Raw genomic sequence first — 72,089 nt, 5'->3', positions numbered from 1 at the left:
AGGGGGGATATCTGGGAAGTAAGCTGAGATCACTTTATCCCCTGGAGAGAAGCCTTCCGTAGGGATCTTCTTGTTCCTCCACCCCCTTGGTACCTTCTTCCTTGTCCTTTTTGATGTTGCCTTGCTCTTGGTGACTTCTTCTTCTAAGAAAATTTTGTTGTTGTCTTCACATGTCTCTGGTGGTTTAGGTTCCTCCAGCTTTTCCTTAAGTTGTGACAACTGCTTATTTCCTTGTTCATCAACCAAGGGTTTTTCCAGATGGGCTGGTTGTGCTTCAGTGCTTGCTTCCTCTTTCAGCATCTCATTATGATCTTTGCTTGGTTCTTTGTTCTCTTGGTCTGCTTCTTGTGAGAATTTGAAGACATTAAAGCTGAGTCGTTCATCATGGATCCTCAATATTAGCTCCCCTCGCTCCACATCTATGAGTGCTCTGGCTGTAGCTAGGAATGGTCTTCCCAATATGATTGGGTGAGTGTGACTTTCTTCCATGTCTAGGATGACAAAGTCTGTTGGAAGAAAGTATTTCCCAACCTTTACTAATACATTTTCCACCACTCCTATTGCTTGTTTTTGAGTTTTGTCTGCCAGCCTTATGACTACATCTGTGGGCATTATCTCATTGATCTTCAGCCTCTTCACCAGGGAGAAGGGCATTAAGTGGATGCTTGCTCCCAAATCGCAGAGTGCTCTATCAAACATTGTTTCTCCTATGGCACAGGGGACATGAAAACTCCCCGGATCTTTTCTTTTTGTAGGCAACTGTGGTTGAATAAGGGCACTGCACTCCTTGTTCATCACTATAGTTTGGCCTCCCTTGAGTGAGCTTTTCCTGGGAAGCAGCTCCTTCATATACTTGATGTATGCAGGCATTTGTTGGATGGCCTTGATGAATGGCATGTTTACATGCAGAGATGCAAACAAATCCAGAAACCTTGAGTATATTCTCTTCTCCACAACACCATTGAGTAGTTGGAGAAAGGGTGCATAGAGTCTCAGCAGCTCCTGTTGTGAGATTTCTGGTTCTTGATGATCTTTTTCATTCTTCTCTACTGAGGTATCTTCAGGTTGTTCTGACAGCTTGCTTGGCTTGTCCTCAGTCTCCTTATCACTTATAGTGACCATCTTACAATCTTCCTATCTTACTTTCTTTGTTTCACCTCTCGGATTCTTCTCTATGTCACTTGGGAATCCATCTGTGGGTTTGGGAATTTGCTCAGAGAGATACCCCACTTGAGATTCCAACCTCTTGATTGTGTCTTCCTGGCTCTTGAAACTAGCTCGCACTTCCTCCTTGAACACCTTGTTGTCTTGAATCTCCTTGCCTATCCCTTCAAGTAGATTCTCAATCCTTGAGAGTCTGTCATCAAATGATTGTAGATCGTGATTAGAGGTGGAAGGATGAGGTAAGTCATTTTGGTTTTGATGTGGATGTGGAGAGGTGTTGTTATGGGAGTGTTGATATGGCCTAGATGTGAAATGTTGGTGAGCTGCATTGTTGGGATTTGGGCGTCTTTGATCAAGGCTTTGGTCTTGTTGATTTTCCCACCCAAAGTTTGGGTGATTCCTCCATCCAGGGTTGTAGATCTTGGAGTATGGATCATGGTTTTTCCTAGGTGAATTCCCAATGTAGTTGATTTGCTCCTGACTTCCCTCTGCTTCTTCATTCAGTCCTTCTTGGGTTGTTGATGAAGTGGAGATTGCTGCTACTTGGTTCTTCTCCATCTTCTTGGTGAGATCAGCCAGCTGCTGGGTAATGAGCTTGTTTTGGGCCAGGAGAGCATTTACATTGTTTAGGTCCATCACTCCTCTCGTGTTCTCTCTTTCGGAAGCATAGAAGTAGTCATTCTCTGCTACAGTTTCAATGACATCTATGGCCTCCTCAATGGTCTTCTTCTTGTTCAAAGATCCTCCGGATGAATGGTCTACGGCCTTCTTTGACTCATAAGAGAGCCCTTCATAGAAAATGTGCAGCTGCACCCATTCATTGAACATATCTGGTGGGCACCTCCTTGTTAGGTCTTTAAACCTCTCCCATGCTTCATAAAGAGTCTCACCATCTTGTTGCCTGAAAGTTTGGACCTCAGCTCTCAGCCTATTGATTCATTGAGGGGGGTAAAATTTTGCTAAGAATTTGTTCACCACATCTTCCCAAGTTGTCAAACTCTCCTTTGGGAAAGACTCCAGCCACTTGGTTGCCTTATCCTTGAGTGAGAATGGAAATAAGAGCAGTCTATAGGCGTCAGGATTAACACCATTAGACTTCACTGTGTCACATATTCTCAGGAAGGTGGTTAGATGCTGATTGGGGTCTTCTTGGACACTTCCTCCGAATGAATAGTTGTTCTGCACAAGGGTGATGAGCTGTGGTTTTAGTTCAAAATTGTTGGCATGGATGGTTGGCTTTTGAATGCTACTTCCACAGTTTCCTGGGTTTGGATTGATGTAAGATCCTAAAACTCTTCTATCCTTCCCAGCATGATTTGCTCGTCCTCCTCCGCCATGGTTGTGAGCTTCTTCCTCACGATGGTTTTCCATGTTTTCTTCCATGTTTGGTTCAAAGTATTCCTCAAAGTGTTCCTCCTCTTCTTCAGCACCAACTACACGTTTTTCTCTTGCCTCCCTCCTTAGTCTAAGGAAGGTTCTCTCAGGTTCAGAATCAAAGGAAGTTGAAGCCCCGCTTCTTCTCCCTGTCATACAACCAACAAGTACAAGCAAAGAGAATTGGTGCAGAAAGTATATCTGTCAGAATTACTGTTAGTGTGAGTGATGCAATATATCAAACAGTTAGTGGGTTAGTGAAATGAATGGTAAATAACAAAGAAAAAGTAGGGAGAAGGGAAAAAAATTAACCAAAACAGAAAATAAATGACTCAGACAGAAAATTAAATCAAACAAAAATAAAATGCTCAATCTAGTTATCCTCCAATTTAATCATTGTTGATGCACAATCAATCCCTGGCAACGGCACCATAAACTTGATGCACGGAAAACTTGTCTCATAACAAATTTCCTTCGGCAAGTGTACCAAATTTGTCGTCAAGTAAAAACTCACAATAGAGTGAGGTCGAATCCCACAGAGATTGATTGATCAAGCAACTTTAATTAGAGGAATGTTCTAGTTGAGCGAATCCAGAATTTGAGTTGAAAATTGCAGAAAATAAAATGGCGGGAAGGTAAATGACAGAAAAAGTAAAATGCTAGAATTAAAGAACTGAAAATAAATGACTGAAAGTAAATTGCTGAATTGTAAATGGGAATGGGGTATTGGTCATAAATGTAAATGGCAGAAATTAAAGAGAATAGGTAAGATCAGAAATGGGGAGTTCATTGGGCTTAGGAGATGTTGCATTCTCCGGATCAATTTCATTTTCATCTCTTCCTTAATCAATGCACTCATTGATCTCCTTGGCAATCTTAAGTGATTGAATTACAATTTCTTGTAATTCAATCTCTCAAATCTTGGTCAATAGCCAATTCCTTGGTCAATTGCTCATGAGAAGAGATGAAGTATGGTCACTGATTATACCACATGCATTTCCCAAATCAAGTGTTGAGAGGATTTTAATCACATATCCATCCAAACCCAATTTGATCCAGCATGAGAAAGCATTTCTAGCATGATCTCTTCATTCCTCTTTCAAGATTCAGAAGAGATCCAAGTATGAATAGCTTCTTTTCCAAGATAACTACCCAATTGGATGAAGATCGAAAGCTTTCAAGTAAAATCAAGAGAAAAGATAGAAGAAGAATAATGAAAACTAGTATTGATCCATCAAATTACAACAGAGCTCCCTAACCCAATGAAAGGGGTTTAGTTGTTCATAGCTCTGGAAAATGGAAACAAAGATGGAGAATACATGATGAAACTAGAAGTGCAGAGAAAGTAAATACAGAGAGTAATTCTATGCCAAGAGGCTCCCTATATTTTCCAACTCCCAAAATAATTTAAAGCTACTCCTATATATACTACTCTTCTAATCTTCAAGTATTGCGTATGGGCCTTTAGATCTTGAGTTTGAAGCAGTTCTCTTCTTTATTGGGCTTGGCTTTACTTGCAGAGAGAAAGTGTGAAGTGGGTAGAGACTTTAGCTCAGGACGTTAGTGGTGTTAACGTTTAGTGAAAATATGGGTTCGAGAACGTTAATGACAATCACTTTTTCACTAACGTTTCTTACCAAAGTAAGAGCCACGTTAACTTCAACGTTAGTGGCACAAACGTTGCCACTAACGTTGCCTCTATGCCCTTCGCACACGTTACTGGGACTTACCATTCCCAGTAACGTTGAGAAGTCTCCCCCTTCCCTACGTTAGAGTCCACGTTAACTTAGTTAACGTGGCTCTTTTAACGTAGGCTTGCCAACCTTCGAGAATGTTAGTGACACTTACCATTGTCACTAACGTTCCAATGTGCCCCTATTTCTCACGTTAGAGTCCACGTTAACTAGGTTAACGTGGCTTCTAACGTGGCCATGCTAGCCATCTCCAACGTTAGTGACAAAGTTGAGTGTCACTAACGTTGGCTCATCATTCCCTTATCCACGTTAGCTTCCACGTTAACTAAGTTAACATGGGAGTTAACGTGGCTCATAGTGGCTTATGTGGGCTAATTCCAACGTTAGTGACAATGTTGGGTGTCACTAACGTTGGCGATTACCTCCCTTCTTCACGTTAACTTCCACGTTAACTAAGTTAACATGGGAGTTAACGTGGCTTATTGGGGCTTGTGTGGGTTCCTTCCAACGTTAGTGACAATGTTTGGTGTCACTAACATTGTCGACCACTTTGTCTCCTCACGTTAGCTTCCACGTTAACTAGGTTAACGTGGAAGTTAACGTGGCTTATTGTGACTTGGCCAACGTTAGTGGCAAAGTTGAATGTCACTAACGTTGGCTTCCCCTTTTCTTCTTAATGTTAGAGACCACGTTAACTAAGTTAATGTGGCAACTAATGTGGCCACTCTTGAGCTTGGTCCAATGTTAGTGATAATGTTAAGTGTCACTAACGTTGGCTCCATTTCCTTTCTTCCACGTTAGAGTTCACGTTAACTTAGTTAACGTGACTCTTAACGTGGGCAATGATGGCTTCGAGAGCGTTATTGGCAATTACTTTTCTCATTAACTTTGCAAGTTACTCCCATTCCACGTTAGTGTTAACGTTGGTGTAACTAACGTAGCCACTAATGTGGTTTTTCTTTGCTTCCTTTGTCCTGAAATCAAGCAATAAAGTGCATCAAAGTTCTAGTCCAAGTCATGGGAAATGCAACATCCAATTTGTCCTTAAATTCATGCAAAATCCTCATGAAATCATGTAAAGTGCACAATGTATACTTGAATCAATATGTAAGTGAATATCTACTCAAAACTATCTTATTTCCTAAGGAAATGCATGAAACTACCCTAAAAACAGTAAAGAAAAGGTCAGTGAAACTGGCCAAAATGCCCTGGCATCAAGATCAAAAACTTCGTGCAGCAAGTTTTTGGTGCCGTTGCCGGGGATTGTTCGAGTTTGGACAACTAACGGTTCATCTTGTTGCTCAGAGTAGGTAATTTTATTTTTATTTTTAAGCCTTTTATTTTCGAAAAAATAAAACAAAAAAGATTAAATTATTCTATGTTCTTCAAAATTTTTAAGAATGAATTCTAGAGTTTCAGATGATGCTTTTATCATCACAGGAACTAGTTGATTCCCATCAAGGCTGTTGTATGTAATGTCCTGCTGAAGCTTGGCTAGCCATATCTAATCTTTTTAGACTGAAGCTTTAGACTAACATTACATGATTCCTGAAATTCTTATTAAAATTTTTGAAATCCTTATTTTTCTTTTTCCAATTAATTTTTGAAAAATTACAAAAAAAAAATTTAATAAAATCATAAAAACGAAAAATTTTGTGTTTCTTGTTTGAGTCTAGTGTCAGATTTTAAGTTTGGTGTCAATTGCATCCTTTTTATTTTTCTTTAAATTTTCAAAAATTCATCATTTGGTTCTTCATGATCTTCAAGTTGTTCTTGATGATTTTTATTATTTGATCTTTGCATTTTCTTGTTTGGTGTCTTTTCTTGTTTTTCATATGCATTCTTGAATTATTAGTGTCTAGAGAATAAAAATTTTTAATTTTGGTGTCTTGCATGGTTTTCTTTTCTCAAAAATTTTTCAAAAATATGTTCTTGATGTTCATCATAATCTTCAAAGTATTCTTGGTGTTCATCTTGACATTCAAAGTGTTCTTGCATGCATTATTAGTTTTGATCTTAATTTCTTGTGTTTTGTATCATTTTTTTTTGTTTTTCTCACTCCTCGTAAAAATTCAAAAATAAAAAAAAAATATATTTCCCTTATTTCACTCATAAATTTTGAAAATTTGAATTGATCTAGTCATAAAATTTTAAAATTTGGTTGTTTCTTGTTAATCAAGTCAAAGTTTAAATTAAAAATTCTATCTTTTTCAAATCTTTTCAAAAATAAAATCTTTTTTATTTTTTTAATATTTTTGAAAATTCTAAAAATTTGATTTTCAAAATCTTTTTCTTATTTTTATCTCATTTTTTCGAAATTAATGCTAACATTTAATGTTTAGATTCAAAAATTTTTAAGTTGTTACTTGCCTATTAAGAAAGGATCAATCTTTAAATTCTAAAATCATATCTTTTAGTTTCTTGTTAGTCAAGTAGTCAACTTTAATTTTCAAAATCAAATCTTTTTAATTTCCAATTCAATCTTTTTCAAAATGATTTTCAATCATATCTTTTTCTATTTCAATCATATCTTTTTCAAAACTTAATTTCAAAATCTTTTCTAACTTCTTATTTTTTCAAAATTGATTTTCAAATCTTTTTCAATTAACTACTTGAGTTTTTGTTCGATTTTAAAAGTTTTCTATTTCAATCATATATTTTCTCTAAAATTTGAAAACTAAATAAATTAATTACTATTTCTTATCTTTTTTCAAATTTAATTTTATTTCTCTTTTTAATTTTTGAATACTAACCAATAATTTAAATAAAAACAAAAATATTTTCCTTTTATTTTAATTTAAATTCTAATTCTCTCTCTCATCTCTTTCTATTTATTTATTTACTAACACTTCTCTTCTTAAAAATTCGAACCCTCTCTCCCTCTCTGTGTTCGAATTTCTCTCTTCTCATTCTTCTACTCTTCTCTTCTTCTACTCATATAAAGAAATCTCTATACTGTGACATAGAGGATTCCTAGTCTTCTATGTTCTCTTCTTTTTCATATGAGCAGGAGCAAGGATAAGAACATTCTTGTTGAAGCTGATCCGAAACCTAAAAGGACTCTAAAGAGGAAGCTAAGAGAAGCTAAATCACAACACTCTGGAGAGGACCTGACAAAATTTTTCGAAAAAGAAGAAGAGATGGCCGAACCCAATAACAATGGTGGAGATGCAAGGAAGATGCTTGGTGACTTTATTGCACCCTCTTCTGACTTATGTGGAAGGAGCATCTCAATTCCTGCAATTGGAGCAAATAATTTTGAGCTTAAGCTTCAATTAGTTTCTCTAATGCAGCAGAATTGCAATTATCATGCACTTCTATTGGAAGATCCTCATCAGTTTTTAGCTAAATTCTTGCAAATCTGTGACACTGTTAAGACCCAGGGGGTTAATCCTAAGGTCTACAGACTTTTGCTCTTCCCTTTTGCTGTTAGAGACATAGCTAGGACATGGTTGGACTCACAACCTAAAGAAAGCTTGAACTCTTGGGAAAATTTGGTCAACGCCTTCTTGGAAAAGTTCTTTCCACCTTAAAAATTGAGTAAGCTTAGAGTGGAAGTCCAGACCTTCAGACAGATGGAAGGCGAATCCCTCTATGAATCTTGGGAAAGATACAAGCAATTGATCAGAAGGTTGACGAACTGACTCCTGTCGGTAAAGAATTTTATAAGAATATAATCGCATTGTATGTAAAGCTTCTAAACCAACAGAGAATCCTTTCGTACAAAAGTTTTGGTTTTCACTAAAGCAAACCCAATAAAATTGATAACCGAAGTATTGAAACCTCGGGTCATCTCTCAAGGAGTTGCAGGGAAGCGTGATTTATTATTGGTTATGGGAAAAGGTATGTTTTTGGGTTTTTAAAATAAGGAACAAGTAATTTAAATGGCAAGAAAAATAAATTAATAATTAGAAAAACTCTTGGCAAGGAATAAGAACTGGAAATCCCATCCTAGTTATCCTTATCAGGTGTGATGAGAATTGTTACTGCTCCCACTTAGTTAACCCATACTAAATAAAGGAAATTCAAGTGGACTAATTAATTTGATCTTCAAGTCTTAGTCGACTCCTATGGAAAGACTAGCTTTAGAGGGATCCAAGTCATTCAGCAAATTCAAAATTGGCACTGATCTGGATAAGTTGTGCGACGTAAGCGACGCGGACGTGTGGTTCACGCGGTCGCGTGGTGTGTGGTTTTTGTCAAGTGATGTGGACGCGTGGGTCACGCGTTCACGTGATTGGCGATACTTCCAAGTGACGCGGATGCGTGGGGCACGTGTTCGCATGACTTGATTTGTGCTAGTGGCGCGAGAGCAGCCTCGCGTTCGCGCAACTATCTGTATTAAATGCATTTTGCCAAAAATCTGGGTGACGCGTTCGCGTGGGTGACGAGATCGCGTGAATGGCCATATTTTAAAAACGACGCGGACGCGTGGGGCACGCGTTCGCGTTATAGGGCTTGTGCTTCTAGCATCATTCCAACCCAGCTCCATCATAACTCTCTGCCATACACCTCTTTACGTCGATTTTGCAGGGCCACGCGTTCGCGTGGGTGACGCGGACGCGTGGGAGGCGCTTTTTCCAAAATGGCACGGCGGCGTGATTGACGCGATCGGATGGGCATGTTTGTGCCTAAGGCACGCCTCCAGCCACGCTTTCACGTGACTTTCTGTTCAATTCTCTTTTCTTCCTAACGCAACTATGACGCAGACACGTCGCGTGCGTGTTTTTTTTTTTAATAAGAAATGTAGAATGCTAAAGGAAATGCAAACTATATGCAGTTATATGCAGAGATTATGAGAAGAGTCATTAACACCATAAAAATAAAGTAAAGTAAAAAATAAAGCTAAGACTGAAACGGAACGATCATACTATGGTGGGTTGTCTCCCACCTAGCACTTTTAGTTATAGTCCTTAAGTTGGACATTTGGTGAGCTCCTTGTTATGGTGGCTTGTGATTGAACTCGTCTTGAAACTTCCACCAATGCTTGGACTTCCAATAAGCTCTATCAATACCAAGTAAATTCCTCAAGCTTTGATGGAGTTCTTCACAAGCTTTAAAATATGTTTCCTATGCCTTAAAAATATTAATTTTTAATTACCCTTTACTATCATTCGATGTCGTGATTTGTGTGTTAAGTATTTTAAGATCTCATAGGGTAGGAATAGCTTGAAGGACAAAAAGGAAACATACAAAAAAGGAATGAAAACATAAAAATGGAGTTTTGAAGAAAAGGGCAGCGACGCGAACGGATTGACGACGCGAACGCGTGCCTAGCGTGAAAAATGCAGTGAGGCGAACGCGTAGATGATGCGGACGCGCGCCTTGTGCAGAACGCAATTGACGCGTACGCGTGGCCGATGCGTACGCGTGAAAAGGAAAACTCCAAGATGACGCGAACGCGTGACCCACGCGAACGCGTGATAGACGCCACGTACAAGAATCTGCAAAAAATGCCCCAGCAATTTCTGGACCCTTTTTCGGCCCAAATCCAAGCCAGAAACACAGAATATAAGCCAGAGAATGGAGGAATCAAGGGAGATACAGAGAGAACAACATTCAATTACATAATTTTAGGATTAGATGTAGCTTTTAGAGAGAGAGGTTCTCTCCTCTCTCTTAGAATTTAGAATTAGGATTTCTCTTATTTTAAGGATTTCTTCTACAATCACAGGTTCAATATTCCTTTAATTTATTTTCTACTTTTATTTATTCCAATGCTTTTACTTGTTAATGTTCCTAAATTGGCTTATGAACTTTTCCATGTTAAGATTTGAATATTCTGTTTAATATTATTCGAGGTATTTTCAGATTTGATTTTGCTTTATTCTATTTATGAATTCTTTTAATTTGAACTAGATTTATTTTCTCCTTTTGGCTTTGGTTAAATAATTAGCAACACTTGAGTTATCAAACTCAGCTATTGATTGAAAATTGGAATTCTTTGCTGGTTATTTGAATTCCAATAACTCTAGTCTTTTCTTATGAATTGACTAGGACCCGAGGATCAAATTAATTTATCCACTTGACTTTCCTTTGTTTAGCAAGGGTTAATTAAAAGTGGGAGCAGAATACAATTCTCTTCACACCTGATAAGGATAACTAGGATAGGATCTCAATTTCTTATACCTTGCCAAGAGATTTTATTATTATTAATCTATTTTCCTTGTCATTTAAATTACTTGCCCCTTATTTTCAAAAACCCAAAAATATATCTTTCAACATAACCAATAATAGATCATACTGCCCTGCAACTCCTTGAGATGATGACCCGAGGTTTGAATACTTTGGTTATAAATTTATTTGGGTTTTGTTGCTTGTAACAACCAAACGTTTGTCAGAAAGGAATTCTTGTTGGTCTAGAAGCTATACTTACAACGGGAACTTATTTGTAAAAATTCTAGATCGCGCGAGAGTTACGCTCTTTCAAAATGGCGCTGTTGCCGGGGAGTTGCCACTGTGTGCCTTATTATTGGTTACTGTAAATATTTTCTTTTGCTTGTTTATTTCTTTTTATTTTCGCTTTTAATTTTTATTATTTACTATGAATTCTCACCCCTATCACTTTGAGTTTGATTCTAATAATGTTGAAAGGAATGGAAGTTATAACAGGAACATGCATCAAGGTCAAAACAATCAGAGATGGACGGATCCACGAGGATCTGATCAACCCTTTAGGCAACAACACCTTCCAAACTATCATGGACGACGACCATTCAATAATGCATGTCATAACAATAGTTATGGTGGACCCCCTTGTAATTACCGACAAGCCCCATCATACGCCTATGAACCACCTCCTCAACACAGCTTTGAACCACCACACTCACAAGCCAACTACCACCATTCACCTCCATTTGCCCCTAACCCTTATCCACCCCAATTCCAACCCAGTTACTCCCAAGAACCACCACTTTTCTATGCACCACGTCCATATCCATCACTCCAAGAATCTAGGGAGCAACTCAAGGAAACATTTGAAAAATTTCACACCACACTTCACCAATTGAATCAAGCGATAAATAGACTACCTCCCCGACGTTCGGACACTCAAGGAACCCCCATGGCTTCATGTGGGCAATCTAATGAAGAACGCAGCATGAAGGAGATACTAGAAACCCCACTGGACAGCACGGAGCATGACTTTGAACTGGAACAAGTGGAGGAGGCTGAAATTATAGAAGAAGAAGAATTGGTTGAAGACTTAGGAAACGCTGAACCTCCATGGGAATCTAGAATTGTGGAGAATCCTATTAGGAAAAGTGCAGTTGATGTTGAGGAGGATAGTGCACAGCCCCCGAAGCAGGTATCCTATGAAGAACTGGACAGAATACCTCAACAAGAAAGTTTCCTTGATAATGAAGATCACGAGTCAAATTCTCCTAGCAATGAACTTGCATCCGCAAGTGAATTCTTTAAGATAGAAGAATCTTTCCCAAGTGAGTACGAAGATGATGCAGAGGTAAATTTTTCACAACCTCCAACTTATGACTTGAGGGATGAGGAAGATATCGAAGACTTGGATCAAGATGTGGTTGAAATTGAAGAAATTTGCAACGAAGTAGAGGAATTCACAGAAGAACACAAGGGAGTAGAGCTTGCAAAACCACTGGAAACACCTATCCCAAGGCCATTACCATCCAATACTAAATTCAAGTGGGTAAAATCCTTAGCTTTTATCTTTACTTTTCCACTTGAATATGGTTTACTTGAAACAGATGGTCAGCTTAGAGCTCTTTGCGCTCAAGGCTGGTTTGCAAGATTAAATAAGGTTCCACGCTTCAATCTGAAGTGTAAGGATTGGTTTCGAGTTCGATTAAATGGGTCTCGGAGAATGTTTGGCCATCTTGGTAAGAATGTAACTTCCAAACCGCTCGGCTGGAAAAATATAAATCAAGACAAAGGCGGATATAAGAGCAAGGTTTGGATCCTGGAATCTATTCTGACATTCAACACCCCGGGAACCTGAGAACCTGTTTGAATTTACCCAAAGGCTTTACATGCCTAGTTTGGGACCCCGGAGGCTATTGGCATTCCAAACAGTGGCGGAGATTTTTGGATAAATTCAAGCACAAGCCACGATAGAAGAAAGCTCATCAAATGTCCAACTTAAGGACTTTAACTAAAAGTGCTAGGTGGGAGACAACCCACCATGGTATGATCGTTCCTTTTTCAATTTTATTTCGTTTTGTTTATTTTTATTTTATTTTATTTTCATTGAACCTGGAATTATTCATAGCATCTACATTAGCATTACATACTGCATATTTCATACTTCATAGTTGCATAAAAAAAAATCACCGATGCGAGCGCGCAGGCCATGCGTGGGCGTCGAATGGAAATCGGCGTAAAGATCCAACGCCTAGAAAGTTGGGCTGGAATCGTGCGGCTAGTATGCATTTAGCACAAATCGGCCCATGCGTTTGCGTCTCTGACGCGAACGCGTCACTCGCACTACAGACATCCCACGCGAAAGCATGAGCGACGTGTACGCGTTGCGTGGATTTTATGGACCCCATTGGAAACAGAGAGTTGCGCCAAAACGATGCTGGAACTGTGCGTTTGGCACAATTTTCAATGACGTGTTCGCGTGCTCCACGCGTATGCATCTCTTACCGTTTACCTAATTCACATGATCGCGTCAACCCCTTTTTCACCCAAATCACGCGATCGCATGCTCCACGCGTTCGCGTGGATTCAAAAAACACTAACCGCAACCCACGCAAAACCCTACCATTCCGCGTCAACCAAAACCCCCCACCCTCCTCTGCAACCTCTCTTCTCCCATTCCCCAACCACCACCACCCCTGGTCGCCCAGCCCTGACCGCCGTACCCCACCCGACCGCCGACGCCACCCCTTCTTCTTCTTTCCCCCCATTCCTCTTTCCTCCCTCTACAACTGCCACACCCCACTGCCGCCGCCCCATCACCGAGCTGCAACCACCGTGCCACCACCAGCCACCACAACACAACCCTCACCCCCTTCTCTCTTTCCCCCCTTAACCCTTATCCACCCACAACCACTAAACCGCCCCTGCCTACACCTCGGACCGCCGCCGCGCCGCCACCCGTCGCGGCTGCGTCACCACTATACCACCACCATCCCTCTGAACCTACTTTCTATTTCTACACACCAGGTTCTGCCAAACACCGATTTCATTTTCCAATTATTCAATTAGTTGCATATTTTACAGTTTTTGTTCGAAATAAGATAGTTAGATATGCATGATTGTAGTGGATTTTAGGTGGTTAGGTAGCTAGGATGTGGTTAGTGGATTTAGTTCTGATAATTGCACCGTTCCTGCTACCTGTTTTTATCTGATTTGCAATTCTGAAATTGCTGTAATGTTGTGCTGTTCAAATGTTGTTGTTCTTTTTTGATGTTGCTGTTAAACTGCTCTTTAATATTCTTGCTATTCAGCACTATTTAATTTCATATGAACTGATTTTTTCTGCTGTTTACGACCCGGGAACATCCAATTTTAGCCGGAATGCTGCCCAAATTTTCTGCAAATTTATGGTTCAATCTATCCCCATTCATGTATTAGTTTGAAAACTCATTATTCTGCATTACATGGTTACAACCAAACCAATTCATGAATGCACGGGCTAGCATTCTTATTCCTTTTTGTTCCCTGAGTACTAAATTGCTTATTGATGATTTCATTTTCCTTACTACACTTACTTTATCTATAGGAATTATCATCAATAAACTGCAATTCTTGCTTGAATATGAGTTGTTTGTTCCTCAAGTTTGTGAATTTCTTGGTAACTAGGAAAACCATTCTCATGCCACTCACTTTAACTTCCTTTTTTAACTCCTAACCAGTTTAGCTTTCTAACTTCTCTTTTTGGTTTTTACCTAACTACTTTAACTTTTTAACCCAAGGCATGATTACTGTTTTTCCAAATTTACTTGAATTCCACTTCTATTATATTTTGGATTGTGATTTTTACTCTCAGACTTTTAACTCAAATTCAATCCAAAATGTACATATATTTAACTCATTTCCTGCTTATATTGCTCTTTTGCCTTTATTCTTACATTGACAAAACCCTACTTGCCTACTTGTTTTCCTGCTTTGATTCTTCAATTATATCTTGGAATTTTTGTTTTTCAGGATGTCTGATCCTAAAAACAAAGGAAAAGGCAAGGTAACTACAGGCAAACGAAAAAGAGGAGAATCTTCTACCTCTATCCTGGATCTCCTTCACGACGATTCCTGGCGGGAGAAGAACTTTACCCCGAAGGAAAAGGCCGACCAACTCCTCATTGCCACAGATCAAGTCAAATTCACAAACATATACTGTGAGCTAAAGTATCTAGTGTTTGCCACTGCCAGGAACCTCTACCTGGAGAAAACTCTTAAAATTCCAGAAGAACTCACCCAGTACACTTCCGACCAGATAAAACAAAGAGGCTGGTTCTTCATGGAAAGGAACTTTACAGAGGTCAATGCATCCTGGGTCAGAGAATTTTACTGTAACTATTTCAAGACCTCCCTGGATGCAGTGCACCTCAGAGGGAAACAGATTTTAGTCACTGAGAAAGCTATTGAGGATATCCTCCGGCTCCAGCCTAAGTCAGATCAGCCTGACGGTTACCAAAAGACTGAAGAGGATATGAGATACATGAGATTTGACTGGGATACATTCAAGCAGAAAATAGCCCTTGATCCTACTGCCCCATGGGTCATAAGAAAGAATACAGTGATGCCTAAGGGAATCAAGCTGATATATTTGAATGATGAAGCTCGGCTTTGGCAGCAGATCCTGAGTAATTACGTGATGCCGAGTACTCATGAGACAGAAGTGCCCGCTGCTATGATCACCCTCATCTGGTGTGTGATGGAGGGTAAGGACCTGTATCTTCCATGTTTCATCAGGTATTATATGGCCAGGGTCCATGTCAGAGGCACTCTCCCTTTCCCTTATCTGATCGCCCAGCTAGGCTGCCAAGCTGACGTGCCTTGGGAGCTTGCTGATGGGAAGCCAACTGCTGCAGACTGCAAGAAGATCATTCCTCACAACAGGAAGTTTCTGGCATTAGGATACAGACCTCCTTTTCTCACTACCTCGGGTGAGGCAGCCACATCTTCAGCTGCCCCTTCTGCATTCACTACTGCACCAGCTCCATCCACCGCACCTCCACCTGCCTCAGAGGCCATCTATCATCTTGTGCACCGACTCTTCGCACGTTGGGATCGCATGGAGCGTCGCAACAAGCGACGCTATGAGAACCTAAAATTGATGATCCGATCCAGCAGAGACATCCCCTCCGAGCCTGACACCACTTCTGAGCCATCTGATGCGGAGGCAGATGATCATGCGAAGGAGGTACATGCCCAGGATGTGCAAGGAGGACCGGAGCAGGCTGTGCCACACCATGAGGAGCCACATCAGATACAGCCAGCTGACCCCGAGATTCCTCTACAGTTAGAGCCCCCACTGCAGCAGTCAGACCCTCCGACACTGATGAGCGGATAATTTATACACTTTTTGGCATTATTTTTAGTATGTTTTTAGTATATTTTAGTTAGTTTTTATTATGATTTTATTAGTTTTTAAATAAAAATCACCTTTTTTGAACTTTACTATGTGTTTGTGTATTTTTCTATGATTTTAGGTATTTTCTGGCTGAAATTGAGGGACCTGAGCAAAAATCTGATTCAGAGGCTGAAAAAGGACTGCAGATGCTGTTGGATTCTGACCTCCCTGCAGTCGAAGTGGATTTTCTGGAGCTACAGAAGCCCAATTGGCGCGCTCTCAATTTTGTTGGAAAGTAGACATCCTGGGCTTTCCATCAATATATAATAGTTTATACTTTGCTCGAGATTTGATCGCCCAAACCGGCGTTCTAAGTCAGTATAGAAATTCTGGTGCCAAAACGCCAGAACTGGCATAAAAGCTGGAGTTAAACGCCCAAACTGGCACAAAAGCTGCCGTTTAACTCCAAGAAAAGCCTCTACACATGAAACCTTCAATGCTCAACCCAAGCACACACCAAGTGGGACCGAAAGTGGATTCTGCATCATTTACTCATTTCTGTAAACCCTAGGTTACTAGATTTCTACAAATAGGACCTTTGGCTATTGTATTTGACACACTTTTCATCTTTGGAACTTATATGTTCACGTTTGAGGCTGGCCATTCGGCCATGCCTAGACCTTTTTTACTTATGTATTTTCAACGGTGGAGTTTCTATACACCATAGATTAAGGTGTGGAGCTCTGCTATTCTTCATGAATTAATGCAAAGTACTATTGTTTTTCTATTCAACTCAAGCCTATTTCTTCTTTAAGATATTCATTTGCACTCAAGAACATGATGAATGTGATGATTATGTGACACTCATCACCATTCTCACCTATGAACGCGTGCCTGACAACCACTTCCGTTCTATATGCAAACAAGCTTGAATGTGTATCTCTTGGGTTTCTAATCTCAGATTAAAACCTTCGTGGTATAGGCTAGAATTATTGGCGGCCATTCCTGAGATCTGGAAAGTCTAAACCTTGTCTGTGGTATTCTGAGTAGGGTCTGGGAAGGGATGACTGTGACGAGCTTCAAACTCGCGAGTGTTGGGCGTAGTGATAGACGTAAAAGGATCAATGGATCCTATTCCAACATGATCGAGAACAACAGCTAATTAGCCATGCGGTGACAGCGCATTTGGACCATTTTCACTAAGAGGACGGGAGGTAGCCATTGACAACGGTGAAACCCAACATAAGCTTGCCATGGAAAGGAGTATGAATGATTGGAAGAAGGCAATAGGAAAGCAAAAGTTCAGATGGAACAAAGCATCTTCATACGCTTATCTGAAATTCCTACCAATGAATTACATAAGTATCTCTATCTTTATTTTATGTTTTATTCATATTTTAATTATCAATTCTCCATAACCATTTGAATCTGCCTGACTGAGATTTACAAGATGACCATAGCTTGCTTCAAGCCGACAATCTCCGTGGGATCGAACCTTACTCACGTAAGGTTATTACTTGGACGACCTAGTGCACTTGCTGGTTAGTGCGGAGTTGTGACAAAGAGTTGAGATTACAATTGTGCGTACCAAGCTGTTGGCGCCATTGATGATCACAATTTTCTGCACCAGAGACTTATCCAGACTGCAGACCCTCAGCTTACCACAGAGACACCAGCAGCCCATCCTTCCGGAGATGACACTTCTCACACCCAGCTTGAGTGAGCATCGAGGATGATGCTATTATTTTAGTGTGGGGAGGTCGCCATCTCTAGCGTACTTTATTTTGGTGAACCACTTTTCAGACTCTCTTTATCCTATTTTGCTTATTTTTCTGTATTTTTATTTTTATTTTTATTTTACCTTATCTTATTTATCTTTCAGTACTTGCACATTTTGCTGTATTTTTACAGTATTTCTACATTTTACACTTTAGTTTATATATATCCTAGATACTTAGTTTAGTCTAGTTGCAATTTTAGCTTATTAAGTTGTGATATAGAATATATAGATTAATTAGTTAGTTTACCCTTTTAGCATACGATAACTTGGATTAATTAGAAATAAAAAGAGTAAACTAAAGACTTTAGTATAACAGAATCACAATAATCCACACACTGTATATATATAGCAATAAATGATTGGTAAATTTACACAATATTTTTCAAGGAAGAACACTAAGATTTTAAGAGCCACCCTAAGATTCACATTGAGAATAATAGGAACCTTTGATTTCTACTTGCATGACATACATAACTGATATATGGTTTTTGAGCCAAAGAATACACAGCCTGTGAGTTTTTGAGCTTATTTGTATGGTTACATTATTTAACCATAATTATTTCATTCTTGTGTGTTCGCCCTTCTTTTTTATTCTAGTGATCTTCACTTTGTTTTAATCTATTTGTCCAATATAGAATATAGATACATACCAAGAGATGATTGAGGCCATCATTTAAATTTTTCCTCACTTATCCCAAATAAGCTTACCTTTTACATCGCCCTTGTTAGCCCCTTTGAGCTTTTAATCCCCTCTTGTTCTATAACCACATTACTAGCCTTAAGCAGAAAAACAAAAAAAAATCCCATGAATCCTTTGTTAGCTTAAGATAGAGATTGTGTATCCACTAAGTGTGAGGAAACATGGAAACATGGGTTGATAGGAAAGGATTAATTCAATAAGATAATAACAATTTTGGGAGCATGCTCATGTGAAATCAAATTAAACCAAAACACCATGTGCATTGAAAATGTCAAGTTAAAAAAAATCCTTTTAGTTAAATAAGTAAATAAGGGGACAAAATTTGCCCAATAATAAGCTTAGTAAAGAAATCAATGCACATAAGGTGAAAATCAAAGTAAAGTTAGCATATGAGTATGTGATAAAAAAGTGAAAAAATTTGGGTAGCTAGGTAAAGCATTTTATGTTATATAAAGTATATGTTAGGTGAGATCTTAATATTAAGGGATAAGTATGATTTTGATCCCCAAGGTAGAGGCTGAAAATTTATTTCGTCCCCCAACTTTTTTTCGCTCTAAAATGGTCCCCAAGGTTTCAGGTTGCTTTAAAATTGTCCTTCAGACGAAAATACCCACCTCTCCCCCTCCCCTCCCATCTTCTTCCTCAACACCCCTCTTCTTCTTCAACATTAACGGAAGCAGAACCAGATGCACAAACCCAGAAAAAAAAAAAAAACAGCCAACAATGGATAACAACAACAACAATGACAAAATTGAAAATCAGAAGAACCCACCACCACCACCATTATCATCATGGTCATTATCATTATCATCAGAACCATAAACAAAATTGAAAATCAGAAGAACAGCAAGCAGAAGCGGAAGAACAGCAGCAAGCAAAGCTGAACCCAGAAGCCAAAGCTGAACCCAGAAGCTGAAGCTGAACCCAGAAGCTGAAGCAAAACAGAAGCAGAAGCAACACCAATGAACTCAGAACTCAGAAAAATCATCATCGTCAAAACTCAGAAAATCATAATCTGAACTCAAACAAACAACAATAGAAGAACAATAATAATGGAATCAAAACTCAGAACTCAAAATCATGATCATCGTCAAAACTCAGAACCCAAATTCAGAAAAATGATAATCATAATGGAATCAAAAGAACAACAACAACACAGAAACCAGATTGATAATCATAAGCATGCAGAAGCAGCAGAACCAAAAGAAACCACAAGAAACTAGAAACCGGCGAGGAGCAGCGGTGGCGGCGGCAGCGAAGAGCGGCGGCGTCGGTGAAAACCGGTGGCGGCGGCGAGGACCCTTCCCCTTCCCCCTCTTCTTCCCGAAACCCCCCTCCCCCTCTTCTCCCTTCGCGTTCCCTTCCCCCTTTCCCCGAGGAGCAGAGCGGCGGCGGCGGCGGTAAGGAAGACCGGTGGCGGCGACGAGGAGAGGAGAAGAAGAAGGTGGCGCGGTGCAGGGCGGCAAGGCGGCGGGCGGCGGTCCCCTTCCCTTCCCCCTCCCCCCTCCCCCTTGCCCCCTTTTTCTCCCCCATATCCTTTTTCTTTCTTTCCCCACCCCGTATCTATCCTTTTCTTTTTTTAATTTATTTTATATTTATTTTATTTTATAATTTTTTAATAAAGGGTAGTTTGGTAATAAAAAAAAATGAAATTGGTAAAAAGGACGATTTTAAAACAAACTGAAACTTTGGGGACCATTTTAGAGCTAAAAAAAGTTGGAGGACGAAATAAATTTTCAGCCTCTACTTTAGGGATCAAAATCATACTTATCCCTAATATTAATCAAGGATTCACTTTGTTAGCTCACTTAGCCTTATATAGCCCCATTACAACCTTGAGAAAGACCTCATGATTTTTGTATGTCTGTATTCAATATTTGTTGATTGGTTAGATGAAGAACAAAGTTTTAGAAAGCATGAATAGAAAAGAATAGAGTGATTAACCCCAAACACTGAGCGACTAGAGAGTAAATACAAATCCAATGAGGGTTCAATAGCTCATCACCATATATCTCTGCTTAATTGTTAAATTGTCTTGCAAGTTTGTGAAATATCTTTACCCAACTCAATTGTGAAAGTCCTTCAACATGATCTAGGTTTGGCTATGCATATATGATTCCTTGAAAATATGAAACAAATTAACCACATGTAAGCTCTACATATATAGGTGGGTTATAATTAAAAAATTGCATGATTCATATAGGTAGTTTGCATTTAGAATGTATTGCATTGCATGAGATTCCACCATTCTAACTTTACCCTTTCTCTTGGATTTAGCATGAGGACATGCTATTGTTTAAGTGTGGGGAGGTTGATAAACCCATATTTTATGATGTATTTTGAGCTCAATTTAAGTGATTTATTCAATTCTTCACCCACTTATTCATGTAAATTGCATGGTTTTACTTTTCCTTCCTTATTTTATGATATATGTGAAAAACATGTTTCCTATGCTTTAAAAATATTAATTTTTAATTACCCTTTACTATCATTCGATGCCGTGATTTGTGTGTTAAGTATTTTCAGATCTCATAGGGCAGGAATAGCTTGAAGGACAAAAAGGAAACATACAAAAATGGAAGGAAAACACAAAATGGAGTTTTGAAGAAAAGGGCAGCGATGCGAACGCATAGACGACGCGAATGCGCCTAGCGCGAAAAATGTAGTGATGCAAACGCATAGATGACGCGGACGCGCGCCTTGTGCAGAACGCAATTGATGCGTACGCGTGGCCAACGCGTACGCGTGACAAGGAAAACTCCCAGATGACGCGAACGCGTGACCCACGTGAACGCGTGACAGACGCTACGTACAAGAATCTGCAGAAAATACCCCCAGCGATTTCTGGACCCTTTTTTAGCCCAAATCCAAGCCAGAAACACAGAATATAAGCCAAAGAATGGAGGAATCAAGGGAGATACAGAGAGAGAGAGGTTCTCTCCTCTCTATTAGGATTTAGGATTAGGATTTCTCTTATTTTAAGGATTTCTTCTACAATCACAGGTTCAATATTCCTTTAATTTACTTTCTACTTTTATTTATTCCAATGCTTTTAATTGTTAATGTTCCTAAATTGGCTTGTGAACTTTTCCATGTTAAGATTTGAATATTATATTTAATATTATTCGAGGTATTTTCAAATTTGATTTTGCTTTATTCTATTTATGAATGCTTTTAATTCGAATTAGATTTATTTTCTCCTTTTGGCTTTGGTTAAATAAATAGCAACACTTGAGTTATCAAACTCAGCTGTTGATTGAAAATTGGAATTCTTTGCTGGTTAATTTGAATTCCAATAACTCTAGTCTTTTCTTAGGAATTGACTAAGACTCGAGGATCAAATTAATTTGTCCACTTGACTTTCCTTTGTTTAGCAAGGGTTAATCAAAAGTGGGAGCAGAATCCAATTCTCTTCACACCTGATAAGGATAACTAGGATAGAATCTCAATTTCTTATACCTTGCCAAGAGATTTTATTATTATCAATATATTTTTCTTATCATTTAAATTACTTGCCCCTTATTTTCAAAAACCCAAAAATATATCTTTCTACATAACCAATAATAGATCATACTGCCCTGCAACTTTTGAGAAGACGACCCTAGGTTTGAATACTTCGGTTATAAATTTATTTGGGTTTTGTTACTTGTGACAACCAAATGTTTGTAATAAAGGAATTCTTGTTGGTCTAGAAGCTATACTTACAATGGGAACTTATTTGTGAAAACTCTAGATCGCGCGGGAGTTACACTCTTCAGTAACGCATGGTTGGAAGAAGACAATAGGAAAGCAGAGATTCTGAAGCAACAAAGCATCTCCAGACGCGTATTTGAAATTCCCACCAATGAATTACATAAGTATCTTTATCTTATTTTATATTTAATTTATATTTTAATTATCAAAACTTCATAACCATTTGAATCTGCCTGACTGAGATTTACAATGATGACCATAGCTTGCTTCAAGCCAACAATCTCCGTGGGATCGACCCTTACTCACGTAAGGTTTATTACTTGGACGACGCAGTGCACTTGATAGTTAGTTGTGTGGAGTTCTGAAAAAGAGTTGAGATTACGATCGTGCGTACCAAGTTGTTGGCGCAGTTGAGATTAAAAACATCGTGCACCAACACGCGAAGTGGGTGATATGTAAGTGTGTGCGCAATCGTCAGGTGCGCTTTCGCATGCGTCCTAGTTGTGCCCCCAGCACAACGTGGGCACAACTTTGGCTCAACTCTCGGGAAAAAGTACTAGGAATTGCACTGACTCGGGTGACGCGGACGCGCACGGTGCTCTTACTCGTCGATGTGCATATCGTCCAAGGGACGCACGTGCCAGGTGCGCGCACGCTTGAGTCGAGTCAGGCGTAAGGCATAGTGTTAGCCCAAAATTAGCACAACTCTCTGGAAAATGAACCAAGAGTGCAAATGGCACCATTGGTGCATACGCGACTAGTGCACGTACGCGCGCTTTGTGCGATTAAGGGCATGGACGTTTACGGGCCAGGTGCGCGCACGCGTGACTAGCGTTGTCCCTGGGGCTCAGCGTTGGCTCAGAATTGGCACAACTCTCTGGAAAATGACCCAGTAGCTGTGAGTGGCCTATGGGCGCGTGCGCGCCTAGTGCGCGCACGTGCACCCCCCCCTCCTTTTTTTGAAACATGAAGAATGCATATTTATCATGAATTCAGTGGGAAAACAAGCCAAAGGGGTCAAAAAACACCCAAAACTCCATGCAATACCTAAAGATGGGGTGTTTTCTACCACACAATCAATCTATCTATTGAAAAATCAATACAAATCTTCATGAACAATTTATCCAACTGGTATGCAAAATTGTTACTCAGGTCGTGAATTATTGTTCGAAATTGATTCCCTGGCGATGGCACCAAAAATGGATGCACAGAACCATGGTCTAAACATATCTTCACAACTTCGCATAACTAACCAGCAAGTGCACTGGGTCATCCAAGTAATACCTTACGTTACGTGAGTAAGGGTCGAATCCCACGGAGATTGTTGGTATGAAGCAAGCTATGGTCACTGATGAGCGGATAATTTATACGCTTTTTGGCATTGTTTTTAGTATGTTTTTAGTAGAATCTAGTTACTTTTAGGGATGTTTTCATTAGTTTTTATGTTAAATTCACATTTCTGGACTTTACTATGAGTTTGTGTGTTTTTCTGTGATTTCAGGTATTTTCTGGCTGAAATTGAGGGACTTGAGCAAAAATCAGATTCAGAGGTTGAAGAAGGACTGCTGATGCTGTTAGATTCTGACCTCTCTGCACTCAAAATAGATTTTCTGGAGCTACAGAACTCAAAATGGCACGCTTCTAATCGCATTGGAAATTAGACATCCCGGGCTTTCCAGCAATATATAATAGTCCATACTTTGCCCAAGTTTAGACGATGCAAACTGGCGTTCAACGCCAGCTCTCTGCCCAATTCTGGCGTCCAGCGCCAGAAACAAGTTGCAAAGTGGAGTTCAACGCCCAAACTGGCACAAAAGTTGGCGTTCAACTCCAAGAATGACCTCTCCACGTGTAGACTTCAAGCTCAGCCCAAGCACACACCAAGTGGGCCCCGGAAGTGGATTTATGCATCAATTACTTACTTTTGTAAACCCTAGTGACTAGTTTATTATAAATAGAACTTTTTATCATTGTATTCGAAGTCTTGGTTACTCCGGTTCCCCTCTGGGGCCGAGACCAATGAACTCCATTATCACTTATGTATTTTCAACGGTAGATTTTCTGCACTCCATAGATTAAGGTGTGGAGCTCTGCTGTTCCTCAAGGATTAATGCAAAGTACTACTGTTTTCTATTCAATTCAACTTATTCCGCTTCTAAGATATTCATTTGTACTTCAACCTGAATGTGATGAACGTGACAATCATCATCATTCCCTATGAACGCGTGCCTGACAACCACTTCCGTTCTACATTAGACTGAATTAGTATCTCTTAGATTACTAATACAGGGGACCGAGTCCGAGATATTGGGATCTTCGTGGTATAAGCTAGATTGATGGCGGCATTCATGAGAATCCAGAAAGTCTAAACCTTGTCCGTGGTATTCCGAGTAGGATTCTGGGATTGAATGACTGTGACGAGCTTCAAACTCGCGAGTGCTGGGCATAGTGACAGACGCAAAAGGATAGTAAATCCTATTCCAGTATGATCGAGAACCTCCATATGATTAGCCGTGCAGTGACAGCGCATCGGACCATTTTCACAAGGAGGAATAGGATGCAACCAACGACAAAGGTGATGCCTCCAGACGATTAGCCGTGCTGTGACAGAGCATTTGGATCATTTTCCCGAGAGAGATCGAAAGTATCCATTGGCACCGGTGACATCCTTACATAAAGCTAGCCATAGAAAGGAGTAAGATTGATTGGATGAAGATAGAAGGAAAGCAAAGGTTCAGAGGAAAGAAAGCATCTCTACACGCTTATCTGAAATTCTAACCAACGAATTACATAAGTACTTCTATCCTTATTTTAGTACTATTTTCGAAAACCCCATTACTATTATATATCTGCCTGACTGAGATTTACAAAGTGACCATAGCTTGCTTCATACCAACAATCTCCGTGGGATTCGACCCTTACTCACGTAAGGTATTACTTGGACGACCCAGTGCACTTGCTGGTTAGTTGTGCGAAGTTGTGAACCATGGTATTGGCATCATGTTTTTGACGCCATTGCCAAGGAAAGAAAGAGCAATGAATTTTAGATAATCAAAGTGTAATCACAATTTCGTGCACCAGTCACCTTGTAAATCTCAGTCACGCGGATATAAAATAGTTATGTAGTTTTCGAAATGTAGTAATAAAAGAAGGATAGAAATACTTATGTAAATCATTGGTGAGAATTTCAGATAAGCGTATGGTGAGAATTTCTATGGCTGGCTTTATGCAAGGGCATCACCGTTGTTAGTGGCTACATCCCCTCCTCTTGTGAAAATGGTCCAAGATGCCCTGTCACAGCACGGCTAATCATCTGAGGTTCCCGATCATGCTGGAATAGGATTCACCCTCCTTTTGCGTCTGTCACTACGCCCAGCAATCGCGAGTTTGAAGCTCGTCACAGTCATTCAATCATTGAATCCTACTCGGAATACCACAGACAAGGTTTAGACTTTCCGGATTCTCTTGAATGCCGCCATCATTCTAGCTTACACCACGAAGATTCTGATTAAGAGATCTAACAGATACTCATTCAATCTAAGGTAGAACGGAAGTGGTTGTCAGGCACGCGTTCATAGGGAATGATGATGATTGTCATGTTCATCACATTCAGGTTGAAGTGCGAATGAATATCTTAGAAGCGGAACAAGTTGAATTGAATAGAAAAACAGTAGTACTTTGCATTAATCTTTGAGGAACAGCAGAGCTCCACACCTTAATCTATGGAGTGTAGAAACTCTACCGTTGAAAATACATAAGTGAAGAAGGTCCAGGCATGGCCGAATGGCCAGCCCCCAAACGTGATCAACAGATCAAAAGATGTTCAAAGATTCCAAAGATGTCTAATACAATAGTAAAAAGTCCTATTTATAATAAACTAGCTACTAGGGTTTACAGAAGTAAGTAATAGATGCATAAATCCACATTCGGGGCCCACTTGGTGTGTGCTTGGGCTGAGCTTGAATGTTACACGTGCAGAGGCTCTTTTTGGAGTTGAACGCCAGGTTGTAACGTATTTCTGGCGTTCAACTCTGGTTTGTGACTTGTTTCTGGCGTTTAATTCCAGACAGCAGCGTAGAACTAGCGTTCAACGCCCTTTTACGTCATCTAAACTCGGCCAAAGTATGGACTATTATACATTGCGGGAAAGCCCTGGATGTCTACTTTCCAACGCAATTGGAAGCGCGCCATTTTGAGTTCGGTAGCTCCAGAAACTCCACTTTGAGTGCAGAGAGGTCAGAATCCAACAGCATCAGCAGTCCTTCTTCAACCTCTGAATCTGATTTTTGCTCAAGTCCCTCAATTTCAACCAGAAAATACCTGAACTCACAGAAAAACACACAAACTCATAGTAAAGTCCAAAAATGTGAATTTAATATAAAAACTAATGAAAACATCCTTCAAAGTAACTAGATCCTACTAAAAACATACTAAAAACAATGCCAAAAAGCGTACAAATTATCCGCTCATCACAACACCAAACTTAAATTGTTGCTTATCTCCAAGCAACTGAAAATCAAATAGGATAGAAAGAAGAGAATATACTACAAATTTCAAACTATCAATGAAACATAGCTTCAAACATATGAGCGGGACTTATAGCTTTTTGCCTCTTGAATAGTTTTGGCATCTCACTTTATCCATTGAGGTTCAGAATGATTGGCATCTATAGGAACTCAGAGTTCAGATAGTGTTATTGACTCTCCTAGTTCAGTATGATGATTCTTGAATACAGCTTGTTTTATGAGTCTTGGCCGTGGCCCTAAGCACTTTGTTTTCCAGTATTACCACTGGATACATAAATGCTACAGACACATAATTGGGTGAACCTTTTCAGATTGTGACTCAGCTTTGCTAAAGTCCCCAATTAGAGGTGTCCAGGGTTCTTAAGCACATTCTTCTTTTGCTTTGGACCTTGACTTTAACCGCTCAGTCTCAAGTTTTCACTTGACACCTTCACGCCACAAGCACATGGTTAGGGACAGCTTGGTTTAGCCGCTTAGACCAGGATTTTATTCCTTTAGGCCCTCCTATCCACTGATGCTCAAAGCCTTGGGATCCTTTTTATTTGCCCTTGCCTTTTGGTTTTAAGGGTTACTGGCTTTTTGCTCTTGCCTCTTGGTTTTAAGAGCTTTTGGCTTTTTCTGCTTGCTTTTTCTTTTTCTTTCTATTTTTTTTCGCCTATTTTTTTTTCTGCAAGCTTTATTCTTTGCTGCTTTTTCTTGCTTCAAGAATCATTTTTATGATTTTTTAGATTATCAAATAACATGTCTCCTAGTCATCATTCTTTCAAGAGCCAACATATTTAACATTCTTAAACAACAACTTCAAAAGACATATGCACTGTTCAAGCATACATTCAGAAAACAAGAAGCATTGTCACCACATCAATATAATTAAACTAAGTTCAAGGATAAATTCGAAACTCATGTACTTCTTGTTCTTTTGCATTAAAACAGTTTTTATTTAAGAGAGGTGATGGATTCATAGGACATTCATAACTTTAAGGCAAAGTTACTAAATACTAATGATCATGTAATGAAGACACAAACATGGATAAGCACATAACATAGAAAATGAAAAACAGAAGAATTAAGAACAAGGAATGAATCCACCTTAGTGATGGTGGCGTTTCCTTCTTGAGGAACTAATGATGTCCTTGAGCTCTTCTATGTCTCTTCCTTGTCTTTGTTGCTCCTCCCTCATTGCTTTTTGATCTTCTCTAATTTCATGAAGGATGATGGAGTGCTCTTGATGTTCCACCCTTAATTGTCCCAAGTTGGAGCTTAGTTCTCCTAGGGAGGTGTTGATTTGCTCCCAATAGTTTTATGGAGGAAAATGCATTTGAGGCATCTCCGGGATCTCATGGTGATGAGTTTCATGCGCCTCTTGAGCTCCATGAATGGGCTCTCTTTCTTGCTCCATCTTTTTCTTAGTGATGGGCTTGTCCTCTTTAATGAGGATATCTCCCTCTATGTCAATCCCAGCCGAATTGCATAGGTGGCAAATGAGGTGAGGAAAGGCTAACCTTGCCATAGTGGAGGACTTGTCAGCCACCTTGTAGAGTTCTTGAGGTATAATCTCATGAACTTCCACCTCTTCTCCAATCATGATGCTATGGATCATGATGGCCCGGTCTATAGTGACTTCAGACCAGTTGCTAGTGGGAATGATTGAGCATTGAATGAACTCCAACCATCCTCTAGCTACAGGCTTAAGGTCCAGTCTTCTTAGTTGAACCGGTTTGCCTTTTGAGTCAATCTTCCATTGAGCTCTTTCTACACATATGTCCATGAGGACTTGGTCCAAACTTTGGTCAAAGTTGACTCTCCTTGTGTAGGGGCGTGCGTTCTCCTCCATGTTTGGCAAGTTGAACGCCAACCTCACATTTTCCGGACTAAAATCTAAGTATTTTCCCCGAACCATGGTGAGATAATTCTTTGGGTTCGGGTTCTTACTTTGATCATGGTTCCTAGTGATCCATGCATTAGCATAAAACTCTTGAACCATTAGGATGCCGACTTGTTGGATGGGGTTTGTTAGAACTTCCCAACCTCTTCTTTGAATTTCATGTCGGATCTCCGGATACCTCATTTATTTTGAGTTTGAAAGGGACCTCAGGGATCACCTTCTTCTTGGCCACAACATCATAGAAGTGGTCTTGATGGGCTTTGGAGATGAACCTTTCCATCTCCCATAACTCGGAGGTGGAAGCTTTTGTCTTCCCTTTCCCTTTTCTAGAGGATTCTCCGGTCTTAGGTGCCATCAATGGTAATGGAAAAACAAAAATCTTATGCTTTTACCATACCAAACTTAGAATTTTGCTCGCCCTCGAGCAAGAGAAGAAAGAAAAGATGAAGAAGAAGAAGAAGAAGAAAAGATGGAGAAGAGGGGGGAGGTGTGTTTCAGTCAAGAAGAGAAGAGAGGGTTGTGTTGTGTGAAAATGAGGAAGAATGGAAGGCTTTATATAGGGAAGGGAGGGGGGGTTAAGGTTCGGCCATTTAGGGTGGGTTTGGGTGGGAAATTGATTTTGAATTTTGAAGGTAGGTGGAGTTTATGAGGTAGGTTTATGGGGAAGAGTGGATGGATGTGAGTGGTGAAGAAGTGATGGGGAAGAGAGATTGAGGTGATTGGTGAAGGGTTTTGGGGAAGAGTGTTTATGGGATTGTGTGAAAGAGGGGTGAAAAGAAGTGAGTAGAGGTAGGTGGGGATCCTGTGGGGTCCACAGATCCTGAGGTGATCCTGTGGGGTCCACAGATCCTGAGGTGTTCAAGGATTTACAACCTTGCACCAAATTAGGCATGTAAAATGCCCTTGCACACAACTCTGGGCGTTCAGCGCCAGGTTGGTGCTTGTTCTGGGCGTTGAACGCCCATTTGTAGCCTATTTCTGGCGTTTAACGCCAGAACCATGCTTGTTCTGGGCGTTCAACGCCAGCTCTCCTCCAGGGTGCATTTCTGGCATTCAAACGCCCAGATGCTGCCCATTTCTGGCGTTCAGCACCAGAACCATGCTCTGTTATGGCGTTGGACACCCAAAACATGCTTCTTACTGGCGTTTAAACGCCAGTAAGGTCTTCCTCCAGGGTGTGATTTTTCTTCTGCTGTTTTTGATTCCGTTTTCAATTTTTATATTTATTTTGTGACTCCACATGATCATGAACCTAATAAAACATGAAAAACAAAAATAAAATTAGATAATTAAACATTGGGTTACCTTCCAATAAGCGCTTCTTTAATGTCAATAGCTTGACAGTGGGCTCTCATGGAGCCTCACAGATGTGCAGAGCTTTGTTGAGACCTCTCAACACCAAACTTAGAGTTTGGATATGGGGGTTTGACACCAAACTTAGAGTTCGGTTGTGGCCTCCCAACACCAAACCTAGAGTTTGACTGTGGAGGCTTTGGTTGACTCTGCTTTGAGAGAAGCTTTTTATGCTTCCTCTCCATGGATGCAGAGAGAGATCCTTGAGTTGTAAACACAAGGTTGTCCTCATTTAATTGAAGGATCAATTCTCCTCTGTCCACATCAATCACAGCTCTTGCTGTGGCTAGGAAAGGTCTTCCTAGGATGATGGATTCATCGTCTTCCTTTCCAGTATCCAAGACTATAAAATCAGCAGGGATGTAAAGGCCTTCAACCTTTACTAACACGTCCTCTACTTGTCCATAAGCCTGTTTTCTTGAATTGTCTGCCATCTCTAATGAGATTTTAGCAGCTTGTATCCCATAGATTCCCAGTTTCTCTATTACAGAGAGGGGCATGAGGTTTATCCCTGAACCAAGGTCACACAGAGCCTTAAAGATCATGGTGCCTATAGTACAAGGTATTATGAACTTTCCAGGATCCTGTCTCTTCTGAGGCAATGTCAGTTGATCCATATCACTTAGTTTATTTGTGCACCAAGTATCAATGCCAAATAATTTGGCATTTAGCTTCATGATTGCACCAAGGAACTTGGTAGCTTGCTCTTCAGTAACATCCTCATTCTCTTCAGAAGAGGAATACTCATCAGAGCTCATGAATGGCATAAGGAGGTTCAATGGAATCTCTATGGTCTCTAGATGAGCCTCAGAGTCCTTTGGTTCCTCAGAGGGAAGCTCCTTATTGATCACTGGACGTCCCAGGAGGTCTTCCTCCTTGGGATTCACGTCCTCTCCTTCCCTTACAGGTTCGGCCATGGTGCTTATGTCAATGGCCTTGCACTCTCCTTTTGGATTCTCTTCTGTATTGCTTGGGAGAGTACTAGGAGGGATTTCAGTGATCCTTTTACTCAGCTGGCCCACTTGTGCTTCCAAATTTCTAATGGAAGACCTTGTTTCATTCATGAAACTTACAGTGGCCTTGGATAGATCAGAGACTAAGTTTGCTAAATTAGAGGTATTTTGTTCAGAGTTCTCTGTCTGTTGCTGAGTGGATGATAGAAAAGGTTTATTATTGTTAAACCTGTTTCTTCCACCATTATTAAAGCCTTGTTGAGGACTTTGATCCTTCCATGAGAGATTTGGATGATTTCTCCATGATGGATTATAGGTGTTTCCATATGGTTCACCCATGTAATTTACCTCTGCTATTGTAGGGTTCTCAGGATCATAAGCTTCTTCTTCATAAGAAGCCTCTTGAGTACTGTTGGATGCAGCTTGCATTCCATTCAGACTCTGAGAAATCATATTGACTTGCTGAGTCAATATTTTGTTCTGAGCCAATATGGCATTTAGAGTATCAACTTCAAGAACTCCCTTCTTCTGAGGCGTCCCATTACTCACAGGATTCCTCTCAGAAGTGTACATGAACTGGTTATTAGCAACCATGTCAATGAGTTCTTGAGCTTCTGCAGGCGTTTTCTTTAGGTGAATGGATCCACCTGCAGAAGTATACAATGACATCTTTGATAGCTCAGATAAACCATCATAGACTATATCCAGGATGGTCCATTCTGAAAGCATGTCAGAAGGACACTTTTTGGTCAGCTGTTTGTATCTTTCCCAAGCTTCATAGAGGGATTCACCTTCTTTTTGTCTGAAGGTTTGAACATCAGTTCTAAGCTTGCTCAGCTTTTGAGGAGGAAAGAACTTGGCTAAGAAAGCCGTGACCAGCTTATCCCAAGAGTTCAGGCTGTCTTTGGGTTGAGAGTCCAACCATATTCTAGCTCTGTCTCTTACAGCAAAAGGGAAAAGCATGAGCCTGTAGACTTCAGGATCTACTCCATTAGTCTTAACAGTATCACAGGTCTGCAAAAATTTAGTTAAGAACTGAAAAGAATCTTCCGATGGAAGTCCATGAAACTTGCAGTTCTGCTGCATCAGAGAAACTAGCTGAGGTTTCAGCTCAAAGTTGTTTGCTCCCATGGTAGGAATGGAGATGCTTCTTCCATGTAAATTGGAATTAGGTGCAATAAAGTCACCAAGCATCCTCCTTGCATTATTGTTGTTGGGTTCGGCTGCCATCTCCTTTACTTGTTCGAAATTTTCAATAAGGTTGTCTCTGGATTGTTGTAATTTAGCTTCTCTTAGTTTCCTCTTCAGAGTCCTTTCAGGTTCTGGATCAACTTCAACAAGAATGCCTTTTTCTTTATTCCTGCTCATAAGAAAGAGAAGAGAACAAGAAAAGAAGAGGAATCCTCTATGTCACAGTAAAGAGGTTCCTTATTGTTAGTAGAAGAAGAAAAGAAGAAAAAATTCGAACACAGATAGAAGAGGTGGTTCGAATTTGGTGAGTGATGAGAGGAAGAGATGTTAGTAGATGAATAAATAAATAGAATAAGATGAGAGAGGGGGAGGGAGAGGATTTTCGAAAATAATTTTTGAAAAAGAGTTAGTAATTTTCGAAAATAGTTTTTGAAAAAGGTTAGTAATTTTTGAAAATTAAAATAAATAATTAAATTAATTAGTTAATTAAAAAGAATTTTTGAAAAAGAGGGAAGATATTTTCGAAAATTAGAGAGAGAGAGAGTTAGTTAGGTAGTTTTGAAAAGCATAAGAAACAAACAAAAAGTTAGTTAGTTAGTTGAAACAAATTTGAAAAGATAAGAAGTTAGGAAGTTGGAAAAGATATATTGAAATCAAATTTTTGAAAAAGGTAAGATAAGAAGATATTTTTGAAAACATATGATTGAAATTAGTTTTGAAAAAGATTTTATTTTTAAAATCACAATTAATGACTTCATTCACAAGAAATCACAAGATATGATTCTAGAACTTAAAGTTTGAATCTTTCTTAACAAGCAAGTAACAAACTTGAAATTTTTGAATCAAAACATTAATTGTTATTGTTATTTTCGAAAATTTGATATAAGAAAAAGGTTTTTGAAAAATATTTTTGTAATTTTCGAAAATAACTAAGAAAAATGAAAAAGATTTGATTTTTAAATTGAAAATTTGATTTGACTCATAAAAACAACTAGGTTTTAAAAATTTTTGAAAAAGTCAAATCTAATTTTCGAAATTTTAAGAGAGAAAAAGGAAAAGATATATTTTTTTGATTTTTGAATTTTTATGATGAGAGAGAAAAAATAAGAAAAATGATGCAATGCATGAAAGTTATGGATCAAAACAATAAATGCATGGAAGAATGCTATGAATGTCAAGATGAACACCAAGAACACTATGAAGATCATGATGAACATCAAGAACACATTTTTGAAAAATTTTTAATGCAAAGAAAACATGCAAGACACCAAACTTAGAATTCTTTAATGCTTAGACATTAAGAATTCAAGAATGCATATAAAAAACAAGAAAAGACACAAAACATGCAAATGCAAAGATCAAACAAGAAGACTTACCAAGAACAACTTGAAGATCATGAAGAACACTATGAATGCATGAATTTTTTCGAAAAATGCAAGATGAACATGCAATTGACACCAAACTTATAACATGACTCAAGACTCAAACAAGAAACACACAAAATATTTTTGATTTTTATGATTTTCTAATTTTTTTGTATTTTTTTTCGAAAATTATTTGAAAAACAAAAATAAGGATTCCAAAATTTTTAATATGAATTCCAGGAATCTTGCCATGTTAGTCTAAAGCTCCAATCAAAGGGTCAGGCATGGCTTAATAGCCAGCCAAGCTTTAGTCAAAATATGAGTGTAATTCATTCAATTTTAAGCCAAAACTTCAGTCCAAAAGAATTTAGACATGGCTTTACAGCCAGCCAAGCTTCAACATGCTTCATGAAACACTAGGATTCATTCTTAAAAATTCTGAAGAAAAATATATTTTTGAAAACATTTTTATTTTAAAATATATTTTTTTTTTCAAAAACAAAGGAGGAATTTTTGAAAGATCTTTTTGAAAAGAAAACGAAAAGAAAGTTACCCAATCTGAGCAACAGGATGAACCGTCAGTTGTCCAAACTCGAACAATCCCCGGCAACGGCGCCAAAAACTTGGTGTTGTTGCCGGATCGAAAATTTGGCACTGATGTTACCGGACCAAAAGCTTGCCGAAAACTCAAACAATCCCCGGCAACGGCGCCAAAAACTTGGTATGCGAAATTGTTACTCAGGTTGTGAATTATTGTTCGAAATTGATTCCCTGGCGATGGCACCAAAACGGATGCACAGAACCATGGTCTAAACATATCTTCACAACTTCGCATAACTAACCAGCAAATGCACTAGGTCGTCCAAGTAATACCTTACGTGAGTAAGGGTCGAATCCCACGGAGATTGTTGGTATGAAGCAAGCTATGGTCACCTTGTAAATCTCAGTCAGGCGGATATAAAATAGTTATGTAGTTTTCGAAATGTAGTAATAAAAGAAGGATAGAAATACTTATGTAAATCATTGGTGAGAATTTCAGATAAGCGTATGGAGATGCAATTGTTCCTTTGAACCTCCTCTTTCCTGCTGTCTTCATCCAATCAGTCTTACTCCTTTCTATGGCTGGCTTTATGCAAGGGCATCACCGTTGTCAGTGGCTACATCCCCTCCTCTTGTGAAAATGGTCCAAGATGCCCTGTCACGGCACGGCTAATCATCTGAGGTTCCCGATCATGCTGGAATAGGATTCACCCTCCTTTTGCGTCTGTCACTACGCCCAGCAATCGCGAGTTTGAAGCTCGTCACAGTCATTCAATCATTGAATCCTACTCGGAATACCACAGACAAGGTTTAGACTTTCCAGATTCTCTTGAATGCCGCCATCATTCTAGCTTACACCACGAAGATTCTGATTAAGAGATCTAAGAGATACTCATTCAATCTAAGGTAGAACGGAAGTGGTTTTCAGGCACGCGTTCATAAGGAATGATGATGATTGTCACATTCATCACATTCAGGTTGAAGTGCGAATGAATATCTTAGAAGCGGAACAAGTTGAATTGAATAGAAAAATAGTAGTACTTTGCATTAATCTTTGAGGAACAGCAGAGCTCCACACCTTAATCTATGGAGTGTAGAAACTCTACCGTTGAAAATACATAAGTGAAGAAGGTCCAGGCATGGCCGAATGGCTAGCCCCCAAACGTGATCAATAGATCAAAAGATGTTCAAAGATTCCAAAGATATCTAATACAATAGTAAAAAGTCCTATTTATAATAAACTAGCTACTAGGGTTTACAGAAGTAAGTAATTGATGTATAAATCCACTTCCGGAGCCCACTTGGTGTGTGCTTGGGCTGAGCTTGAATGTTACACGTGCAGAGGCTCTTTCTGGAGTTGAACGCCAGGTTGTAACGTATTTCTGGCGTTCAACTCTGGTTTGTGACTTGTTTCTGGCGTTTAACTCTAGACAGCAGCGTAGAACTGGCGTTCAACGCCCTTTACGTCCTCTAAACCCGGTCACATTTCTGGAAAGCCCTGGATGTCTACTTTCCAACGCAATTGGAAGCGCGCCATTTTGAGTTCTGTAGCTCCAGAAAATCCAATTTGAGTGAAGGGAGGTCAGAATCCAACAGCATCAGCAGTCCTTCTTCAACCTCTGAATCTGATTTTTGCTCAAGTCTCTCAATTTCAGCCAGAAAATACCTGAAATCACAGAAAAACACACAAACTCATAGTAAAGTCCAGAAATGTGAATTTAACATAAAAACTAATGAAAACATCCCTAAAAGTAACTAGATCCTACTAAAAACATACTAAAAACAATGCCAAAAAGCGTACAAATTATCCGCTCATCACCAACGCAGCCACAATCAAATCTAACCAAACAATGCTAAAGCTAAGCAATCACAAAACAATGAAGAGTTCAAGAACTATATACAAAAGGGGTAAAAAGATAGATCTCACCATGGTGGGGTGTCTCCCACCTAGCACTTTTGTTTAATGTCTTTAAGTTGGACTTTCACTAGCTCATTGCTCTTTGCCAAGAGGTGCGTCTTCCAAGAGGAATACCTCAATCTCCTTGTTGCTCTTCATTTGCTCACCATGATACAACTTGAGACGGTGCCCATTGACCTTGAAGATTTCCGGACTTGAGGGATGGCGCAAGTGGTAGACCCCATAGGGTTCCGCTTTCTCTACTTGATATGGTCCTTCCCATGTTGATGCTAGTTTTTCGGGCAACAATCTCAATCTTGAATTGTAAAGGAGGACTAGATTGCCAGCTCTAAATTCTCTTCTTCTTATGTTCTTGTCGTGCACGGCTTTTATTTTCTCCTTGTAAAGTCTTGAGTTCTCATAGGCTTCCAACCGCAAACACTCTAATTCCACTAATTGAAGTTTTCTCTCAACTCCGGCCCCACCCAACCATGGATTGCACTCCTTGACGGCCCAATATGCTCTACGCTCTACCTCCACCGGTAAGTGGCAAGCTTTGCCATACACCAACCGAAAAGGGGCTCATGCCAATCGGTGTCCTGTATGCCGTTCGGTATGCCCATAGTGCGTCGGTAAGCTTGGCACTCCAATCTTTTTCTATTGGGCTTTACAATCCTCTCCAATATACGTTTAATCTCCCGATTGGAAACCTCGGCTTGGCCGTTTGTTTGTGGGTGGTAGGCCGTAGCCACTTTATGTATGATGCCGTATTTCTTCATTAGCCCTTCCATTCTCTTATTGCAAAAATTTGAGCCCTTGGTCGCTCACGATTGCTCGTGGTGACCCAAATCTACAAATGATGTTATTTTTCACAAAGGAAAGGACCACATTAGCATCGTCCATCCGGGTGGGTATCGCTTCCACCCATTTGGACACATAATCAACGGCTAGTAGAATGTAGAGAAAACCATTAGAATTTGGGAATGGCCCCATGAAGTCGATATCCAATACATCAAAAATCTCACAAAATAGCATGGTTTGTTTGGGGATTTCATCCTTCTTGGAGATATTACCAAATCTAAGACATTGAGAACAAGATTTACAAAAAAGAGAAGAGTCCTTGAAAAGAGTTAGCCACCAAAATCCACAATCTAGAATTTTTCTTGCCATTCTTTAAGGTCCATAATGGCCTCCTCCTTCGGAGGAGTGGCAAGCTTCCAAGATTGAGTGGAATTTAGTTTATGGAATGCACATCCGAATTACTTGATCTGCTCCACATCTCCAAAGGTATAGGTCATCCAACACATAGTATTTGGATTCGCTTTTTAGCTTATCCCTTTGATGTTTGGAGAGATTAGGAGGGAAGGTGCGGGAAACCAAGTAATTTGCAATTGGTGCATACAAAGGAATAACTTCCGAGATTGCTTGCAAGCCCTCAAAGGGAAAAGAATCATTAATAGGAGTGGTATCACCTTTGGTGTGTTCAAGGTGACTTAAGTGATCTGCCACTAGGTTTTGCGAACCACTCCTATCTTTAATTTTCAAGTCAAATTCTTGCAATAATAAAACCCATCTAATCAATCTCAGTTTGGATTCCTTCTTAGCCAACAAATTCTTTAACGCTGCATGATCTGAGTACATTACCACCTTGGAACCAAGTAGATATGCTCAGAACTTGTCCAAGGCAAAAGCTATTGCCAATAGTTCTTTTTCGGTGGTAGTGTAGTTGGATTGGGCTCCATCTAGTGTTTTTGATGCATAGGCTATGACATATGGATTCTTACCCTCGAATTGTTCTAACGCGGCCCCCATGGCAAAATTTGAAGCATCACACATTATTTCGAATAGCCGACTCCAATCCGGCCCTCGCACGATGGGAGCTTGGGTCAATGCTTTCTTGGCTTGTCAAAAGCTTCCATGCACTCCTTGCTTAGATCAAACTCAATGTCCTTTTGCAACAATCTTGATATAGGCAATGTGATAAGTTGACCAAAGCATAGGTTAGGAATTTCCTCAAAATTGGAATTAGCGTTGTAAGTATAGTCCTAACCCGACGAATTGGCCTCTCCAATCAAATAGGAAATTCACAAGATATGTCACAAGCAAAATCAAATTAAAACCGAGAGTATTAGACTCTCGAATCGTCCCCCTAGGAGCACCTTAGAACAATGAGTGTACAATTCCGGTTGTAGTGATCAATGGGTTGTGAATGAAGAAATGAACATATAAAGCAATAAAAGAACATGCAAAATTGTAACGATTGAACTAATTAAGAAATTAAAGAACCGACTATGTAATATAAAAGAAATCAACATATAAAGGTGTAAAAGATTGAAAGCATCAAAAAGAGTCTTGGCTTGGAGTGAGCTAAGGGTCCTTTGCCTTGTTGGAACCACAACTATGACAATTATGATGGATTAGTCTCACTTGATCAACCCTCACATCGAAAAGTAAGTTCAATGAGCATAAGTGTCCTTAACCCACAAATCCTAACTTGCTTGCTAATTACCTTAGCAACAAATTAGCGTTAGTGGGAAGAAAAACAATTAACAACCCAAGAATTGAAACTAAATGTTGGACATTCCAACTCTAGGAACCCAATTGCTCACTTACCCAAGCCAAGAACCAAAAATTTATCCTAAAACCATGTTTGACATTTTGTGAAACACTTGGCAGGCAAAAAGCTTAAACATGAGGAAAATGAGTAAAGACTTGAAACTAAAAGCAACAATTGATCTCAATCAACAAGAATAACACAAGAAAGCATGTAACAAGCATCAAACATCAAATTCATCAACAAGAAATTTAAATTGCAAGAGTGTTGCACGAATTGTGAATCACACTTTTCACAACCCGTACCACTAACCAGCAAGTGCACTGGGTCGTCCAAGTAATACCTTACATGAGTAAGGGTCGAATACCACGGATTTATCAGTTTGAATTGCGAAAAGTAAAAGAGCATGGATTAAATACTTGTTATGTAGTAATGGAGAATATGTTGGAGTTTTGGAGATGCTTTGTCTTCTGAATCTCTGCTTTCTCCCTGTCTTCTTTTTCACTCACGCAAGGTTCCTCCTATGGCAAGCTGTGTGTTGGTGGATCACCGTTGTCAATGGCTACTAACGTTAGGATTTTTTCCAGTAAAGAATGTCATAAAAACAGTCGCGTTGTAGATATAGTCTCTAAACCGACAAAAATCCCTTCGTACAAACGTTTTGGGTGTCACAAGTAACAAACCCCTTTAAAAATTGTTAACCGAGTATACAAACCTCGGGTCGTCTTCTCAAGGAACTGCGAGGAGGTATGTTCTTATTATTGGCTATAAAGGTTGTAATCGGAGTTTAGAAGATGAGAAGCAAGTAATTTAAATGACAAGTAAAGTAAATGGCAATTAAAATAAATAAATACTGTAAAGCAAACTTTTGGCAAGGTAAGAGAAATTAGAGGTCCAACTTAGTTATCTCTCTCAACTATAATGAAAGTTGAATCTAAACTCCACTTGGTCAACCTTTACTAGGGCAAAGGAAAGTCAAGGGACTAATTAAATTGACCTTTGAATCCTATTTATTTCCTAAGAAAAGGTTGGGATTACTTAAGTTCAGCTCAATTAGCAAGATAACGATTATCAATTATGTTGAGTTTAATAACTGTTGAGTTACTGAATTCTTAACCAGGACCAAAAAGGGGAGAAAGTAAAATTGCTGGAATAATAAAAATGTCCTTAGATGGGAAGCAATGGTAACTTAAATCAAAGAGAACAATCATAAACTGAAAATACCTCAAATATTATTAATTCAAATAACAATCTATAACATGGAAGAAATTCATAAATTCACTGATCAATTCAAGTGCTGGAACAAATAAAAGTAAAAGGAAGCTAAAACAAAGAAACGTAAAACCTGGATTGAGAGTCACTCTTAAAGCAAGAAGAAATCCTAAATACTAATCCTAAAAGAGAGAGAGGAGAAGATCTCCCTCTCAACTAAATCTAAATCATTGAAAAATAAAATATGCGAGCTCCCTTTGAATGGGTGCATTCCCACACTTTATAACCTCTGGTCTATGCTGTCTGTACTTGGATCTGGGCCAAAAAGGGCTTCAGAAATCGCGGGGGCGTATTCTGTAAATTCTGATACATGGCCTCTATCACGCATCCGCGTGGGTCACGCGGTCGCGTCATTCGGAGCTTTTCCTTGCCACGCAGTCGCGTCAGTCACGCGTCCGCGTCGTATGCGTTCTGCTTATGTCACGCGGTCGCGTCAGTCATGCGGCCGCGTCGTATGCATCTTCGCTTCTAGCACGCGATCGCATCATCCATGCGATATCGTGAATACCAATTTCTTCAGAAGCTCCGTTTTGTGCTTTCCTTCCATTTTTGTATGTTTCCTTTTCCATCCTTTAAGTCATTCTGTCTTAGAAAATCTGAAACTACTCAACACACTAATCACGGCATCGAATGGAAATAAAGGTAATTAAAATGATTAATTTTAAAGCTTAGGAAACATGTTTTTCACATACATCACGTAATAAGAAATGGAAAGTAAAACCATGCAATTAATGTGAATAAGTAGGTGAAGGATTGTATAAATCACTCAAATTAAGCACAAAAGAACTCATGAAATATGGGTTTATCAACCTCCCCACACTTAAACACTAGCATGTCCTCATGCTAAGCTCAAGAGAAGCTTTAAAGATGAAGAGGAATGGTAAAATGTATGAAATGCCACCTATGTATATGAATGAAACTACATGCTAAGATGTCTCTACCTACTTGGTTAAAAATAAATAAGTTCTCCAAGACAAACATAAATTAGATTTCACTAATTCAAATCATAAAATAAAAATCAGGTAAACTTGTAAGAAGACAGCTCATGAAAGCAGGGAACATAGAATCAAGCATTGAACCCTCACTGGTAGTGTATATCACTCTAATCTCTCAAGTGTATAGGGTTATTCACTCAACTCTTCTCTGGTCATGCTTTCTAAACCTTGTTCTCCATCTAACCAATCAACAAATATTTAATGTACCAATGCAAACATCATGAGGTCTTTTCAAGGTTGTAATGGGGCTGAGGTAAAGGTAAGGATATATGTATGGCCAAGTGAGCTATAATATGAATCTTCAATTAACCTAAGCTCTCACCTAATATACATATACTCTATATACTTTTAAATTCATGCCTAGCTACCCATAATTCTCACTTTTGTAAAATTCCCATACTCATGTACCAAATTTTTCTTTAATTTTTATCACATGTGCATTGATCTTTTATTAAACTTAATATTGGGGTAATTTTATCCCCTTATTTACTTATTTATTGAGTATTTTTGGATTTTTCTCTTTTTCTTTCTCTCTTTTTTTTTTTTTTTGTAGAGAAACAAACATAACTTATCAATGCACATAGATTTTCTATTATTTTTCTATTTTGGTTTTTCATGAGTAGGTTTCCAAATTCCTGATATTCAAATAAATTAGAAACATTATACTTTTCCTTTATTAACCCATGTTCCCACAGTTTCCCCATACTTAATTAACGCACTATCTTAAGCTAACCAAAGATTCAATTGGGATATTTAATTATTTTTCTGCTTTAAGGCTAGTGATGTGGTAAAATACAGAACAAGAGGGGGTTAAAAGGCTCAAAGTGGCTGACAAGGGTGATTTAAAGGGTAGGCTTATTTGGGATAAGTGAGCTAAAATCAAATAATGGCCTCAATCATATGCAAGCATGTAAATACACTAAATAACGGACATATAGGTTGGAACAAAATATAGATTACAATCATAGAGAAGGGAACACACAGGAATAAAATATTTATGGTTAAATAATGTAACCATGTAAATAAGCTCAAAGTCTCACAGGTTATGTGTTCTTTGACTCAAAAACCATGTTCCAAATACAACTTCAAACAAATTTAACACATAAAAATTTTAAAAAATTTTTATTTAAATTAGTGAAATTTTTTTTCAAAAATAGGATCTTAAAAAGAGATTTATTATTTTAACCAAATAGTAACTAAATGCACAATATCAAATAAATATGCAATCAAATATGCGGATGCAACAATGAACAAATACAGAAAATAAGATTATTGGTGTTGAAAAGAAAGTACTAACCCACGGAGATCGGTATCGTCCTCCCCACACTTAAAGGTTGCACCGTCCTCGGTGCATGCTAAGATGTACAAGTGGACGGGCTGTTCCGACTGATGCTTTTCTTCAAGGATTATGCAGATGGACTTGTTTGTCTCCCCTTTTAAGCGTCTTCCGGTTCTCTTCCTGGTGGCCATCCTGAAAGAAAAAGGGAAAAAAGGTAACCCAATAATAGAGATAAGAAAATAAAAGAGGTATGGGTTAATGCCAAATGATAAGGGTCTCATTTACATGGAAGCTTCAACATGTAAGGGAGAAAACAATAGAAGCCATGGCATACTAGTGGTGCGAAATTTGCAACCATAGGGAAAAAGGTGGGTAATGAAAGACAATGTAAATTCATGTTAATGCAAAACGAATATCAGTAATATAAAAATTAGCATTGATTTAAATAATATTACCCAATCAGAAAAAAACAAGTCATGAAGCACCAAGAAGATACCAGAAAAGATGTAACAGTTGAATAAGAACATTTGAACACCAATAATAAATTTAGAAAAAATAAAAATATGCAATGAATGACAGTATGCAAATAAATAAAATAAAATAAAAGATAAGAAGAATGAGAAGGGAAAGAAATAAAGTACAAAAGAAAGAAGAAAGAAGAAAAGATAGAAGAAATTAGGATTGGAAAAGAAAAATAAGATAATTGGCACTAATCTGGATAGGTTGTGCGACGCTGGCGACGCGGTCGCGTGCTGCGCAAATAACGTTAGGCGACGCGGACGCGTGGGGCACGCGATCGCGTGACTTGATTTATGCTAGGGGCGCGAGTGCAGCCTCGCGGTTGCACAACTCTCTGTTCAAAACTCCTTTTGCCAAATCTTAGGGTGACGCGGTCGCGTGGGTGACGCGATCGCGTGAGTGGCCATCATGGGGATATGACGCGGACGCGTGGGGCACGCGTTCGCATGGTGAGGCTTGGGCTTCCAGCACGATTCCAGCCCAACTCCAGCTCAACTCTCGGCCATGCACCCGGTTGACGTCGATTTTCAGGTCACGCGGACGCGTGGGTGACGCGGTCGCGTGGGAGGCCATTATTCCCGGGTGACACAGACGCGTGGAGCATGCGGTCGCGTGGGTCAATTTGTGCCATTGGCACGCCTCCAGCGTTGCTCCTGCGAAACTCTCTGTTTATATTAATATTGTCTCCCATCTCCTTGCGACGTGGACGCGTCGCTGATGCGGTTGCGTCGCGTGGCGTTTATTTTTTTTTAGTCTGAAAAATGCAAAATGCAGTGCTAATATGAATGTTATGCAAAACTCCAGGTTCAATATAATAAAATAAAATTCAAAAACAAACAAATTTAAATAAAATTAAAATTGAAAAAAGGAACGATCATACCATGGTGGGTTGTCTCCCACCTAGCACTTTTAGTTAAAGTCCTTAAGTTGGACATTAGATGAGCTTCCTGTTATGGTGGCTTGTGTTTAAATTCATCTAGAAATCTCCACCAATGCTTGGAATGCCAATAGCCTCCGGGGTCCCAAACTAGGCATGTGAAGCTTCTGATCAGCTTGAAACAAATTTTCAGGCTCCCGGGGTGACGAATGTCAGAATAGATTCCAGGATCCCAAGCCTTGTTTTTAAATCCGCCTCCGTCTTGATCTATATTTTTCCATTCGGGCGGTTTAGAAAGTAGATTCTCACCATAGTGACCAAACGTTTTCTGAGATCCATTCAATTGAGCTTGATACCAATCCGTGCACTTCAAGTTGAAGCGTGGAACCTTATTGAACCTTGTGCACCAGCTCTGAGTACGAGCCATTTCCCTCTTACTCTTAAAGCCGCAGAGAGCTCTAAGCTGGCCATCTGTTTCAAGCAAACCATATTCAAGTGAATAAGTAAAGTTATAAGTTAAGGATTGGACCCAATTGAAGCTTGTATTAGGTGGTAATGGCCTTAGGATAGGTGTTTTTGGTGGTTCTGCAAGTTCCATTTCTTTGTGCTCTTCTGTGAATTCCTCCACTTCTTTGCAAAGATCTTCAATTGTATCTGTGTCCTCGTCAAAGTCTTCTGTGTCTTCCTCATCACTTGAGTCATAGATTGGAGGTTGAAAGAAATCTACCTCTGCATCATCTTCATATTCACTTGGGGAAGATTCTTCGATCTCAGAGAATTCACTTGCGAATGCAAGTTCATCACTAAGAGAGCTAGACTTGTGACTATCACTATCGAGGGAATTTGTTTCTTGGATTATTCCGTCTAATTCTTCATAAACGACTTGCCTTGGAGAAATATCCTCCTTAGCATCAACTGTAGTCTCCTTGACGGCGTGTTCCTCAATTTTGGATTCCCATGGAGGTTCAGCATCTCCTAGATCTTCAACCAACTCTTCTTCTTGAGTGATGACATCTTCTTTTACTTGTTCTAGTACGAATTCATTCTCTGTCTTGTCCACTGGAGTTTCTAGTATCTCCTTCATGCTACACTCTTCGTTAGACTGTTCACATGAGGCTGTGGCTGATCCTTGTGTATTTGAGCGCCTAGAAACCCATTGAATTATCGCTTGCTCCAGTTGTTGAATGGTTGTTTGAAATTTATTTACTGTTTCCTTTAGGTGAGCCTCTGCTTCTTGGGTTGCTGGACTTGGACATGACACAAAGGAAAGTGGTGGTGATTGGGAGCGATTGGATTGGCACTGGGGTAAGGAAGGATCATATGGTGGCGAATGGTGAAGAGAAGCTTGTGAGTGTGGTGGTTCGAGGTTATGTTGAAAGGATGGTTTACATGTACGGGGTGGGGCTTGTTGGTAGTTACAAGGTTGTCCACCATATCTTTCAGCTAGGTATGCATTGTAGAATGGTCTTTGTCCAGGATATCTCAGAGGGTGTTGCTGCCAAAAGGGTTGATTAGATCCTCTTGGTTCCATCCATCCTTGATTGGTCTGACCTTGATGCGCGTTCCTGCTGTAACTTCTATTTCCTTTAACAATATTAGAACCAAACTCAAAGCAAGAGGGGTGAGAGTTCATGGTAGCAAATAAAGATAAACAGGAAAAAACAAAAATAAATAAACAAGCAAAAGAAAAATATTTACAATAGCCAATAATAAGGCACACGTTAGCAGTTCCCCGACAACGGCGCCATTTTTTGACGTTAGGATTTTTGCCAGTAAAGAATGTCATAAAAATAGTCGCGTTGTAGATATAGTCTCTAAACCGACAAAAATCCCTTCGTACAAACGTTTTGGATGTCACAAGTAACAAACCCCTTTAAAAATTGTTAACCGAGTATTCAAACCTCGGGTCGTCTTCTCAAGGAACTGCGAGGAGGTATGTTCTTATTATTGGCTATAAAGGTTGTAATCGGGGTTTAGAAGATGAGAAGCAAGTAATTTAAATGACAAGTAAAGTAAATGGCAATTAAAATAAATAAATACTGTAAAGCAAACTTTTGGCAAGGTAAGAGAAATTAGAGGTCCAACTTAGTTATCTCTCTCAACTATAATGAAAGTTGAATCTAAACTCCACTTGGTCAACCTTTACTAGGGCAAAGGAAAGTCAAGGGACTAATTAAATTGACCTTTGAATCCTATTTATTTCCTAAGAAAAGGTTGGGATTACTTAAGTTCAGCTTAATTAGCAAGATAACGATTATCAATTATGTTGAGTTTAATAACTGTTGAGTTACTGAATTCTTAACCAGGACCAAAAAGGGGAGAAAGTAAAATTGCTGGAATAATAAAAATGTCCTTAGATGGGAAGCAATGGTAACTTAAGTCAAAGAGAACAATCATAAACTGAAAATACCTCAAATATTATTAATTCAAATAACAATCTATAACATGGAAGAAATTCATAAATTCACTGATCAATTCAAGTGCTGGAACAAATAAAAGTAAAAGGAAGCTAAAATAAAGAAACGTAAAACCTGGATTGAGAGTCACTCTTAAAGCAAGAAGAAATCCTAAATTCTAATCCTAAAAGAGAGAGAGGAGAAGATCTCCCTCTCAACTAAATCTAAATCATTGAAAAATAAAATATGCGAGCTCCCTTTGAATGGGTGCATTCCCACACTTTATAACCTCTGGTCTATGCTGTCTGTACTTGGATCTGGGCCAAAAAGGCCTTTAGAAATCGCTGGGGGCGTATTCTGTAAATTCTGATACGTGGCCTCTGTCACGCGTCCGCGTAGGACACGCGGTCGCGTCATTCGGAGCTTTTCCTTGCCACGCGGTCACGTCAGTCACTCGTCCGCGTCGTATGCGTTCTGCTTATGTCGCGCGGTCGCGTCAGTCATGCGGCTGCGTCGTATGCATCTTCGCTTCTGGCACGCGATCGCGTCGTCCATGCGATCGCGTGAATACCAGTTTCTTCAGAAGCTCCGTTTTGTGCTTTCCTTCCATTTTTGTATGTTTCCTTTTCCATCCTTTAAGTCATTCTATCTTAGAAAATCTGAAACTACTCAAGACACTAATCACGGCATCGAATGGAAATAAAGGTAATTAAAATGATTAAATTTAAAGCTTAGGAAACACGTTTTTCACATACATCACGTAATAAGGAAGGGAAAGTAAAACCATGAAATTAATGTGAATAAGTAGGTGAAGGATTGTATAAATCACTCAAATTAAGCACAAAAGAACTCATGAAATATGGGTTTATCAGCTACCATCCGTCCTCTCATTGAAAAAGGTCCAGGTGCGCTGTCACCGCACGACAAATCATCTGTCGATTTCCACTCATGCTGGAATAGGATCCATTGATCCTTTTGCGTCTGTCACTACGCCCAGCCCTTGTGAGTTTGAAGCTTGTCACAGTCATTCAATCCCTGAATCCTACTCAGAATACCACAGACAAGGTTTAGACTTTCCGGATTCTCATGAATGCTGCCAATGGATTCTAGCTTATACCACGAAGATTCAGATTAAGGAATCCAAGAGATGTTCATTCAATCGAAGGTAGAACGGAGGTGGTTGTCAGGCACGCGTTCATAGGTTGAGGATGACGATGAGTGTCACGGATCATCACATCCATCATATTGAAGTGCGAATAAACATCTTAGATAGAAACAAGTGTGTTTGAATAGAAAACAGAAATAGTTGCATTAATTCATCGTAACACAGCAGAGCTTCTCACCCCCAACAATGGAGTTCAGAGACTCATGCCGTCAAAGAGTACAAAGTTCAAATCTAAAATGTCATGAGGTACAAAATAAATCTCTAAAAGTTGTTTAAATACTAAACTAGTAACCTAGGTTTACAGAAAATGAATAAACTAAGATAGATGGTGCAGAAATCCACTTCTGGGGCCCACTTGGTGTGTGCTGGGGCTGAGACTTAAACTTTACACGTGCCTAGGCTGTTTCTGGAGTTAAACGCTAGGTTGTAACCTGTTTCTGGCGTTCAACTCCCATTTGTAACGTGTTTCTGGCGTTTGACGCCAGACTGCAACATGGAACTGGCGTTGAACGCAAGTTTACGTCGTCTATCCTTGAGCAAAGTATGGACTATTATATATTTCTGGAAAGCCCTGAATGTCTACTTTCAAACAAAATTGAGAACGCGCCATTTGAAATTTTGTAGCTCCAGAAAATCCACTTTGAGTGCAGGGAGGTCAGAATCCAACAGCATCAGTAGTCATTTTTCAGCCTAAATCAGATTTTTGCTCAGCTCCCTCAATTTCAGCCAGAAAATACCTGAAATTACAGAAAATCTCACAAACTCATAGTAAAGTCCAGAATTTTGATTTTTATTTAAAAACTAATAGAAATAGAATAAAAACTAACTAAATTACACTGAAAACATACTAAAAACAATGCCAAAAAGCGTATAAATTATCCGCTCATCACAACACCAAACTTAAATTGTTGCTTGTCCCCATGCAACTAAAAACAAAGTAGGATAAAAAGAAGAGAATATACAATGAATTCCAAAAACATCTATGAAGATTAGTCTTAAGTAGATGAGCGGGGCTATTAGCTTTTTGCCTCTTGAATAGTTTTGGTATCTCACTTTATCCTTCGAAGTTCAGAATGATTGGCATCTATAGGAACTTAGAATTCAGATAGTGTTATTGATTCTCTTAGTTTATTATGTTGATTCTTGAACACAACTACTTTATGAGTCTTGGCCGTGGCCCTATGCACTCTGTTTTCCAATGTTACCACCGAATATATACATGCCACAGACACATAACTGGGTGAACCTTTTCAAATTGTGACTCAGCTTTGCTAATGTCCCCAATTAGAGGTGTCCAGGGTTCTTAAGCACACTCTATTTTTGCTTTGGACCTTGACTTTAACCGCTCAGTCTCAAGTTTTCACTTGACACCTTCACGCCAGAAGCACATGGTTAGGGACAGCTTGGTTTAGCCGCTTAGGCCAGGATTTTATTCCTTTAGGCCCTCCTATTCACTGATGCTCAAAGCCTTGGATCCTTTTTATTTACCCTTGCCTTTTAGTTTTAAGGGTTACTGGCTTTTTTCTCTTGCCTTTTGGTTTAAAGAGCTTTTGGCTTTTTCTGCTTGCGTTTTCTTTTTCTAATTTTTTTTCGCATATATTTTTTTTTTCTGCAAGCTTTTGTATTCACTGCTTTTCCTTACTTCAAGAATCATATTTATGATTTTTCAGATTATCAAATAACATGTCTCCTGTTCATCATTCTTTCAAGAGCCAACATATTTAACATTCATAAACAGCAACTTCAAAAGACATATGCACTATTCAAGCATTCATTCAGAAAACAATAAGTGTTGCCACCACATCAAAATAATTAAACTATTTTAGAATTCGAAAATTCATGTACTTTTTTTTCTTTTTCAGAAAACATTTTTCATTTAAGAAAGGTGATGGATTCATAGGACATTCATATCTTTAAGACATAGACACTTAGATACTAGTGATCATATAGTAAAGACACAAATATAAATAAAATATAAAGCATAATAAACGAAAAACAGGAAAATAAGAACAAGGAGATTAAGGAACGGGTCCACCATAGTGAGGCGTCTTCCTCTTCTTGAAAAACCAGTGGTGCTCTTGAGCTCCTCTGTGTCTCTTCCTTGTCTTTGTTGCTCCTAATAGTTTTCTGGAGGGAAGTGCATCCCTTGAGGCATTAGTGGTTATGGAAAAACAAAAAAAGCAATGCTTTTTCCACACCAAACTTAGAAGGTTTGCTTGTCCCCAAGCAAAAGAAGAGAGAAAGTAGTAGAAGAAGAAGAAAATGGAGGAGATGGGGGAAGAAGATGTATTCGGCGAAGTGGAAGAAGAGAGGGTTATGTTGTGTGAAAATAAAGAAGGAAAGGTAGGGATCCTGTGGGGTCCATAGATCTTGAGGGGATCCTGTGGGTTCCACAGATCTTGAGGGGATCATGTGGGATCCACAGATCAAGTGGGGGCAAGGACTTAACATCCCTGTTCCAATTAGGCGTGTAAAACGCCCTTCCTGTGCAATCCTGGCGTTTAACGCCAGACTGCTGCCTATTTCTGGTGTTAAACGCCCAAATGTAGCTTGTTTCTGGCGTTTAACGCTAGGTAGATGCTTGTTTCTGGCGTTAAACGCCAGCTTGGTGCCTGTTTCTTGCGTTAAACGCCAGACAGGTGCTTGTTTCTGGCATTTAAACGCCAGAATACTCCCCCTCCAGGGTGTGCTATTTTTGTTACTATTTTTCATTCTGTTTTTTATTTTTGAGTAGTTTTTGTGACTTCACACGATCATAAACCTTAAGAAGACATAAAATATCAATAGAAAATAAATAGATATAATTTGATAACATTGGGTTGCCTCCCAACAAGCGCTTCTTTATTGTCTTTAGCTGGACCTTGCTGAGCTTTTAATCTAGCCTCAGCCTTAAGCACTCTTGCTCAACATTGCCTTCAAGATAGTGCATGATTCTCTATCCATTAACAATGAAATTCTTATTAGAATCAATGTCTTGAAGCTCCACATAGCCATATGGTGATACACTTGTAATCACATATGGTCCCCTCCACCGGGATTTCAGTTTTCCGGGGAATAGCCTGAGCCTGGAGTTAAACAGCAGAACCTTCTGTCCTGGTTCAAAGACTCTAGATGACAGCTTTCTGTCATGCCACCTTTTTTCTTTCTCTTTGTAAAGCTTGTCATTTTCGAAAGCAGTGAGTCTGAATTCCTCTAGCTCATTCAGCTGGAGCAATCTTTTTTTCTCCAGCTAATTTGGCATCAAAGTTTAGGAATCTGGTTGCCCAGTAGGCCTTATGCTCCAGTTCCACGGGCAGATGACAGGCCTTACCATACACAAGCTGGTATGGAGAGGTCCCTATAGGAGTCTTGAATGCTGTTCTGTAAGCCCACAGAGCATCATCCAAGCTTCTTGCCCAATCCTTTCTACGGGTACTTACAGTCCATTCTAGGATTCTTTTTAGTTCTCTATTAGAGACTTCAGCTTGCCCATTTGTCTGTGGATGGTATAGAGTTGCCACCTTGTGGCTAATTCCATTCCGGACCATAGCAGAGTAAAGTTGTTTGTTGCAGAAGTGAGTGCCCCCATCACTAATTAGTGCTCTAGGGACACCAAACCTGCTGAAGATATGTTTCTGGAGGAACTTCAGCACGGTCTTAGTATCATTAGTGGGTGTGGCAATGGCCTCTACCCATTTGGATACATAGTCGATTGCCACCAGAATATAAGTGTTTGAGTATGATGGTGGGAAAGGCCCCATGAAGTCAATACCCCATACATCAAACAACTCAATCTCCAAGATCCCTTGCTAAGGCATGGCGTAACTATGAGGCAGATTACCAGCTCTCTGGCAGCTGTCACAGTTACTCACAAACTCTCGGGAGTCTTTATAGAGAGTGGGCCAGTAGAAGCCACATTGGAGGACTTTTGTAGCTGTTCGCTCACCTCCGAAATGTCCTCCATATTGTGATCCATGACAATGCCATAGGATCTTCTGTGCTTCTTCTCTGGGCATACACCTACGAATTAATCCGTCTGCACATCTCTCAAAGAGATATAGTTCATCCCACAAGTAGTACTTTGCATCAGTGATTAATTTTTTTTTTGTTGCCTGCTGTACTCTTTGGGTATGAACCTTGCAGCTTTATAGTTTGCAATGTCTGCAAACCATGGTGTTTCCTGAACTGCAAACAAATGCTCATCCAGAAAGGTTTCAGAGATCTCAATAGAGGGAAAGGACGCCCCTTCTACTGGTTCTATCTGGGACAGATGATCAGCCACTTGGTTCTCTGTCCCTTTTCTGTCTCTTATTTCTATAACAAACTCTTGCAGAAGCAACACCCATCTTATGAGCCTGGGCTTTAAATCCTGCTTTGTGAGTAGATATTTAAGAGCAGCATGGTCAGTGTACACAATCACTTTTGATCCTACTAATTATGATCTAAACTTGTCAATGGCATAAACCACTGCAAGCGATTCTTTTTCTGTGGTTGTGTAATTTTTCTAAAATACGGTTAGCATAATAAATGACATGTAGAAGCTTGTTATTCCTCTGTCCCAGTATTGCACCAATGGCATGGTCACTGGAATCACACATTAGTTCAAATGGTAATGTCCAGTCTGGTGCAGAAATAACTGGTGCTGTGATCAGCTTAGCTTTCAGAGTTTCAAACGCCTGCAGACACTCTGTGTCAAACACAAATGGCGTGTCAGTAGCTAGCAGATTGCTCAGAGGTTTTGTAATTTTTGAAAAATCCTTTATAAACCTCCTATAGAATCCTGCATGCCCCAGAAAGTTTCTGATTGCCTTAACATTGGCAGGTGGTGGTAATTTTTCAATTACTTCCACTTTAGCTTGATCCACCTCTATTCCCTTGTTCGAAATCTTGTGCCCAAGGACAATCCCTTCAGTCACCATAAAGTGACATTTTTCCCAGTTTAAAACCAGGTTAGTCTCTTGGCATCTTTTCAGAACCAGTGTCAGGTGATCAAGACAGGAGCTGAATGAGTCTCCATATACTGAGAAGTCATCCATGAAGTCTTCCAGAAATTTTTCCACCATATCAGAGAAAATAGAGAGCATGCATCTCTGAAAGGTTGCAGGCGTATTACACAGCCCAAATGGCATCCTTCTGTAAGCAAACACTCCAGATGGACATGTGAATGCTGTTTTCTCTTGATCCTGGGGATCTACTACAATTTGGTGATAGCCTGAATAGCCATCCAAAAAGTAGTAAAAATTATGACCTGCTAGTCTTTCTAGCATCTGGTCTATGAATGGTAAAGGGAAGTGATCCTTCTTGGTGGCTGTATTGAGCCTTCTGTAGTCAATACACATACGCCACCCTGTAACTGTTCTTGTAGGAACCAGTTCATTTTTTTCATTATGAACCACTGTCAAACCTCCCTTCTTAGGGACAACATGGACAGGGCTCACCCAGGGGCTATCAGAAATAGGATAAATAATCCCAGCCTCTAGTAACTTAGTGACCTCTTTCTGCACCACTTCCTTCATGGCTGGATTTAGCCGCCTCTGTGGTTGAACCACTGGCTTAGCATCATCCTCTAATAAGATCTTGTGCATGCATCTTGCTGGGCTGATGCCCTTAAGGTCACTTATGGATCACCCAAGAGCTATCTTGTGTGTCCTTAGCACTTGAAGTAGCGCTTCCTCTTCCAGGGGATTTAAAGTAGAGCTTATGATCACCGGAAAAGTGTCACCTTCTCCCAGAAATGCATATTTTAGGGATGCTGGTAATGGTTTGAGCTAGGGTTTAGGAGGTTTTTCCTCTTCCTGAGGAAGTTTCAGAGGCTCTTTCAATTCCTCTGAATCCTCCAGATCAGGCTGAACATCTTTAAAAATGTCCTCTAGCTCTGATTCGAGACTCTCAGTCATATTGACCTCTCCACTAGGGAGTCAATAATATCAACGCTCAGGCAGTCGTCTGATGTGTCTGGATGTTGCATAGCTTTGACCAGATTCAACTTAAACTCATCCTCATTGACTCTCAGGGTTATCTCCCCTTTTTGGACGTCAATGAGGGTTCGTCCAGTTGCTAGAAATGGTCTTCCTAGAATGAGAGTTGCACTCTTGTGCTCCTCCATTTCCAGCACTACAAAGTCAGTAGGGAAGGCAAATGGCCTAACCTTGACAATCATGTCCTCAATTTTGCCTGATGGGTATTTAATGGAACCATCAGCAAGTTGAAGACAGATCTGGGTTGGTTTGACCTCTTCAGTCAAGCCAAGCTTTCTGATAGTGGATGCAGGGATTAGGTTGATGCTTGTCCCAAGATCACATAAAGATGTCTTGGGGCAATTACCCTCTAATATGCATGGTATCATAAAGCTTCCGGGATCTTTAAGCTTTTTTGGGAAGCTTTTTAGAATGACTGCACTGCATTCTTCAGTGAGGAGAACTCTTTCAGTTTCTCTCCAATCCTTCTTATGACTCAAGATATCTTTCATGAACTTGGCATAAGAGAGTATTTGCTCAAGTGCCTCTGCAAACGGAATCTTTATTTCAAGAGTCCTGAGATAGTCTGCAAAGTGAGCAAATTGCTTATCTTGCTCCTCTTGGCGGAGATTTTGAGGATAAGGTATCTTGGCTTTATACTCCTCAACCTTGGTTGGTGCAGGTTTATTTCCTACAGAAGTGGTTGGGAAAGCCTTTTTAGAGGGGTTGTTATCATCACTTGTGTACGTCTGATCCCTCGCTGGCGTTTGAATGCCAGGGTTGGAAACTTGATTGGCGTTGGACGCCAACTTCCTACCTGTTTTTGGCGTTTGAACGCCAGAACTGAGCTTCCATTGGGCATTTGACGCCAGCTCCTTGCCTGTTCCTGGCGTTTGAATGCCAGAACTGTGCGGGAGTTGGGCATTTAACGCCAGCTTGGCACCCTTTTTTGGCGTTTGAATGCCAGAGTTATTCCTCTCTGGGCTCTTACTGTCCTCAGAGGGATTTTGGATAGTATTTTGCTCATCCTCTGTCAGTTGTTCTTTTCTTGGCTTTCTACTACTCTAAAGTGAGGTATTTAATGTTTTCCCACTTTTTAATTGAACTGCTTGGCACTCTTCTGTTATTTGTTTTGATAACTGCTATTTTGTTTGCTTCAACTGCACTTCCATATTCATATTAGCCATTCTTGTGTCCTGTAGTATCTCCTTGAATTCGGCTAGCTGTTTTGTTAGAAAATCTAATTGCTGATTGAATTCAGTAACTTGTTCTGCATGACTGAGTTCAGCAGTTACTGTTTTAGCCTCTTCTTTCATGGAAGATTCACTATTTAGGTACAGATGCTAATTTCTAGCAACTGTATCAATGAGCTCTTGAGCTTCTTCAATTGTCTTTCTCATATGTATAGATCCACCAGCTGAGTGGTCTAGAGAAATCTGAGCTTTCTCTGTAAGCCCATAATAGAAGATGTCTAACTGCACCCATTCTGAAAATATTTCAGAGGGGCATTTTCTTAGCATCTCTCTGTATCTCTCCCAAGCATCATAAAGAGATTCATTATCTCCTTGTTTAAAGCCTTGGATGTCCAGCCTTAGCTGTGTCATCCATTTTGGAGGGAAGTATTGATTCAGGAATTTTTCTGACAGCTGTTTCCATGTCCTTATGCTAGCCTTAGGTTGGTTATTTAACCACCTCTTAGCTTGGTCTTTTACAGCAAATGGAAATAGTAATAATCTGTAGATATCCTGATCTACTTCCTTATCATATACTATGTCAGCAATCTGTAAAAACTGTGTCAGAAACTCTGTAGGTTCTTCCTGTGGACGACCGGAATACTGGCAACTTTGCTGCACCATCATAATGAGCTGATGATTCAACTCAAAGCTACTGACTCCAATGGAGGGTATACAGATACTACTCCCATATGAAGTAGTAGTGGGGTTAGCATATGACCCCAGAGTCCTTCTGGACTGTTCATTTCCACTTAGGTCCATGATGGAGAAAGGGAGATGATACGGATTGCAAATAATGTTTTTTTTGAAAACCGAAATTAAAATAAAAGAAAATAAATGAAAAATTGACTATAAATTCAAAAATTTGAAGAAAAATAAATAAAAGAAAATTGAAAACTAAATTAATTAATTAAAAAGATTAGAAAAAGATGTGGGTGAGGATTTTCAAAAAAAAAAATGAAGAGAGAGAAATTGGTTAGGAAGGTTTGAAAAAGATATGTCTTAAAATTAAAGATACTTGTAAGAAAAAAATAAAATAAAATAAAATAAAAAAAGAAAAAAAGAAAAGATATGAAAAAGATTTGATTTTAAAATTTAAGATTAGAAAAGATAAGATAGTCTAGGTAAGAGAAGATAAGGAATTTAAATTAAAAAGTTTTGAAAATTAAATTTTAAATTTGAAAATTTGAATTTTAAAATTTGAACTTTGAAATTTGAATATTGAAAGATGAAATTTGAAATTTGAAATAAGATAAGATAAGATTTTGAAAAAGATATGATTTTTTTTTTTGAAAAATATTTGAATTTTGAAATTTTAAAACTAAGATAAGATAAAATAAAAAATTTTAAAATAAAATCTGAATTTTTAAAAGGAAAATTCGAAAAATCAATTAAAATAAAGGAAAAAGATATTTTTGAATTTAAAGAGGAAAGAGAAAAACAATAAGATAGCACAAGACTTAAAATTTTTAGATCTAATGCTCCTTGTTTTCGAAAATTTTGGAGGGAAAACACCAAGGAACACCAAACTTAAAAATTTTAAGATCAAGACATAAGGAAAACTCAAGAACACTTTGAAGACTCATAAGAACAACAAGAACAAAAGAAAGAACACCAAACTTAAAATTTTTAGAAAACCTCAATAAAATTTTCGAAAATTATAGAAAGATTGACAAGAAAACACCAAACTTAAAGTTTGGCACAAGATTTAATCAAAGAAAAATTATTTTTGAAAAAAGGTTTTAAAAAGAAGATACCCAATTACCAAGAACATAAACCAACGCTCTAGCCAATTGAGCTGTAAATGTAACACTTGTTTTAAAGAAGTATTTTTAATGACTAAGAATAAATGTTTTTAGAAAACTAACGTTTTGAAAAAGCACAAGAAAAACAAGAAAAGAAATAGAACAAGAAAAACTAAAGATCAAACAAGAAAAATAAACAAGAACAACTTGAAGATCCAGGAAAAACAAAGAACACAAATTCAAAAATTTAAAGGAAAGTATAAAATATGCAATTGACACCAAACTTAAAATATAAAACTAAACTTGAACAGAAAAAACTCAATTATTAGTAAAAAAATAAAATTTCGAAAAACTTTTGAAAAAGAAAATAAGGATTCTAAAATTTTAACAAGAACAATAATAGAAGACTCAAAGACAAATCACAGATTAATAAAGAAAAATAAAAATCTTTTGAAAGATTTTTGAAAAGAAAGCAAAAGACTCTGACCCAAAAGACAAAATCTTCCTAATCTAAGCAACAGGATGAACCGTCAGTTGTTCAAACTCGAACAATCCCCGGCAACGGCGCCAAAATCTTCCTAATCTAAGCAAGTGCACTGGGTCGTCCAAGTAATACCTTACGTGAGTAAGGGTCGAATCCCACGGAGATTGTTGATTTGAAGCAATCTATGGTTATCTTGTAAATCTTAGTCAGGAGGTCAATTATATTTATTAGTTTGAATTGCGAAAAGTAAAAGAGCATGGATTAAATACTTGTTCTGCAGTAATGGAGAATATGTTGGAGTTTTGGAGATGATTTGTCTTCTGAATCTCTGCTTTCTCCCTGTCTTCTTCTTCACGCACGCAAGGTTCCTCCTATGGCAAGCTGTGTGTTGGTGGATCACCGTTGTGAATGGCTACCATCCGTCCTCTCAATGAAAAAGGTCCAGGTGCGCTGTCACCACACGGCTAATCATCTGTCGGTTCCCACTCATGCTGGAATAGGATCCATTGATCCTTTTGCGTCTGTCACTACGCCCAGCCCTTGTGAGTTTGAAGCTCGTCACAGTCATTCAATCCCTGAATCCTACTCGGAATACCACAGACAAGGTTTAGACTTTCAGGATTTTCATGAATGCTGCCAGTGGATTCTAGCTTATACCACGAAGATTCTGATTAAGGAATCCAAGAGATGTTCATTCAATCGAAGGTAGAACGGAGGTGGTTGTCAGGCATGCATTTATAGGTTGAGGATGACGATGAGTGTCACGGATCATCACATCCATCATATTGAAGTGCGAATAAACATCTTAGATAGAAACAAGCGTGTTTGATTAGAAAATAGAAATAGTTGCATTTATTCATCGAAACACAGCAGAGCTCCTCACCCCCAACAATGGAGTTCAGAGACTCATGCCGTCAAAGAGTACAAAGTTCAGATCTAAAATGTCATGAGGTACAAAATAAATCTCTAAAAGTTGTTTAAATACTAAACTAGTAACCTAGGTTTACAGAAAATGAATAAACTAAAATAGATGGTGCAGAAATCCACTTCTGGGGCCCACTTGGTGTGTGCTGGGGCTGAGACTTAAGCTTTACACATGCCTAGGCTGTTTCTGGAGTTAAACGCCAGGTTGTAACCTGTTTCTGGCGTTCAACTCCCATTTGTAACCTATTTCTGGCGTTTGACGCCAGACTGCAACATGAAACTGGCGTTGAACGCCAGCTTACGTCGTCTATCCTTGAGCAAAGTATGGACTATTATATATTGCTGGAAAGCTCTGAATGTCTACTTTCCAACGCAATGGAGAGGGCGCCATTCGGAGTTCTGTGGCTCCAGAAAATCCACTTGGAGTGCAGGGAGGTCAGAATCCAACAGCATCAGTAGTCCTTTTTCAGCCTGAATCAGATTTTTGCTCAGCTCCCTCAATTTCAGCCAGAAAATACCTGAAATTACAGAAAATCACACAAACTCATAGTAAAGTCCAGAAATGTGATTTTTATTTAAAAACTAATAGAAATATAATAAAAACTAACTAAATTACACTGAAAACATACTAAAAACAATGCCAAAAAGCGTATAAATTATCCGATCATCAAAGAGAAAAGCAAAATTGAACTATAACTTGAGTTAGAGGAAAGAGTAATGACAATATAACTATAAAGAGTAATAACAAGAGAATACTTACAATGAAAGCTTGCAAAATCCAAGATCCAAAATGGAAATGGTACTTGAATGTAAAACCCTAATATAAATCCTAAATGATATGGTATGTTATGTCTTCATTTCCCCCTCCAATATGAGCTAGAAGACTTCAGAAATGGGCCTCTAAAGCCCCTAAATCGTGGGGCCCGTGCTATTTTAATGAAGTCATGTGCGGACACCTGTGCGGATGCACAGACGTGTGCGTATGCACACATTGCGAGAAATCCAGGCCTGTGCGTGCGCACAAGCAGCTGTGCGCACGCACACTACGCGATGCTTGGCTGGACGCGCGACGCACTCGATGCAATCCACGTGCTCTGCTTGGGTGGCTGTGCGTACGCACAGGTAGCTGTGCAGCTGTGCGCACGCACACGTCTCTGAGCTCATCTCCTTCGATTTCTCTTGCTTCCTCCACTTTGCATGCTCTTCTTCCATTTTCTCCAATCGACTCCTGTCTTATATACCTGAAAGCACTCACCAACAATATCAAGGCATCGAATAGAAGGCAAATGGAATAAAATAGATTCAATTAGGTATAAAGGAGCATATTTTCATGATCAAGCACAAATTGGGAGGAGAGATCAAAAGCATGCTATTCAAGGGAATAAGTGTGAGTTTATGTGATGAAAATCCATTCAATTTTAACCAAAAATCATCATCAAATATGGATTCATCAATTTCCCCACACTTAAATACTAGCACGTCCTCATGCTAAACAAACAAAGAAGATAGATGAATGGGAAAATGACTTATGCTATATACTACTTAAATGCATGCAACTGTCCTAAGGTTAATCACTAATATGTACTACGATGAGAGTGGGTAGAAACAAACCATGAAATTTCAATCTTTCACAAGAAACTATAGGGCCAATGCAAAGGATTCATGCATTAAGATCAATATCCAAAGAATTAAATTGAAGTTGTCAAAATTATCTAATCAAACAACTTGCAAGAAGATGCAATATGAGGTGTAAAAACATGGAATTGAGCGATCAAACCCCTCATCGAATGTGTATCCACACAATTCGCTCAATGTTTAGGGTTTAACCACCCAATTATCCTTTTATCATGCTTTTCAAAGATTTGCAAGTCATCTAACAATCAACTAGTATTTAATGCATGAATAACAAGTATCATGAGGTCTTTAGTGGGATGTAATGGGGCTAGGGTTAGGTAGGATGAAGTTTGGTCAAGTGGACTTAAAGAATTAGTTCTTTGATTAGCTTGAATGTCCACCTAATCCTGCATCGCCTATGTACACATGACAATGCAACCTTTCCACCCATTTCCTTTTTCCTATCTCACTTCACTCATGCATTTTCTTTTCAACATGGCATATGCATCCTTTATTTACTCTTTTTATTCATACTTTGTTATGCACAAGGTTTTTTTTTTTTAAATTGAACTATGAATGCATATGTTTCAATTAATTAAATGCATGAGCATTACCTAATTGCCAAAAAGTTTTCGCAATGAGTTCATGCCTTTATCACCAATGCTTCCTAAATTTCCCCCACACTTAGAATTTACACACTAATCCACCCAATCTAATCAAAGAGTAATTCAAGGACATAAATGGTTTTCCACTTAAGGGGAGTAATGTGCTCTCATCAGAACAAAAGGGGATCCATAGGCTCAAAGGGGTTCACAAAGGTGAATGCAAGGGTTGGCCATATAGGTTGCTAAGTTTATCATCAAATATGGCCTCAATCATACTAAATGCATCCAAAAACAAATACAGGACATAAAGAATCATGCAAATCAATGATCACAATAAAAAAGGAGTACAATCACACACAAGAACAACATTATGGTTGAAAGATGCAACCATCTATTAAAGCTCAAATCTCACAAGGTATGTTGTTCGAGCTCTTTTTTTCCATGTTCTACAAACAATATACTCCAAGCAAGTCGGGGTAAAACAATTTTTTTTCTCAATTCAATCAATGGTATGCCCTTAGAAAAGGATTTCATGGAAATTCCTTGGTGTTTCACCACTTATTCATCATATCATGCAAAATGCAAATATTAACTACTAAATATCCATAAATGATAAAGAAGTATTCACAACAAACCAAACAAGATGCAATAGAAATAAAGCTACTCAAAATGAAGAAAAAGTACTACAAGAAACATTGCAAAGTGTCTTTAAGAGAGAAATTTTTACCCCCTTGAAGTCATCTCTCCCACACTTAGATTGTGCACGGTCCTCCGTGCATGCTCACGATCTGGGAGGATAAAGAGGGGGCCACCTTCAGCTGGTGGACTCATGAGTGGGATGGCCAAATGCATCGAGCTCCTCCCCAGCTAGCTCGGATGAAGCTGTAGGAATCGGGCCGAGGTCTCTTCCTTCTAACTTTGCCGCTATCCACTCAAAACGTTTGTACTCCAAATGCTCTATGTGGTGGATATCATGCAAGATGTCACGGAATAGATCCGAAAGAGGACGGAGAAAAGGTAAAGCAGTTGGTGGAGTTAGTAAACTTGATGGTGGTGCTGTGGGTGTCTTCCTCTTGGAGGGGGTTGTTTTTGTTGTTCTCTCCAAATCTCCCCTTGGAATGAACTTGTTGCCTCTAGGAAACTCAAGAATTACATCCATTCGTCGCCTCCCAACCCCAGCTGCATTTGCTAAGTGCATCACCATCGATGGAAATGGAATGCTGACATTCTTCTTCTCAATCAATTTCCAAATTGATTTGCGCAATAAGGGCACGATGGCTATATGCTTCCCTTGCATAATAGCCCAAAGTAGCAAAGCAGTTCTAAATCGCACATGGGTAGTGTGGATACTCGGGATGATGTAGTCTGCCACAATTTGATGCCATATACGAGCTTCAGCGTTCAAATCAGAGTATGCAATACTGGTGGGAACATAATTCTTCCCTTTGCTATACTCCCAAGATGCACCAGGACGGCCTATTTTCTCAAGAATGGGAGTCAGAGATATTCTTCCTTCGAAGACATCCTCTTTTATTTTGGAGTATCCATCTTTCTCAAATAGAATGTGGGGGATGTTAAGGATAACTTCTAGAGCTTGATTGGATGTATCCAATATCTTACCCCGGAGGAGGATTGACTTTATTTCCCAAGCTTGGTAGTTTGCATAGAATTTCCGCACCATAGTCTCATTGACTTCAATGGGTTCTCGCTCCAGAAACTCCCAATGAAGCGAGGCGATCCTTTTGTGAATAATCGCCTTGTATTGGCTTGGAACCTTCAACGGCCGCTCCCAATGGATCGTACGTTTCTCAATAACCTCGTATTGAGAGTTGGCTCTTTGGTTAACCAAGGTATCCGGTTTGTCATCGCGGCGATTCCACCAAATATTAGGACAGTGATCGGTAGTTTGCTCAACTGGCGAAGAAACCGGTGCCTTACCCTTCTTTCTCATCCTGAAAGTACAAACAAAAGTATTTTGAGATCATAGGGCAACATTAAAGTAAAAATCATTGAGGAAGCACTAACAACATTAAAGGAAGCTTATATAAGTGGTGTGATTTTTAAAAAACACGGTGTATATATTCCAATGATGCGCGCGGTTGGAATACACACCGGCCGGTCATCACGGCAATCACACCCTTGAGGCAATTCACAACTCGAAGCTTCACAATTTAGTGCTTAAGTTGCAATTAGAGAACAAGGAAATGAAAACAACTTCAAGCAAGAACCAATAAGGAATTGGCAATTGTTCATTCTCAAGAAGTGGTAATCACACACACAATGGTCTTAAATCGAGTGCAAAAGATATGTGATCAAGACATCAACTAAAGTTGAACCGTTGCATAGTGATTACCGAATAAAAATTTTGAGATGAACAATGACAAATGAATTCATACAACACAATGCATTTATAACCAAGAATTTCACATGAACAAACAAGGAAATGCATCGGTGAACTTACTTAACAACCATCAAAAGTCATGATAGAAGTTGCACAATTCATACAATATGCCTAACAAGAGATAAATTGACCACATATGATGGCCAAGTCATGTGAATCAAACAAAGTGGTCATTGAGGCATTTTATCGAACATGTGGCATGCAATATGCAACTTCATCACAATTAAGCTCAAATTTGATAATAACCGATCCCAACAATCAAACAACAACACTTTGCAAGTCAAAAAACAAGAAAGAAAGCAACTAATTAAATCTAAACAATATGAAAGGAAAGGAAACAATCACAAAAATATTAACATAAAGAGAAAGGGAAAACAAGAACCTTAGATATAAAGGTTGAGAAGACAAGAATGAGGTGGGGAAACAATGGCACTCCTTATAGCCACTGCGAAATCTTGGCGTTTGGGTTCGCCGGAAAAAGAAAGCACCGGAAGAGAGAACTCACCGATGATGTATATAGAAAAGAGAAGGAAAGGAAGAAGGAAAAGAGAGAAGAGAAGAGAAGAAATGAGAAAAAGAGAGAAGGAGTGGTCGCCGGCGGTGGGCTGGCAGCGGCGGCGGCCAGGACCGGCGGAGCTGGGCAGAGAAGAGGGAGAAAGGGCAGCTATGAAGAAGAAAAAGAGAAGAGAAAGCTGTCTCACAACAGGGCAGGTTGCCCTAATATTGCCCAGAACGCGTCCTGTGCGGACGCACAGGGGCCTGTGAGGACACACAGAGACGAAAACTTAGAAGGGTGTGAATGCACACAGCGTGCGATCGCTACGACCAGAGGGGTTGCGAAAGGACGTACGGACGCACAAAGACGTGTGACCGCACAGAGAGTTTTTATTTTTTATTTTTTTATTTTTTTATTTTTTAGCTTGAGGACGAAAGCTCGTGTGCATGCGCACACAGGTCCATGCGCAGGCAGAAAGGCTAGAAATGGGGGAGGTTGTGCCCACGCACAAGCTGTTCCCTCGCTACCACCAGAGGGGCTACCAAGTTACGTGCGGGCACACAAGTCTGTGCGGCCGCACAGGTGAAGCATGAAAGGGAGTGTGTGTGGACGCACGTGGATGAGCGCTCACTCAGGGTAAGGAAAACTGGCAGCGTGCACGCATAGGCTATGCTGGCGCTGTGACCAGAGGGCAAAGCAAAGCTCGTGCAGACACACAGGCTGGTGCGTTCACACAGATGGCGAAAAATTCGGGGTTGTGCGGACGCACAAATGTCCTGTTTCAGAAAAAATTTTCCTCTTCAAAACTAAGGTTCCTACCCTTAGCATATCAACATACCATCCCCAAACCATTCAAATAAGCACAAATTCACAGTCCACAAGCAATACAACTTGAACAACTCAAACTTCATCAAATCAAACCTAAACTACCCATTATATCACAAAAAAGGCAAATAAGGCAAAAGACTATAAATAAGAGATAGAGTTGGAATAATGTCACCATGGTGGGGTGTCTCCCACCAAGAACTTTGGTTTAGAGTCCTAAGTTGGACTTGCATGGCTTCATTGGTCACTTGGGAACTTCACCATGGAGGAAGATCTCCAACTCCTTGGCATTTTTGGGTTGAGTATGATAGAGCTTCACCCTATGACCATTGATCCTGAACTTAACTCCATTAGTGGGGTGAATCACTTCTACCACCCCATATGGCTTGACATCTACCACTTTAAACGGCCCATCCCATCTAGATCTTAATTTCCTGGGCATGAACCGCAACCTTGAATTGTATACAAGAACTTCATCACCTATCTTGAAGTTCTTCCGCCTTATATTCTGGTCATGGAATGCCTTAGGTTTTTCCTAGTAGAACTGAGCATTCTCATATGCTTCCAACCTAAGGCATTATAATTCTTCCAATTGGAGCTTACGTTCCATTCCCACCCCTTTAAGTTCGGGTTGCAATTCTTCACCGCCCAAAAGGCTATATGTTGGATCTTAACCGGAAGATGACAGGGTTTCCCAAAAATAATACGAAAGGGGCTCATCCCGATTGGGGTCTTGTAAGTGGTCCTATAGGCCCATAATGCATCTCCCAATCTAGAACTCCAATCCTTCTGCTATAGGTTAACCATCTTCTCTAAGATTCTTTTGATCTCCCTGTTGGATACTTTCGCTTGCCCGTTGGTTTGGGGGTGATAGGCTGTAGAAACTTTGTGAATAACCCCATACTTTTTCATCAATGCCTCAAATTTCCTGTTACAAAAGTGGGTTCCTTGGTCGCTCACGACTGCTCGTGGTGACCAAAATCTACAAATAATGTTATTTTTCAAAAAGGAAGCAATGGTATTAGCGTCATCGCAACGGGTAGGAATTGCTTCCACCCATTTAGAGACGTAGTCCACTGCTAACAATATGTACACAAACCTATTGGAATTTAGAAATGGCCCCATAAAATCCATGCCCCAAACATCAAAAATCTCACAAAAAATCATCAGTTGTTGGGGCATCTCATCTCTCTGCAAGGTATTTCCAGATTTCTAGCATTGATAACAAGATTTGCAAAATTGGTTAGCATCCCTAAACAAAGTGAGCCACCAGAATCCACAGTCTAAAACCTTCCTCGCTGTTCGTTGTGGGCTAATGAGCGGATATTTTATACGCTTTTTGGGGTTAATTTCATATAGTTTTGAGTATGTTTTAGTTAGTTTTTAGTCTATTTTCTTTAGTTTTTAGGAAAAATTCATATTTCTGGACTTTGCTATGAGTTGTATGTTTTTCTGTAATTTCAGGTATTTTTCTGGCTGAAATTGAGGGAGCTGAGCAAAAATCTGATTCAGGCTGAAAAAGGACTACTGATGCTGTTGGATTCTGACCTCCCTGCACTCAAAGTAGATTTTCTGGAGCTACAGAACTCGAAATGGCATGCTTCCAATTGCGTTAGAAAGTAGACATCCAGGGCTTTCCAGAAATATATAATAGTCCATACTTTGCACAAGAATCGACGACATAAACTGGCGTTCAACGCCAGTTCTCTGCCCAATTCTGGCGTCCAGCGCCAGAAAAGGATCAAAAGCTGGAGTTGGACGCCCAAACTGGCACAAAAACTGGCGTTCAACTCCACAAATGGCCTCTGCACGTGACTTGCTTAAATCTCAGCCCCAGCACACACCAAGTGGGCCCAGAAGTGGATCTCTGCATCATCTATCATAGTCTACTCATTTTTTGTAAACCTAGGCTACTAGTTTAGTATAAAAACAAGTTTTAGAGACTTATTTTGCATCTCATGACATTTTAGATCAAAACTTTGTATTCTTTGACGGCATGAGTCTCTAAACCCCATTGTTGGGGGTGAGGAGCTCTGCTGTGTCTCGATGAATTAATGCAAGTATTTCTGTTTTCCATTCAAACACGCTTGTTCCTATCTAAGATGTTCATTCGCGCTTAACTGTGATGAAGGTGATGATCTGTGACACTCATCACCTTCCTCAAACCATGAACGTGTGCCTGACAACCACCTTCGTTCTATATCCGATTGAATGAGTATCTCTTAGATCTCTTAATCAAAATCTTCGTGGTATAAGCTAGAACTGATGGCGGCATTCATGAGAATCCGGAAAGTCTAAACCTTGTATGTGGTATTCCGAGTAGGATTCAAGGATTGAATGACTGTGACGAGCTTCAAACTCCTGAAGGCTGGGCGTTAGTGACAGACGCAAAAGGATAGTAAATCCTATTCCAACTGGATCGAGAACCAACCGGTGATTAGCCGTGCTGTGACAGAGCACGTGAGCGTAATTTTCACTGGAAGGATGGAAGGTAGCCATTGACAATGGTGATCCACCAACACACAGCTTGCCATAGGAGGACCTGCGTGCGTGAATCAGAAGACAAAGGAAAGCAGAGATTCAGAAGACAAAGCATCTCCAAAACTCCAACATATTCTCCATTACTGCATAACAAGTAATGGACTAATTGACTAAACATAATTGACTTCCTGACTAAGATTTACAAAATAACCATAGATTGCTTCAAACCAACAATCTCCGTGGGATTCGACCCTTACTCACGTGAGGTATTACTTGGACGACCCAGTGCACTTGCTGGTCAGTGGTACAAGTTGTGAAAAGTGTGATTCACAATTTGTGCACCAAGTTTTTGGCGCCGTTGCCGGGGAATGTTCGTGTTTGAACAACTGACGGATTATTTTGTTGCTTAGATTAGGAAAATTTTTCTTTTTGGTTTAGAGTCACTTATTATTGTTCTTGGCTAAAAATATCCTTCTTTAAAACAAGTGTTACATTTACTGCCCAGTTGGCTAGAGCGTTTGTCTAAGCCCGTGGCAGTTTGGTACACTCTTTTAAAAATCTTTTTCAAAAATAATTTTTCTATTAAATCATGTGCCAAACTTTAAGTTTGGTGTTTTCTAGTTGATTTTTTTGTGTTTTTCGAAAATTTATTTTGGTTTCCTAAAAATTTTAAGTTTGGTGTTCTTCCTTTGTGTTCTCGTGTTCTTGTAAATCTTCAAAGTGTTCTTAAGTTTTCCTTGTGTCTTGATCTTAAAATTTTTTAAGTTTGGTGTTCCTTGGTGTTTTTCCCCCCCAAAATTTTCGAAAATAAGGAACCGCAGATCTAAAAATTTTAAATCCTGTGCTATCTTATTGTTTTTCTCTCTCCTTTAAAAATTCATATTTTTATTTCAAAATTTAAAACCTTTTTCAAAAATCATCATATCTTTTTCAAAATCTCCTAACCACTTTCTCTCTCCTCACTTTTTCGAAAATCTTTTACTCATTTTTATTTATTTTATTTTTTATTTTATTTTCAAAATAAATTAATAAATAAATAAATAAAAATATTTTTTCTATTTTACATCATCTCCCTTTCTCCATCATGGACCTAAGTGGAAATGAACAGTCCAGGAGGACTCTGGGGTCATATTTTAACCCCTCTACTGCTTCATATGGGAGTAGTATCTGCATACCCTCCATTGGAGTCAGTAGCTTTGAGTTGAATCCTCAGCTCATTATCATGGTGCAGCAAAGCTGCCAGTATTTCGGTCTTCCACAAGAAGAACCTACAGAGTTTCTGGCACAATTTTTACAAATTGCTGACACAGTACATGATAAGGAAATAGATCAGGATGTCTACAGACTATTACTGTTTCCATTTGCTGTAAAAGATCAAGCTAAGAGGTGGTTGAATAACCAACCTAAGGCCAGTATAAGGACATGGAAACAGTTGACAGAAAAATTCCTGAATCAATATTTCCCTCCAAAAAGGATGACACAGCTAAGGCTGGACATCCAAGGCTTTAAACAAGGAGATAATGAATCTCTTTATGATGCCTGGGAGAGATACAGAGAGATGCTACGAAAATGCCCCTCTGAAATGTTTTCAGAGTGGGTTCAGTTAGACATCTTCTACTATGGGCTTGCAGAAGGAGCTCAGATGTCTCTAGATTACTCAACTGGTGGATCTATCCACATGAGAAAGACAATTGAAGAGGCTCAAGAGCTCATTGATACAGTTGCCAGGAATCAGCATCTGTACCTAAGCAGCAACCCTTCCATGAATGAAGAGGTTAAAACAGTAACTGCTGAACTCAGTCCTGTAAAACAAGCTGCTGAATTCAATCAGCAATTGGACTTTCTAACAAAGCAGCTAGCCGAATTTAAAGACAGGTTACAAGAGACAAGGATGGCTAATATACATATGGACGAACAGTTTAAGCAAACAAAGCAGCAGCTGTCAAGGCAAATAGCAGAAGAATGCCAAGCAGTTCAACTAAGAAGTGGGAAAACATTAAATACCCCACCTCAAGGCAGCAAAAAGCTAAGAAATGAGCAAACCACCCAAAATTCACCTGAGGACAGTAAGAGCCCAGGGAAAAGTAATTCTGGAACTAAAACGCCAGAAAATTGGTGGAAGGCTGGCACTGAACGCCCAGACCATGCTCAGGACTGGCGTTCAACACCAGAAACAAGGCAGGACTGGTGTTCAACGCCAGAAATGGGCAAGGATCTGGCGTTGAACGCCCAAAATGGGCAAGACCTGGCGCTGAACGCCCAAAATGGGCACAGTTCTGGCGTTCAGACGCCAGGAGCAGACAAGGAGCTGGCGTCTAGTTTCACTCCAGCTTTTAACTCTGGCACTCAATTGCCAGTGAGGGATCAGACACACACAAATGCTGATAACAACCCCTCTAAAAAGGTTTCTTCAACCACTTCTGTAGGCAATAAACCAGCAGCAACTAAGGTTGAAGAATATAAAGCCAAGATACCTTATCCTCAAAAACTCCAGAAAGAGGAGCAGGATAAGCAATTTGCTCGCTTTGCAGATTATCTCAGGACTCTTGAAATAAAGATTCCATTTGCAGAAGCACTTGAGCAAATACCTTCTTATGCCAAATTCATGAAAGAGATCTTGAGTCATAAGAAGGATTGGAGAGAAACAGAAAGAGTTCTCCTCACTGAAGAATGCAGTGCAGTCATTCTGAAAAGCTTTCTTGAAAAGCTTAAAGACCCTGGGGGTTTTCTGATACCATGCATATTAGAAGGTAATTGCACCAAGACAGCTTTATGCGATCTTGAGGCAAGCATCAACCTAATACCTGCATCCACTATCAGAAAGCTTGGCTTAACTGAAGAAGTTAAACCAACCCGGATATGTCTCCAACTTGCTGATGGTTCCACTAAATACCCATCAGGCGTGATTGAAGACATGATTGTCAAAGTTGGGCCATTCGCCTTTCCCACTGACTTTGTTGTGCTGGAAATGGAGGAGCACAAGAGTGCTACTCTCATTCTAGGAAGACCCTTCCTAGCAACTGGACGATCCCTCATTGACGTCCAACAGGGGGAAATAACCCTGAGAGTCAATGATGATGAGTTCAAGTTGAACGCTGTCAAAGCCATGCAGCATCCAGACACATCAACAGACTGCATGAAAGTTGATCTTATTGACTCTTTGGTAGAAGAGATCAACATGGCTGAGAGTCTCGAATCAGAGTTGGAAGACATCTTTAAAGATGTTCAGCCTGATTTGGAGGATTCAGAGGACATGAAAGAGCCTCTGAACCTTCTTCTGAAAGAGGAAAAACCTCCTAAACCCGAGCTCAAGCCATTGCCACCATCCTTGAAATATGCGTTTCTGGGAGAAGGTGACACTTTTCCAGTGATCATAAGCTCTGCTTTAGATTCACAGGAAGAGGAGGCACTTATTCAAGTGCTAAAGACACACAAGACAGCTCTTGGGTGGTCCATAGGTGACCTTAAGGGCATAAGCCCAGCTAGATGCATGCACAAAATATTATTGGAGGATAATGCCAAACCAGTGGTGCAACCACAGAGGCGGCTAAATCCAGCCATGAAAGAAGTGGTGCAGAAAGAGGTCACCAAATTACTGGAGGCTGGGATTATTTATCCTATTTCTGATAGCCCCTGGGTGAGCCCTGTTCAAGTCGTCCCAAAAAAGGGAGGCATGACAGTGATTCATAATGAAAAAAATGAACTGGTTCCTACAAGAACAATTACAGGGTGGCGCATGTGTGTTGACTACAGAAGGCTCAATACAGCCACCAGAAAGGATCATTTTTCTTTACCATTCATAGACCAGATGCTAGAAAGACTAGCAGGTCATGATTATTACTGCTTTTTGGATGGCTACTCAGACTATAACCAGATTGCAGTAGATCCCCAGGATCAAGAGAAAACAGCATTCACATGTCCATCCGGAGTGTTTGCTTATAGAAGGATGCCATTTGGGCTATGTAATGCGCCTGCAACCTTCCAGAAATGCATGCTCTCTATTTTCTCTGACATGGTGGAAAAATTTCTGGAAGTCTTCATGGATGACTTCTCAGTATATGGAGACTCATTCAGCTCCTGTCTTGATCACCTGAAACATGTTCTGAAAAGATGCCAAGAGACCAACCTAGTTTTAAACTGGGAAAAAAGTCACTTCATGGTGACTGAAGGAATTGTTCTTGGGCATAAAATCTCAAACAAGGGAATAGAGGTGGATCAAGCAAAAATAGAGGTAATTGAAAAATTGCCACCACCTGCCAATGTTAAAGCAATCAGAAGCTTTCTGGGGCATGCAGGATTCTATAGGAGGTTTATAAAGGATTTTTCAAAAATCGCAAAACCTCTAAGCAATCTGCTAGCTGCTGACACGCCATTTGTGTTTGACACAGAGTGCCTGCAGGCGTTTGAGACGCTGAAAGCTAAGCTGGTCACAGCACCAGTCATTTCTGCACCAGACTGGACATTACCATTTGAGCTAATGTGTGATGCCAGTGATCACGCCATTGGTGCAGTACTGGGACAGAGGCATAACAAGCTTCTGCATGTCATTTATTATGCTAGTCGCGTTCTAAATGATGTCCAGAAAAATTACACAACCACAGAAAAAGAATTACTTGCAGTGGTTTACGCCATTGACAAGTTCAAATCGTACTTAGTAGGATCAAAAGTGATTGTGTATAACGACCATGCTGCTCTTAAATATCTACTCACAAAGCAGGATTCAAAACCCAGGCTCATCAGATGGGTATTGCTTCTGCAAGAGTTTGATATAGAAATAAGAGACAGAAAAGGGACAGAGAACCAAGTGGCTGATCATCTGTCCCGGATAGAGCCAGTGGAAGGGACGTCCCTCCCCTTTCTTGAGATCTCTGAGATGTTTCCTGGTGAGCATTTATTTGCCATTCAGGAAGCACCATGGTTTGCCGATATTGCAAACTATAAAGCTGCAAGGTTCATACCCAAGGAGTACAACAGGATACAAAAGAAGAAATTAATTACTGATGCCAAGTATTACTTGTGGGATGAACCTTATCTCTTTAAGAGATGTGCAGATGGAATAATCCGTAGGTGCGTGCCTAGAGAAGAAGCACAGAGGATCCTGTGGCATTGCCATGGATCTCAATATGGAGGCCATTTCGGAGGTGAGCGAACAGCCACCAAGGTCCTCCAATGTGGCTTCTACTGGCCCACACTCTATAAAGATTCCCGAGAGTTTGTACGTAATTGTGACAGTTGCCAAAGAGCTGGTAATCTGCCTCATGGTTACGCCATACCTCAACAAGGAATCTTGGAAATCGAGTTGTTTGACGTATGGGGAATTGACTTCATGGGACCTTTCCCACCATCATACTCAAACACTTATATTCTGGTGGCAGTTGATTATGTATCAAAATGGGTTGAGGCTATTGCCACACCCACCAATGATACTAAAACAGTGTTGAAGTTCCTCCAGAAACATATCTTTAGCAGGTTTGGTGTCCCTAGAGTACTAATCAGTGATGGGGGCACTCACTTCTGCAATAAACAGCTTTACTCTGCCATGGTTCGGTATGGAATTCGCCACAAGGTGGCCACTCCATATCATCCACAAACCAATGGGCAAGCTGAAGTCTCTAACAGAGAATTAAAGAGAATCCTGGAACGGATAGTAAATACCCGTAGAAAGGATTGGGCACGGAGCTTGGATGATGCTCTGTGGGCTTACAGGACAGCATTCAAGACCCCCATAGGGACATCTCCATACCAACTCGTGTATGGTAAGGCATGTCACCTGCCCGTGGAACTGGAACATAAGGCCTACTGGGCAACCAGATTCCTAAACATTGATGCCAAATTAGCAGGAGAAAAACGATTGCTCCAGCTAAATGAGCTAGAGGAATTCAGATTCACAGCTTTCAAAAATGTCAAGCTTTATAAAGAAAAATAAAAAAAAATGGCATGACAGAAAGCTGTCATCTAGAATCTTTGAACCAGGACAGAAGGTCCTATTGTTTAACTCTAGACTCAGGCTATTCCCTGGGAAACTGAAATCCCGGTGGAGGGGACCATACGTGATTACAAGTGTATCACCATATGGTTATGTGGAGCTTCAAGATATTGATTCTGATAAGAAGTTCATTGTCAATGGACAGAGAATCAAGCATTATCTTGAAGGCAACATTGAGCAAGAATGCTCAAGGCTGAAGCTATATTAAAAGCTCAGCAAGGTCCAGCTAAAGACAATAAAGAAGCGCTTGCTGGGAGGCAACCCAGCCATGGGGCAACAATCCTCTAAGCATTTTGCCCTATTTCTATTTTTATTTTTATTTTTATTTGTTTATATAGAGTTCATTGACAACAAGGTAAATAATCATTTACAGAAGATCTCGGCACACAAAACAGAGAAAAAGAGCTCACTGGCAAGAAAACGCCAGTAAAAGTATCTTTTGGGTGTTCAACGCCCAAAATGGGCATCCACTGGGCGCTGAACGCCAGTAATGGTAGCAATCTGGGCGTTCAACGCCAGAAATGGGCACCCACTGGGCGTTGAACGCCAGTAATGGCAGCAGCTGGGCGTTGAACACCCAGGAGAGCAGCATTTGGGCATTGAACAACCAAAAGAGGCAGCGTTTGGGCGTTCAAACGCCAGGAAGGCAGGGAGGAGCCAAATTCAATTTTCCACACGTATTTCCATTCTAATTTCAAATT

The 72,089-nt window shown here is 39.6% G+C and overlaps 1 non-coding gene across 1 annotated transcript; it reads left to right on the top strand.

Moving 5' to 3' along the window:
* The first annotated feature begins 31,333 nt into the window (after positions 1-31,333).
* LOC112725283 (small nucleolar RNA R71) lies at positions 31,334-31,441 on the top strand. The gene has a single exon (XR_003164401.1). It is a non-coding gene; the product is annotated as a small nucleolar RNA R71 (small nucleolar RNA).
* Positions 31,442-72,089: the final 40,648 nt, after the last annotated feature.

The sequence above is a fragment of the Arachis hypogaea genome, chromosome 11 (genome assembly GCF_003086295.3).
Source record: "Arachis hypogaea cultivar Tifrunner chromosome 11, arahy.Tifrunner.gnm2.J5K5, whole genome shotgun sequence".
Lineage (NCBI taxonomy): Eukaryota > Viridiplantae > Streptophyta > Magnoliopsida > Fabales > Fabaceae > Arachis > Arachis hypogaea.
The sequence above is the reverse complement of the archived record's forward strand: the minus strand, read 5'-3'. Positions and strand labels throughout refer to the sequence as shown.